General features: G+C 33.2%; 3 protein-coding genes, 2 non-coding genes and 1 pseudogene across 7 annotated transcripts in view; 4 read left to right on the top strand and 2 right to left on the bottom strand.

Moving 5' to 3' along the window:
* Window positions 1–1,714: 1,714 nt before the first annotated feature.
* Window positions 1,715–3,484, bottom strand: LOC127902264 (uncharacterized). Its single transcript, XM_052441107.1, has 2 exons — window positions 2,381–3,484; window positions 1,715–2,107 (listed from the first exon to the last, which is right to left on the bottom strand). The coding sequence occupies exons 1-2, from the start codon at window positions 3,482–3,484 to the stop codon at window positions 1,715–1,717; spliced, it is 1,497 nt and encodes a 498-aa protein (XP_052297067.1).
* On the top strand, window positions 3,348–3,454 carry LOC112495865 (small nucleolar RNA R71). Its single transcript, XR_003062245.2, has one exon. It is a non-coding gene; the product is annotated as a small nucleolar RNA R71 (small nucleolar RNA).
* Window positions 3,485–19,789: 16,305 nt separating the features above from the next.
* On the top strand, window positions 19,790–21,507 carry LOC102616469 (15-cis-phytoene desaturase, chloroplastic/chromoplastic). Its single transcript, XM_006493213.4, has one exon. It carries the CDS (start codon window positions 19,999–20,001, stop codon window positions 21,436–21,438), a length of 1,440 nt encoding a protein of 479 aa, XP_006493276.2. The 5' UTR covers window positions 19,790–19,998; the 3' UTR covers window positions 21,439–21,507.
* A 427-nt stretch (window positions 21,508–21,934) lies between these two features.
* LOC127902873 (small nucleolar RNA R71) lies at window positions 21,935–22,043 on the bottom strand. Its single transcript, XR_008055509.1, has one exon. It is a non-coding gene; the product is annotated as a small nucleolar RNA R71 (small nucleolar RNA).
* Window positions 22,044–22,183: 140 nt separating this feature from the next.
* Window positions 22,184–53,627, top strand: LOC127902263 (uncharacterized; annotated as a pseudogene).
* Window positions 53,628–62,788: 9,161 nt separating this feature from the next.
* The window catches only part of LOC102616759 (dynamin-like protein ARC5), a 14,366-nt gene continuing 5,065 nt past the window's right edge, over window positions 62,789–72,089 (top strand). Inside the window, exons 1-14 of one of the 3 annotated variants that reach the window (XM_006493215.4) lie at window positions 62,789–63,459; window positions 63,574–63,696; window positions 63,839–64,060; window positions 66,491–66,624; window positions 66,723–66,815; window positions 67,023–67,086; window positions 67,300–67,348; window positions 67,512–67,594; window positions 68,001–68,158; window positions 68,254–68,314; window positions 70,691–70,753; window positions 70,886–70,986; window positions 71,438–71,495; window positions 71,882–72,089. The exon at window positions 71,882–72,089 is cut by the window's right edge and continues 140 nt beyond it. In XM_006493215.4, the coding sequence (XP_006493278.2) occupies window positions 62,962–63,459; window positions 63,574–63,696; window positions 63,839–64,060; window positions 66,491–66,624; window positions 66,723–66,815; window positions 67,023–67,086; window positions 67,300–67,348; window positions 67,512–67,594; window positions 68,001–68,158; window positions 68,254–68,314; window positions 70,691–70,753; window positions 70,886–70,986; window positions 71,438–71,495; window positions 71,882–72,089 (1,915 nt within the window). In that variant the 5' untranslated portion in view covers window positions 62,789–62,961. The remainder of the gene's footprint in view (window positions 63,460–63,573; window positions 63,697–63,838; window positions 64,061–66,490; window positions 66,625–66,722; window positions 66,816–67,022; window positions 67,087–67,299; window positions 67,349–67,511; window positions 67,595–68,000; window positions 68,159–68,253; window positions 68,315–70,690; window positions 70,754–70,885; window positions 70,987–71,437; window positions 71,496–71,881) is intronic. The other 2 variants (XM_052441759.1, XM_006493214.4) reach the window with 2 other exon arrangements.

The raw sequence follows: 72,089 nt of genomic DNA, 5'->3' as shown, positions 1-72,089 counted from the left end.
GAAATTAAATATTTGATGGCTGATTGGTCTGTGTAAACAGTTACTTTAGTACCCACCAAGTAAGCTCTGAATTTTTCAAAAACAAAAACTACTGCTAGCAACTCTTTCTCTGTAGTGGTGTAATTGATCTGAGTTGGAATGAATGTTTTGCTTGCATAGTATATGGAATGAAAAACCTTATCCTTTCTTTGCCCTAATACTGCTCCCACAGAATGATCACTAGCATCACACATCAATTCAAATGGTAAAGTCCAATATGAAGATATAACTACTGCAGCAGTGATCAGAGCTTTCTTCAATTCTCCAAATGCTTGAAGACACTCTTTGTCAAAGTGAAATGGTTTGTCATGCTCCAGCAATGAATACAAAGGCTTAGCTACTTTGGAAAAATTCTTAATGAATCTTCTATAGAATCCATCATGACCCAAAAAACTCCTAATACCCTTTACTGAAGTTAGAGGTGGCAGTTTATCTATTACCTCTATCTTGGCTTTGTCTACTTCAATACCATCCTTGGATATCTTGTGACCCAGCACTACTCCTTCTTGCACCATGAAATGACACTTTTCTAAATTGAGTACTAAGTTGGTCATCTCACATCTTTTAAGAACTTCTTCCAAGTTGTGTAAACAATCATTGTATGTTTCCCCAAAAACTGAGAAGTCATCCATGAAAACTTCTAAGGTCTGCTCTACCATATTAGAAAATATAGACATCATGCATCTTTGAAAACTCGCTGGAGCATTGCATAGCCCAAATGGCATTCTTCTGAAGGCAAATGTCCCATAAGGACAAGTAAATATAGTCTTCTTTTGATCCTCTGGAGCTATAGCAATCTGGTTGTAGTCTGAATACCCATATAAGAAGCAGTAGTATTGTTTTCCAGCAAGTCTGTCCAACATCTGATCTATGAATGGAAGTGGGAAATAGTCTTTCCTTGTGGCTTTGTTGAGCTTCCTGTAATCCATACACACTCTCCATCCAATCACTGTCCTTGTAGGAATAAGTTCATTATTCTCATTCGCCATTACTGTTATCCCTCCTTTCTTTGGAACACATTAAACTGGGCTTACCCATGAACTGGCTGATATTGGGTATATGACTCCAGCATCTAACCATTTGATGATTTCCTTCTTCACCACTTCTCTCATAATAGGATTCAGCCTTCTCTGGTGCTCCACCGAATTGCTGGAATAATTCTCTAACAGGATTTTATGCATACATATGGATGGGCTTATCCCCTTTATACCTGCCATGGTCCATCCAATTGCTCTTCTGTATTTTCCCAGCAAATCTACTAAACTCTGTTCTTGACCTGCATTAAAAGTAGAAGAAATGATTACAGGGAGTGTGTTGTTTTGACCAAGATAAGCATACTTTAAATGTGAAGGTAACAATTTTAATTCAAAACTATGAGGTAATTCAATAGATGGTAAACTTGTTTTTACTTCCCTGTCTGAAAGATTCAGGTGTTCAATAAACCTATTGTGTCTATCAGATTGTTATTTGTCCATCTAATCTATTTAGATTGCTACAACATCTTCCTCTTCAACATCCTCAAAGGTGGTGACTTTGTCAAATACATTATTGCAGCATCTGTTCATTCTGTCTGCTACAACAAGATCCATTACACTTAGGAAATTGTAATTTTCTACTTCATCAGGGTTCCCCATAGCCTCTAGTACATTAAATGTGACTTGTTGATCATTCACTCTCATGGTGAGCTCTCCTTTCGCACATCTATCAGAGTTTTTCCAGTTACTAGAAAAGGTCTTTCAAGTATAATGGGTACCTCTTTGTCAGCTTCAAAGTCCAGCACAATGAAATCCACTAGAAAGATGAATTTGTCAACCTTCACCAATACATCCTTTATCTTTCCTTCAGGGTATGCATGAGATCTGTCAGCTAATTGCAGAGTGACTGTTGTTGGTCTGTACTCCCCTACTCCCAGCTGCTTAAATACAGATAATGGCATCAAATTAATACTAGCTCCCAAGTCACAAAGTGCTCTGCCAGCATACCTAGTCCCTATAGAATATGGTATTGTGAAACTCCCTGGAGCTTTCAATTTTGTGAGAATTTTATTCTGGAGCATATGACTGCTTTCCTGTGTTAAAGCAACAGTTTCAAACTCTCCCAGCCTTTTTTTTCGTGCCAAGATGTCTTTTAGAAATTTCACATAATTTGGCATTTGCTCCAAAGCTTCCACAAAAGGTATATTTATGTGCAGTTGCTTCAGCACTTTCAGGAATTTGCTAAACTGCTTGTCTTGTTTTTGCTTCTGGAACCTTTGTGGGAAAGGTGGTGGATGTCTAAACTGCTGGGTTGCTTCAGGAGATATCAAACTTTGTTTGTTTGATTTAGTGCAAGTTGTAATTACTGGTATTGTGACTTCTTTTTCAGCATGTTCTGGTTGAATTTCCTCTTCAGTTGCTGTAGCTTGGCCCATGTAACCAGTGTCTTGAAGAGGAGTTTGCTGTAGTAGGCTTCTCTTTTGAGTTGGTTTTTGTGCTGAATTGTATTCCATCCCATTTTTGGTCACCTCAACTGGGATATCAACATTCTTTCCGGATGTCAAACTAATTACTTTGCAGTGTTCTTTGCTCTCTCTCCTAGGGTCTTCTGTGTTGCTAGGTAGGTTTCCTTGAGTTCTACTGCTCATTACTGTAGCTAGTTGTCCCATTTGGTTCTCAAGGTTTCTCAAGGACACAGCTTGACTATGCACAATTGCTTCATTCTTTGCAATATACTCCTTGATCAGTGCTTCCAATGAAGTGATTGGATCCTGACTAATATGCTTTTGCCCTTGACTTTGTTGATGAAAACCAGGCGGTTGTGTGTTTCTACTCAGTCCATTCAATGCTGGAGCATTTCGATTCTGACTGCTCCATGAGAAATTTGGGTGTTGTTTCCAGCCTAGGTTGTAAGTATTTAAATATAGGTTGTTCTGAGGTTGTCGATTGAAGTTGCCCACATAGTTTACTGAAGCTGGATTTCCAGGACAATTATCAAAATCATGTTCTTCACCACAATAGATACAAGAAAGTTCAGTAACTTGCTTTACTGTTGCTGGAGCAACTGTCATGGCTTTTACCATGTTAGTCAATGAGGTTACTTGTGCTGATAAGGTTGTAATTGCATCAATGTTATGTACCCATGCTGATCCTCTTGCTGCTGGTTGCCTGGTTGAAGCCCACTGGTAATTATTTTTGGCAATTCTTTCTAGAATTTCATAAGCTTCAATGTAAGATTTGGATAATAGAGCTCCATTTGCTGAAGCATCCACCATTAACCTTGTACTCTGATTCAACCCATTGTAGAAAGTTTCCAATTGAATGGAACAAGGAATACCATGATAAGGACACCTTCTGAGCAATTCCTTGAATCTTTCCCACGCCTCGTACAAACTTTCATCTTCCAGTTGATGGAATGAAGTAATCTCATTCCGCAACTTTGCATTTTTTGTTGGTGGGAAATATTTCATTAGGAATTTATCAGCCAGTTCATTCCATGTAGTGATGGAATCAGATGGTAATGAATTTAACCATACTCTTGCTCGATCTCTTAAGGAATAAGGAAAGAGCCTCTGCCTTAAGGTATCTTGTATTGCTCCAGCAATCTTGAAAGCATCACTTACTTCCAAGAACAATTTAATATGGAGATGAGGATCTTCATTAGGCAATCCATTGAATTGTCCCACTGTTTGTAACATTTGAAACATCACTGGTTTTAACTCAAAATTTGCTGCTTCTACCTCAGGTATGATGATTCCATGGTGTACAACTTGCAGGGTTAGTACAGCGTAATCTCTTATAGCTTTGTCTCTATCATTAGCCATGTAAATAATATTGTTGTTGCCTGGCTGTCTCCTGTTGGCATGTTCATTCTGCTCTTCTTGAATGTTGACTGGTTGTAGGGGCCCGTGAGGATTCAAATTTTGCGCATCCTGTAAATTATTCATGCTTAAAGTAATTTCTGAATTCCTTTCAATCTCAGGATCGAATTAGAATGCGGTAAATCTGTCTTTGCGCATGCATGTACCAATCTGCTAATAAATAGTACAGCGTAATCTCTTATAGCTTTGTCTTTGTCATTAGCCATATAAATAATATTGTTGTTGCCTGGCTGTCTCCTGTTGGCATGTTCATTCTGCTCTTCTTGAATATTGACTAGTTGTAGGGGCCCGTGAGGATTCAAATTTTGCGCATCCTGTAAATTATTCATGCTTAAAGTAATTTCTGAATTCCTTTGTTCTCTTCGTAGTCTCCTGATAGTCCTTTCAACCTCAGGATCGAATTAGAATGCGGTAAATCTGTCTTTGCGCATGCATGTACCAATCTGCTAATAAATAGAATGAATCAAATCAAATTTGGCACTATCAAGATTTACTTCACACTTAAAAAATAAACAATCAATCCCCGGCAACGGCACCAAAAACGTATTGATTGATTTCTATAATCAATTATCATCAATGCCAATGTGCAAGTATACACAACAAATAATAAAGTGATGAGTATTCAAGATCGTCTCCACAGGGATTGATGTTACTCAAAATGCTAAAGCAAACACGATAGTGCAAATAAACTAAAGACCTAAACAAACAATTGTCAAATAATTCTATCACAACTAATAATTGTGAGAGATGGAGATAAAACAATAATGTAATGGAATAAACTAAGTTAAATGTGTTTAAGATTCAATTGAGAATATAGTAGTTGAATTATCAAACTCTCCTAATGGGGTGATTGTTGTTTACCAAATTAGCACCAGTTGTTACAATAAGTGCTGCAGCAATGGGTAGAATAAATCTGTTTCCGCAGCTATCGCATATTGGAAATCTCATACCTTTAAATCTACTAACAATAACCAGTTACTCATATATTTATGGTACGACATTATAACATTTAATCTCTCCACCCTACAAGGTGAACACCTATGTCTAGAGTGTCACAAATCTTAACTTCAAGTATAGCCCTTATGGGATTCAAGGTAACCTAATCCAGGAAACTCGACTTAAGAACAAATAATACTCTAATAATGTCCGTTAAAACATGTCATTTTGCTGCTCTATCTTAACTGAAACTATTAAATGGGTGGTCAACCGAAATAACAGTTGTATTCATAAAAACTACTAGAGTATAATGCCACAACATTACCATAACAACATAAAAGAACAGCCAAGAACCCATTGGATTATTTATCACTCAACCACAAGTAATTTTAGTTCATAATCTGGATGAGAAAAGTAAACACAAATATATTAATCTCCGAATACATCAAAACAATCCAAGGGAGAAGAGAAAATATAAGTTGAGCACGATGAAAGACAAATAATTCTGCACGATTCTTTTCTTTGTTTCCGAATAGCACTCCTCAATCTTGATCTCCTTCTTCTTGCCTTTGTAATTATTTTTTATGATAATTCCTTGTCGTCTTTCTATGTGGTGCACGCCTCCTTTTATATTGAAAATTAGGGTAAAAGACCCAAAGTCCATGCGCGTGCATGCGTTTAAATTAGGAAACATGCAGATCGCGATTTTATAGCTGACCCACGCTTTAAGCTTTCTACCGCATTACTCTCTGATTGCTGCAGCACTGCATTATTCCCGATTGTGCTTGTCTTCTTTTGTGGCCAAATTCTTTCCTCCTCTTGCTCATCTAATGTCTCAGCATCCCCTTATGAATTTAAAACCTACAATTATGCACCTGTTTTTTAGCACAAATTACTTGATTTAAACAAAACTTATTAAAACCCAACTAAAATGAATGTTTATGTAAAAAGTAACCAAAATGTAATAAAAATACCTTATTTGCTCTCTAAATGATCTTGATTTAAGTTTAGAATTGATGTAATAACTCTCATTTCCTAGAGTTATGTGTCCAGGATTTATGGCACCTTATTTATGAGTTTTGTGATTGCCTTTTTCGGCCACCACCATCCAAGGTCCAAATTTATGGTTGGCTGATTGCACCGTTGCTTCAACTTCTTCCATTCGATCAAGAGAATTGTGTTTATCCTTTTTTATCACCTTATTTGCTATTTTCTTTGGGCAAGATGAATTAAGTTGACCGCAAGTGACACATTCAAAACATATGGTGGGTAAACTTTCATATTTAACTTGTTGAATCTTGCCATCAAGGAGGAACTGGGAGCATAATGGCTTATCTAAGGCAACTTCAACAGCGATCCAAGTGAATTTAGCCCTACTAAAGGTATTTTCTCATTACCACTGTCAAAATGAGGTGACCACGACTGTACCGTTAAATAGTGCCAAGCACAATCCATGATCCTTAAGTAAGCACATGCTATGCATCTGAATCCCTTTTAAACCCAGACAAGAAAATAATTATTCTCTAGATCTATCACAAAGAAATCGTGAGACATATACCATAAAGCCTCCAATCAATTGCACATAACCTTGTATCCAATAGATCATTAAAAAAAAGGATGGAACTTTATGGACACTGGCCTAGAAAAATCCTCTCCTCCTCTGATTGAAAACGACCAATCTACGAAGAAGGCGAAGTTTAAAACACAGGGTGTGGATGGGGATAACCCACCCTCTGGGTCTTTTAAAGACAAATTGTTGGAGACTCAAATGGCGGTGGAGAAAGAATTCATGAGTAAGGAAGAAGACATTGAAATTGATATGGGGGATGTGGTAGTTGAGACGAAAGGGCTTTTACTGGCTATATCTTTTTTTCTAGAAAGTTCATTCACAACTAGTGAAACCATGGCAAACAACAGTAGTTGTGAAATTACTAAGAAGATCTATAAGAACAAGGTTCTTTTAATAGAGAACTAATCTTTGATTAAAAAAACAATACCTTAAGATTAATAAAAGGGATTAGAATCATCCATGACATCAGTCAATAAGTTAGCACAAGGAATTGCTAACATGATTAAAAGAAGGGAAATTATCAGCCATATACCCTTAAATGACAGCCGTATCAAATTTGCTATAATATTTTTCAAGTGTATCACTCGTATACCCTAAGTTGACAAAACACTTCTGCCGTCCACCAATCCTTTAACGTCGGTTATAAAGTTAACAGAATTGTGGTAAATTGACTATTTCGCCCTTGAAACTCAAAATGAGGTAAAAAGATAAATTTACCCCAAAAATTAACGTAAATTTCAATACACAATTTTTTTATTTTGTTATTAATAATACATTTTTATTAAAAAATATGAATTATTAAGGGTACATATTATTAATAATTATCCGTAAAAAATATCCATATTATACCATAAAAAATTATTAACAATATATTATTTACAATTATACATATTATACCATAAAAAATTCCAGTTGGAACTTGGAGAAGTAGATCTTCAAAAATTTAGGTTAAATTTTGGAGAAGTACATTCAGTTGTAAAGTAGTAATTTTTTTTTATAGCAATTTTTAACAATTATTCTATAAATGAGATGACATGTCATTTTTATCAATATATATCATATGACATGTCATTTTTTACTAGGTAAATGGAATGACATGTCATTTTTTTAAAAAGACTAGATTACCCTTATGATGTCAGCGCTTGCAAACGGCAGTTAACGAATTGGTGGACGGCAGAAGTGTTTTGTCAACTTAGGATATACGAGTGATATACTTGAAAAGTGTTGTAGCACGTTTGATATTGGTGTCATTTAAGGGTATATGACTGATAATTTCCCTTAAGAAAAACCATAATGTATTTCAGTGCTACAATGCGATAAAAACCTAATGAAATTAGGTATGCTATGGGAAATACAAATATACTATTATTATTAGAGTCTAATATAGAAGATAAAACCAATAAGATAAAATCTACTGACAGACCTAAAATTGGATATGTTCATATTGGAGGAATCTACGTCATAATAAAAGCTCATTTTCGATAAGGCATAGATAGTCTACTAAATTTAGCAGTACTGGATAATAGAATAAAAGATCGAAAACATGCACTCCTTGAAGTAATATAAGAAAACTTGAGTTTAAAAAAATTAAAATTAAAGATATATCCCAAATATTCTATAAGTCTTAGAGACAAGAATATAAATAAAACATTAACCTTATGTCATGATTTTAAATACTTTGATATAATGCATGATGGATCTTATCCGTATAGCATAACATATGCTATAGAATATGCATTAACAAATTCAGCAAATAGTGAAATGTTTGTTGATAAAGATTTTATTGAAATTGATAAATTATTTAATAAAGTTAGAAAGATACAATCTCCTGATATTTTGAGAGAAACAGATTTACCAGAAGAATGAGAAATGGATCTAAGTAGTCAACCTACTTTGGTTGGGGGAAATACTAAACCCATAGAATATACTCCAGATGGAAAATCATCATAAGAAATAGGAGATCATTCTCTATACCCAAAAGAGAACTATAATTAAGTAGAACCCAAAGTTTTACTAGATGTAGCCATCTTGTGATACCATTATCGCATGAAATATTGGCCACAGTTAGAAATAATAATCAAAATCTACAAATTAAGATTGAATATAATAATGGAAAATCATGGCATGAGACGTTTACTATCCTTGATACAAGAGCAGCAAAATTTTATGCAGATGCCAAAATGATTAAATATTTAAAAAGATTATAATTGAACCTTATATATATGTAGGATTTAATGGAGAAAGAAAGACATTAAGTCAATATTGCGAAATACCATTAAGAATAAAAGGAATAGAATTTATCTCTCCTAATTGCATGGGAGATAGAGAAATAAGCATAACCATTGAAGGGATTAAGCAAATCATATCAAGATATATCTAATCCTTTTATAGTTTATATAAAGGTGATTATACCATATTATAAGCATAAGCTAGAATGGTTTAATGCTTTAATTGATATTGATTTAGGAGTTAGTTTAGTTAATTCCATGATTTATCCAAAATCATATTAGAAAGATTATAAGCCTTTAACAGGACAAAGGATAAATGGTGAATAGATCACCTTCAGGACATGTAGGATTAAGACTTTAATCCAAAAGGAAGGTTACATCCTAAGTATCCTTATATTATGGTCTTATGATCATATGGGTGCAGATATAGTTTTGGGAGTCAATTTCCTTCGTTAGTTCATTCATATAATGATTAATGAAATCATTACTCTCAAAACACCATGTAATCATTCCATTACTACACCAAGGATTTATAACCCTATTAGGCAAACAACTCAAAAATTACATTTTCGACACAACCAACGTGGTGATTACATTATAAAAATCAATCAAATCATATCAGATTATGACAAATTTTTAGAAAAACTTCATAAAATGTTTTGTGAAAACCCAATTCAATTATGGAAATTTGATCAAACGTATCCTAAGATCAAATTAAAAGATCCAAATGTTATGATAAGAGTTAAGCCTATGAGATATGGGTAAGAAGATAGACAAGAATTTGATAAACAAATTAAAGAGTTATTAGAACTTAAGATTATTCGAGAATCTAAACGTCCTCTTAGTAGTCCAACCTTTATGGTTAGGAATCATGTAGAGATTAAATGAGGAAAAGCTCGTATGGTTATTAACTACAAAGAATTAAAAAAAATACTAAATTCGATGGATACTTTTTACCTTATAAAGATACATTAATTACCTCTATAATTCATAAAAAGACATTTGGCAAGGTTGATTGCAAATCTGGATTTTGGTAAATTAAACTTGAAGAAGGGAGTATACCACTTACTGTCTTTAGTACACCTCAAGGACAGTATGAATAAATTGTGATGCCTTTTGGATTAAAAAATATACCACAAATATTTCAAAGAAGGATGGATAAATTTTTTAAAGAATTTCATGAATTCTGCATTGTTTAGGTAGATATGATATTCTAGTCTTTTCAGACAATGAAGTAGATCATATTAATCATCTCATATATATGTATATATATATATATTTACAGAAAAATGAAAGAAACCTGAAATACTACTTTCTAAAAAGAAAGTCGAGACAATGAAAACTAAAATAGAGTTTTTAGGGTTAATAATAGATGAAACAAGAATTGAAATGCAACCTCATATTTATGAAAAAATATATTTATTCCCAAATAAATTAGAATAAAAAAAATATTCAAAGATTGTTAGGATGTCTCAATTATGTTGAATGTTTCATAGAAAACTTAACTAAAGAAAGACAACCTTTACGAGGATTATTAAAACAGAATGATACAAAATCATGGGAAGTTCTCCATACCAAAGTGGTAAAAAGATTAAAAGAAAAATATAAAAATCTACCAAGGTTAGGATTCCCTACCTCTAGTGATAATTTAATTCTTGAAACAAGTGCTTCAGATAATCACTAGGGTACAGTCTTAAAAACGAATCAAGAAAAGATTTGTAGATATGCCAGAGGAACATTTAAGCTCGTAGAAAAGAATTATCATAGTAATTAAAAGGAATTGTTAGCTATTAAAAATGGAATAGCTAAATTTACTTTCTTTTCGTTACCAAAGAAATTCAAGGTAAGATATGATCACACTCAGGTCAATGGATTTATATTTAATAAATTGCCTAATCCCCCTCAATATAAAAGATTAATTAGATGGCAGCAGTTCTTTACTGAATATGATTTTAAAATTGAACATATTAAAGGATCTAACAATTATATTGTAGATTTTCTAAGCCGATAACATAATGGAGAAGAGTTTTTACAAAATAATTAATGGCACAATGATGTGCTTGGAAGGTCAAGAGTTGCTTCTTAAAGGCAATAGTATGATTTATGATGAGCTTGCCATGATGGATGATGCCCATGGGAAATTGAGCACATTTTGCCCAGAAAAATCTTCGTAAAATCATTCAGAAGTCCAAATTTCAGAACAATATATTAGTAACATCCTAAAAAAAAATTATTTCAAGGATAAAACTGAGGGCCAGATCGCTCAAAGTTCCTCACAAAACTCAAAAATCACACATCTAAAGAAATTTCTCACAATTAATGATATCAAAGAAAAATATATGAAGAAAGAAGAATCTTAAAGGTCTTCATTGAGCCTATGGCCCCAATATGATAAAATCAGACAATCCATTTTTTTGGTTAAAATTTCATTAGGCAGCAGCTACACTTATGATTATAAAAGAATTGGTAAAATAGCCTATGAGATTTGTCTTAGCCAGGCAATAATACCAGATCATTCAAGGTTATTACCAAGGATTAACTTTGTTCCAGGAGCTGATCCAAAATTGATAAAAAATATGTTTGAATATGGTTTTCTTAACCCTGTTTGTGTCAGTGATGATTGTAGGGAATTAAAAGAGCTCTAAAAAAAATTACAAAGGTCGTCAATGACCTCAAAAGAATATCCAAAACAAAAGAAATTATTTTTATCAAGATACTCACTGCATGTTAGGCCTTGTTTGTTTTTTGAAGATTTTATGAGATAAAAAGTGATAAGAGTAGTTCAAATTCATAAAAATGGAAAGATCTATTAACAAATTTTTAGATTCAATTGATAATTTAAACTTTAGCCAAGAATATCAAATCATTTATATAATTTCAATTGTTAAAACTAGATTGAATGCAAGCAAGCGCTTATATGAAGAAATGAAAAGGATTAACATCAATAATGACCAAGAAGTATTTGATTCCTTTGAAAAAGAAAATAGGATGGCATTAATGGAGTCAATTTTATCTAGTCTTGAAATAATACAAGATGGGCACAGAACTAATAACATAACTCAAAACCAACCATAAATATGAATAATGATAATATGAATACGTTGATTCAGGAAGCTGAATTTAGATTACAACCTCTCAGTGAAAACCTTGATGATATAATCTTTAGTTGTGAAAATAGATTGATTATATATATATAGAGATGTTAAAAGAAAATTTTGGTCAATGTCCCAAAGGAGGCAAATAATCATAAATACAAGATCTCATCTAGAATTTATAGATCTATACGAGTTTGATAATCATTTAGAAATTTATAAAATAATAGTTAAACTTTAAAAGGTTTTAAGAATAGATGTAGGAGAAATGGAAGAAGATATGATTTATTAAGATTATAGGTCCCTAGGATGAATATAAAAATCTTTGAATAGTCAAAGGAATTAATAAAATTTAGCATATTTTGCAAAAAGATCCTTGTTATACTAGATGTTGTACACATTGTTGTAAGCATATTATTGTTGTATATTTTTTAAAAGAGTCCAGCTATGTTAGAACAACTTTAAGATAGAGCACGCCTTCATATCCACATAATCAAAGTTATAACATATTATTTATTATTTATTATTTTATATATATGATTGTGATTTGTAATGTACTTTAGAGCAGCTCTAAGATAACCATTACCTTGTGGAAATCACTCCTCTTTGTTTATGTATTTTGGATGGCAAAAAAATAAAAAATAAAAATCTGCTGAGATGAATTGAAAATATGTAGCATGCATGTTAAAATTTATTTATCCCATTGGGAAAAAATAAAATATAAAATATTTGCTTAGCCAGATTAACTGTCAGAGTTGACTAGAATACAATAATCATAATAATAATAATAATAATAATAATAAATGGATAGGGGACATTGCTATGTTACAGATTTTGTAACAAACAGACATTGAAAAAGACATGTACATTTATAAGATTTTGCCACGTGGTAAAGGAAATGAAAATTAACGGGTTTTGCCGGTTCCTATCCAGTTGCAAAATTTCACAAGGTCAAACGATTTGCAAAAATGAAACTCCCTCGTCGTTAATGCGTTAAAAGGGAAGAGGCCAAAAAATTTGAACTCTTCATCAACATATCTTTTTAATTATCTATGTCAAGATATTTATATTTTTTAAATTTGATAAAGAAGATGATTTATTTCAATTATTGACTATTTAATATGATTATTGAATAACTAATTATGATGTACATAGATATAATAGATGAAAAATAAAATTCCTTCTGTCGACATAGATATAATAATTAAGACTGTATAACTCTTATTAACTAGTTTATTCAATTTTATAAATTAACTTTAAAATAATTTTTAATTCATTTATAATTCTTTTTTTCTTATAAATGAGTAATGAAAATAAATATTTTTATGTAAATAAATATTTTATAGTGTAATATCAAGTAATTTTATTAGTAATCATCAGACAATTTATTTTATGATTTTTTTAGTACTATAATATTTTACATTGAGTCTATGGATATTTGCAATTAATATCTATTGAGACTAATCTAAATTAATTTTTATTGTAGTGCAGCTTAGATATCTACTTCCACTAATAATTAGGAGTATGTATCTGCTATGCTCTACCTATATTTGTAGGAAAAATAATTTATTCCTACCATTTTATACATGGGTTTGACTCCCATGGCATATCTATGAGACTCTAACCAACACCCTCATTCTAGTCTAGGAAACATGGTGGCAACTTATCTTATATGACCAGACCTAGGACTTTTTATTACATTGGGCTAAATTTATCGTAAATATTTGTATAAATACTGATTCATGTACAAAAGTAAAAACAACATATATATCAAGCAACACCATGTCAAAACTCTTAGTTAAACGCCTATATTTAATAAAAGAATGACAATAAATACAACAAATAAGCTTATAGTGTAAATTATTAAATTTAAAAAATTATTTTTGAATTTTTTATTTTAATGATAGAGAATGTGATATATTTGAGTAATTTGATTTAATGAAAAGAAAAAAATGATTATGAAGGAAATAAGCAATGAAATTATGAAAATATTATTAATTTTTAATATATTATTTTATAACTTTCTAATACTAGTGATAATGTTATAATGTATATATTGACATATATATATATATATTCAAGTAGGCAAAATCATAGCATTTTTTATAATAAATTAAAGTAGTACTAGGATTTTAGACCCCTAATTAATTCAATTTATTCCATAGATATATGACATAATTATTTTATAAAACAACTCCCTAATTCTAATTGAAAAAGAAATAGTTGAATTGGGGATATATTTGAAAATAAAATAAAAAATCTATTATTATATAAAAACAAAAAGGAGTATAAACGAAATTTTACAAGCTTAGGTCAGCCTCCGATCGTAGGAATTTGGAATAAATTCTTATTATTGGACAAGTAGGGATAAGCAATTAACAATCCGAACGTGGAAGTATTAGAGTAATAATCACACAATTTAGGGCCAGTTTGGTAATGCTGTAGCTTTTAAAATAATTGCTGTTAGCTGTGCTGTAGAAATAATCAGCTGTGAAGAGAATCAGTTTAGTGTTTGGTAAATTTTATTTTCAAAAGTACTGTGAATTTTGAAAGCAGTTATGGGTGTTTGGTAAATCTTATTGTTAAACTGCTGTAAAAAAATAAATGACTAAAATGTACATAATGTAAGATGAAATTTACTTATACCTATAAAAATGTACACGTATAATATCTCGTTGAATCAAACAATTTTTTTGAAATAATTGTGTATTATAATAATTTTAACTAAAAATAAAATTTATGCTATAGTGATTTTTTTAAATCTTAAAACAATTGATATTTAAAAAATCAACTACAATTTTCATTAAATAACATCAAGTAAAGTATAACTAGATATTCCAAGAATAAACATAAAAAAATGTAATGAGCTACAAACACTCAAAACGAAAACAAATAATAGATTGTCATGCAATATCATATTCGCATTAAACTTGCAGCAATATTATTTCTTAGAACTTCCATTTCCCGTGCTTCAGGTCCATTGTTGATATATTCTTCTTCTTGTCCTTCTTGTCCATCATTGACCTCTCTCCTTGTCTCTTCATCGGTGTAATCATTGTGTTCATTTTCTTCATTCTCAAAATGTTTGTCATGTCGTGCATGTCTTCTTATATAGTTATGTAATGCCATGGTTGCAATAATTATCTTTACTTGTTTATTGAATGGATAGCTAGGCATGTCCCTCAAAATCTTCCATCGTTTTTTCCATACACCAAAAGTGCGTTCTATTACACTTCTAAGTGAAGAGTGTGAATGATTGAATACCTCTTGATAACCTGTTGGTTGGCTGCCTCTACGAAAATCTGGAAGGTGATATCTTTCACCTTTATATGGCCCCAAAAAACCTTTTATTTGTGGGTATCCCGCATCCACTAAATAATATTTTCCTAAACATTTAAAATATAATTTTAATAATATTATATAAAATTAAACTTAAGAAAGTTATTGGAAAAAAATTGATAAAAAAGAAAAAGAAAAATTATGTAAAAATGACAAACCTCTAGGTGGTTTAGGAAAATTTAAAGTAGGATTACGTAGAGTTGATAAAAATATCCTTGTATCATGAGCGCTTCCTTCCCAACCTGCAATTGCAAATATAAACTGCATATCAAAGTTGCATGCAGCCATTATGTTCTGAGTTGGTATGCCTTTCCGACCAATGTATGGTATTTGATCCTCAGGAGGTATGGAGACATGAACATGTGTGCCATCTATAGCACCGATACAATCCTAAAACAACAATATAAAATTATATATGTAAAAAATAATTACAACTTTATAAAGTGTAAAAGTTTAATTGATAATCATTTACCTTAAAGTGTGGCATATATCTAGAATCTCTCAAGATTTCTTCAGGAATATCTTTAAACTCAGGATCAAATGGCTTTATTAAATCTATAGATAAGCGACAGATAGCATCCAGTGCTTCACCAAAATATCTACTCACCGTCTCTCCAGAGTGTTGGAATCGTTCTTGTGCCAATCTATTACCCACACCATGTCCTATAGTATGCAAGAACATTCCTAATACCTCAGTAGTGCTCACTCTTCTTGAGCCTTTTAGCCCGTAATTTATTTCCAATTCATTACACGATCTAAAAAATACATCTTTCTCCATTCTAAACATCCTCTGACACCGAGTTTCATTCCCTTTTAATACTCGCATCAACCAGACATTACCTGTTTCTGAAGAATTCATGCAAGGTTGTTTATGAATATACGTCCTATAATAATAATCAACGGCAATCGTAAAAGTGGATATGATGCTATCAAACTCCTGCTCGTCATCTAGCATGTCCATATTATAAACAAAACCTGTAATCAATAATTTAAACCCATATTATCTAGCATGAACAAAAAAAGTAATAATAAAAAATAAAAAAATATATGACAAACATTCAAAATAACAACTAATTGTCATATATTCAAATAGCCAATTGTACCTTAAAATATTATATAAAAAAACAAAAAAAAGGATAATCCCTTATTAATACTAGAATAGAAGAGTAATAACAACGAAAAACTTAAGATTGCAAATATTGTGATTGCTCATAATAAAGCCAGTTAAGCATAATTTGAGGTTCTTTCATGGTTGCAAGCATCTCCCTTTTCTCTTTACGAATAAGAAGTTGAGTAGCAAACAGCCATATGTTGCCTCCAATCTCAACCCCAGGAATAGATTCAACTATCTTCATTGCTTCGGCAATACTGCAACCATTCATTTCTTTTTGTAAGTTTATTAATGTAGAACTTCTATTCTCAACTGCTTCAACAAGACGTTCAATTTGTTGTGATATTTTTGTAGCACCTCCAACCTTCCTCCCTGCGTGATCAACTTTTTTTCCTTTCTTAATTTTTTTGGCCTGTGTGCTATGTAGTCCAACTACTTTTTCATCTTTTTTCTCTTTAGCACATTGGTAAGTATATTGAACTTGCATATCCTTGTCAGAATCACTATTTTCTTCAACTGGAAATATTGTATCATTATTGGAATCCTCATAATCATCAAGTGGAATTACCCCAGAAGAAGGTGTCCAAGCTTTATTGCCAGTAGCTGTGATGTTCATGAACATCCTATCTAACTTCCCTTCTAATTCTTTATCAATGCCCTCTTTGCGGAATTTTTCTACTTTAGGATTTGCCTGCATGTAATAAATCATATTTAGATGAATTGCAAAAATATTAACCAAATTATATTAAAAGCTATCAACTAATGTACCATACCTTCAATTTACTCTGCCACCATTCTGGAGATGCATCGATTGTTTTCTTTTGTATATTCCATCCAAGACCAGTTTCCTTTCCAATAAGATCCTTCCATAATTTCCAGTCGTTTTTTAGTGCATCCCATTTATTTTTTAATTGTAATTTACTATACACCCTTCCCGTTGCCTTACAAAAGTTTTTGACCAAATTTTCCCATCCTATTTTAGTAAAATGAGTCCCAGGTCGACGTCCTTCCTCTACCTCTACGATACATAAATTACAAAAGATTGAAACAGTCTCATTGTCCCACATAGCCTTACCTCGTGGTACATTATTAGTTTCAACTTGATTGACAATTTTCTTGTCTCTGTCCATCTACATCATTGTAAATATATTTTAATACAAGCACTGCTTTAAAAATTATAATGAACAAAAAAAAATAAAAGACGGAAAAATTGAAAATCACAGACATTCATACTACGCTATTGGCTTCATACTACGCCACTGGCAGTAAAGCTTGATGAACATCAACTGGCGGCATAAACAAATAATAAAGTTGGGCAATAAACTAGAATCCTCTTTTACTTGCATATCCATTAAATCTTTTAAAAACAAAAACATTGCAATTGCATATGCATGAAATTCTTTTTCCTTATTATGAGAAGTGAAATTACAAAAGCAAGGCAAGGGAATGCAAAAGAACTTTCATGGAGCATAGCATCACTACTGGCATATATTGCAAGTGAAGCAAAGTTGAAGTAATTGCATATACAAAAAGATAATCAAAAGTTGATGGTACCTGAAATGTGATCAAGCGAAGACCCTTCTCCTTCCCTTTCTCTGAACAAGTAATAATGCGAACTCTGAAGGGAGCTCACGTGAACATGTTCCTGTAAAATTTTCAAACAAATTCAACCCAAAAAAAGCCTCCATGAATCAATTCCAGGACGAAACTAATAATGCGATATTAATACATCAAAATATTTTTAGCAACATCCGCTTGTAAATGATTTTAAATGAAAAAACAAAACAGAGGAAGCATTCGAAACAAATTAAACAACTACACCACGTGAAAGATAGCATTTTCGTCTTTTTCATTATGCAACAAACTTTAAAAACTAACCAGCCACCGAAAATTATATGTAAACAAACGCAAGTAAGACAAATAACAAAGATTATAATAATAAAAATTGCATAGCCATAGAATCATTTATAATAAAAAATTTAAATAAGACAAACAATGAATATTATAATAAAAACATTGAATAGGCATGAAAAGGATGATGGAACACGTACTGGATGTTCAGTTCGTACTGTAAGACAAATAATAATCAACTAATTGACAAAACAGCAGCGGCGGCAGGGCATATGCCAGTGTCGTCTCGTGTTATTCAATATACTGTTATTGAATATGGTGATGGAACACGTACTGGATGTTGGTTTTTTGTAGTAGAGAAGTTTTGATAGAACACAAAATATGAAGAAATAGGGTAAACGAAAGGTGTGTGTTAATTATAATAAAAAATTATTAAAATATTGATTTTGTTTTCAATTTAAATAAGGATAATTTTGGGTTTAAGTAATAATTGTAAGGATATTTATGGAATTATATTAAATGATAAAATTGATTCTCAAAATCAGAATCTAAAAGCTACTTCTTCCCTGCTTTTCAAAATTAACTGTAGGAGGAGCTGATTCTGGCAAAAGTGATTTTAATTTTTTTTTACCAAACACCAAAATTAGCTTTTAGATTTTTAAAATCACTTTTAACCCTCCCAAAAGCAATCCCAAACGGGGCCTTAGTCTAGTTTGCCCCTTATTTTATCTTCCAAAGATAGCCACTTACCTTAATGTGCCTCACATTAGATAATACCATTGCTATAAGAAAAAAAAAATACACGAGTTATAATTAATTTTTCACTATTGAAATAAAAATTTATTAATTAAAAGTGTTCTCATATGTATGTGTAAAACACTTATATTTTTTAAGATATCTCACATAATAATATTGTTGTTATTAACAATACAAGTGTTAGGGAATTTTAATTCCATCCAAGATCAAGTAAGTGAAAATATCAAATAAATGATAAATAGAAAATAAATAAAGAATAAAATCAATTACACAACACGAGAATTTACGTAAAAAATTCCTATACTTAACAAAAATATGGTCGCTAAAGACGACGAGAGAAAGATTCACTATGTAAAAAGTTATTACAATTAGTGTAGTATTTTTCTCGTACCAAAAAACTCCAATATAACACAATCTCTTAATAGACATACTATTTCTCTCACATTAGAAACTATATATTTTGCAGAGAAATTAATTGTTATGTTATACCAAAAGTGAACCTAACCTACTTATATATAGTGATTATTTCTTATAGAAAAAATATTCATTTTCTTATGTAAGTTGTACTCTTTCTTGAATAAGTTGAGTCTCAGAGGAAAAATTACTTATTATTTAAATAGAAATTTTCCTAAAAAGAAAAATATCATAGGAAATCTTTATTAAAAAAAGATACATATTTCCTAATAACAAAAAGTTTAAAATAATTTTTTGGTACATTGAGAATTTGATACATGGAATTTTAATTTCAACATTGATAGTTTCTTGCATGAATTTTGCAAATACAATTTCGGTTGTAAAATTGCATCATTTCGATGGCCAAAGGAAAAAAATTGCCCACGATGAAAAGGTCGTTTTAGGGTGCCCATGGAGATGTTTGGTTTAACTTTTAATATGCATAATCTGGGTTGTCATAAGGAACTGCAAAATGAAGTAATGAGATTTAAAAAAAAAAAAAAAAAAAAAGCGTGGAGTAATAATAGAGAGGAAGAGAAAAGTAAGTTATTTCCTTTTATGAAACCTTTCCATCCGGTTGCACTTTTGCTCTGATAATTTATTACTAGCATTAGATTTCTGTCTCTAAATCCAACGGTTCAGCTAGTGGACTGTTACTGACAGAATCAGTAAATTAGCCGGACCCAATGGATAGGATATAGGCAGCGTGAGGTCTTTGAGTCCAAAGGCCAAAACCTCATCTTGAATCCAAATTCCCAACGGAGCCAATGCCCCTCTCTCTTTCATCTTCTTCTCTGCTCTTCCCTTCATTCACGATAAACTCAAAACCCCACCGCTTCACATTCAATATACAAGCGTCGTCCTCAAGTTCTTCCAAGCAACTCTCTCTCAACAGCAAACTAGAACGAAAAGATAGAGTCATTGTGATTGGAGCTGGCCTTGCTGGCCTTGCCGCCGCAACCAGACTCCATTCTCAAGGCCGACCATTTGTCCTTTTAGAAGCTTCCGACGCTGTTGGCGGCCGCGTCCGTACTGACTCTGTCGACGGCTTTCTCTTGGATCGTGGTTTCCAAATATTTATTACAGCCTACCCAGAAGCCCAGAAGCTACTCGACTACAATGCTTTAAATCTTCAAAAATTCTATTCTGGTGCCAAAGTCTATTACAACGGCCAGTTCCACACTGTGGCCGACCCTTTTCGCCACTTCTGGGACTCCATAAAATCCCTAGCAAACCCCATTGGCTCAGTTCTTGATAAGCTGCTTATCGGTCTAACCAGAATTAGGGTTCTGATTAAAACGGATGAGCAAATCTTGACTTCCAGTGAAGTCCCCATTATAGAACTATTGCGGAATATTGGATTTTCAGATTCAATCATTGACTCATTTTTTAGACCCTTTTTTGGTGGCATCTTTTTTGACAAGGAGCTCGAAACTAGTTCAAGATTGTTTGATTTCATTTTCAAATGTCTTGCTCTTGGTGACAACACAATTCCCGCCAACGGAATTTGCCAAATTCCCAATCAGATTGCGTCTAAACTTCCTTTTGAATCCATCTTACTAAATACAAGAGTTCTCTCTATCGATTTTGATGAACAAAATATGCCCAACGTGAGATTAGCCAACGGCGAAACATTGAAAAGCGAAATAGGAGTAATATTGGCTGTTGAAGAACCGGAAGCGGATAAGCTTTTGAGACAACCAGTTAAATTTCAAAGAAAACCAGCTCGGAGTACAGTTTGTTTATACTTTTCAGCCGACAAGGATGAGATCCCAGTTCAGGAACCAGTTCTTTTTCTCAACGGTTCGGGCAAGGGTATTGTTAATAACATGTTTTTCGCCACAAATGTTGCTCCATCGTATGGCCCACCGGACAAGGCGTTGATATCTGTATCGTTGATCGGTTTGTTTGCGGATGTTATGGATGACAATCTAACGGCTGAGGTGATCCGAGAGTTGTCTGATTGGTTTGGTAAGTCAACGGTTGGTTCATGGAGACACTTGAGGACCTATCGGGTTCGGTTTGCTCAACCGAATCAAAGCCCACCAACTGATTTGATAAAAAATCCCAAAAGCGAGTTCAGTTTGGCTGTGTATTTGTGTGGTGATTATATGACTTCAGCTACTTTTGATGGTGCTTTGGTTTCGGGAAGGAAAGCCGTAGATGCTTTATTGAGAGATAGAGCCTTCTTAAATTCAGGTGTTTAAAAGTTTTCAATGTTTTGTGCTTCTTTTTCAATGTTTGGAACCGAAATTATTGATTGTTGTTTAACTTTATTGTGGTATCATCTCTCGGTGGTCGCTAGGGTCAGCAACGGGACGGGTCAGAATTTATTGATTTTGATCCATATGTTTTCAATCCGTCCTAAATAGTCAATTAGGACAAAAAATTTTAAATTGTCTCGAATGATACCAGTTTTTTATCATATGCTGCTGACGTTATCATATCCGATATGTCATATACCTATAACTAACATATCATATATATTATTTATAAAAATGACTAGTCATAAATATATGACCGACATGTCAGATTTATATGATTCATTAAACTGGCTTGTCATACATTTCGAAAAACCCAAATTTAGGTGCCCATGGGATCCCAATTTAGATAAATGTCCCAAATCTTGTCCTTAACTATGAATTAGGACAATTTGAGTCTTGAATCCTGACTCAAGTGGTAAATCAAACAAAATTTGAATCAATTCTTTTAAAAGGCAAATCACTTTTTTCACTCAAAAAAATGGAGAAACATTGTACTAATGTTGGGATAGATTTAAAGAATTGCTTAACATATGTCCACACCATGGTTTTGAAACTTGGCGATTGATCACTTATTTCTACGAGAACTTAACACCACAAATTAGACAAGTTGTAGAAATGATGTGTAATGGTGAATTTAGAGATAAAAATCCTGAAGATGCACTAGATTACTTTAACCAATTAGCTAAAAATGCACAACATTGAGATACTGTTGGAACTTTTGAATTGACTAATAAACGACAACCATCTCCATCTGGTGGAGGAATATACAACCTTAGGGAAGATCATGATTTACAAGCAAAATTTACATCCCTAGTTAGGAAGGTTGAAGCTTTGGAAAATAAAAAAAAAAGTGATCATGTAAAATTTGTTCAGGAAATTGCATGTGATGTTGTAGTTCTAATGATCATTTCACTCAAGATTGTCCCACTCTGCCTGCACTCAAAGAATATTTGCATGATTAAGCTCATGCCATAAACTCTTTTAACAAGCTAAACCCATATTCACAGACTTATAATCCTGGTTGGAGAAATCATCCAAATTTTAGTTGGAGGAATAATAATAATGCACAATCTTCACAAGTACCACCTCCACAAAATTTTCAAAATACTCAGCCTTATACACCATATGTTCCACCACCATGGAAAAATTTAGAAGATACAATACATTCATTCATTAGGAAGCAAGATGCTATTAACAATCAAAATGCACAAACCTTTTATGATATGAAAGAAACTCTTTCTAAAATTGCTTCTGCCCTCACAATTCAAGAAAAAAGAAAATTTTGAACTCAACCATAACCAAATCCTAAAATTCAAAATGCACCCATGGACCAAGTTAAGTCAGTTATAACTCTTCGTAGTGGTAAGGTTATTGATCGGCCTATTCCTAAACCTTGTGAAAATGAAAATTCAAAGGGTAAGGAAGAACTAGATAAACTTACACCTAGTGAAGAAATAACCATTGTTCCATCTGAACCACCATTTCTGCATGCATTGAATAAACCAAGGAAATTAAACCACTCTTCTAAAATTTATGAAATCTTTAAGCAAGTGAAAGTTAACATTCATTTGTTAGATGTAATCAAGCATGTACCTTCATATGCCAAATTTTAAAAGACTTATGCACTGTTAAGAGTAAATTGAAGGTAAAAAAGAGTGCTTTTATGACTGAATAGGTAAGTACCATTTTGTCTGCTAATAATAAGTTAAAATATAAAGATCTTGGTTGTCTTGCTATTTCTTGTATTATTGGAGATCACAAAATTGAGCATGCTTTGTTAGACTTTCGTGCTAGTTTTAATTTGCTTCCATATTCAGTTTATCTTTAACTTAATCTTGGTGAGTTAAAATCAACTTCAACTACACTTTTGCTTGCTGATAGACCAGTTAAAGTACCAAAAAGAATAGTTGAAGATGTTTTAGTACAAGTTGATAAATTCATATACCCTGTGGATTTTATTGTTTTAGAAACTGAACATGTTGTGAATAATTATAAACCAATTCCTGTAATTTTAGGTTGACCATTTCTAACAACTGCTAATGCTTTGATTAAATGTAGGAATGGTTTAATGAATTTGTCATTTGGAAATATGACTCTGGAATTGAATCTTTTCAACATGTGTAGACAACCTAATGAGAGAAATGAGAATGAAGATGAAATTGATGAACAAAAGGAATTGTTTGAATCTTGTATAGAGGAGAATATTCAAAAAGGGAGTTTTTCTGAACTTAGTGATATTTGTTTGGTTAATTCAATTAAATCAAATAAACAACTTGAATATGATACTTCTAATATAAATTTGTTATTTGATTCTTGTCAGACTTTACAAAGTGATGATGGGAAACCAAAAATTGAGGAGCTTGGAATCATTGAGAAACTGAACAACAAGAAGCACCTAAATTGGAATTGAAACCTTTGTCAGAGGGAATGAAGTATGCTCATCTTGGAAAAGAACAAACTTATCTTGTTGTGGTTTCTTCGACCTTATCAAGCGACCAAAAAGGTAAGTTACTGTTTGTTCTTAAAAAGTATAAAAACGCAATTGGATAGACTTTAAATGACATTAAAGGTATTAATCCTTTAATTTGCACACATAGAATCAATTTGGAAGAAAATGCTAAAATATGTCAACAACCTCAAAGAAGATTAAACCCACACATGAATGAAGTAGTAAAAATAGAAGTTTTTAAGTTACTTGATGTGAGAATTATCTACTCTATCTCTAATAGTAAGTGAGTAAATCCTACACAAGTAGTGCCTAAAAAATCTGGAATCACTATTGTTAAAAATGAAAAAGGTGAATTAATTCCAACACGAATTACATCGAACTAGCGCATGTGCATTGATTATATGAAATTAAATGAAGCCACTAGAAAAGATCATTTTTTATTACCATTTCTTGACCAAATCTTAGAAAGAGTAGTTGGACATTCCTACTACTGCTTTTTAGATGGATATTCAAGTTATTACCAAATTCCTATAGCACTTAAAGACCAAGAAAAAACCACATTTACATGTCCCTTTGGAACATTTGCATTTAAAAGAATGTCATTTGAACTTTGTAATGCTCCTGCAACATTTCAAATATGCATGCTAAGTATTTTCACTGATATGATTGAACATTGTTTAGAGGTCTTTATGGATGATTTGACTGTATTTGGGAATTCTTTTGATGATTGCCTTGATAATTTGGAAAAATTTTTAAAAAGATGTGTTGAAAAAGAACTCGTTTTAAATTGGAAAAAAATGCCATTACTTGGTTACTTATGGAATTGTTTTGGGTAAAGCAAAATTTGAAATCATATCTAAATTGCCACAACAAAAAATAGTTAGAGATGTGCGATCATTTTTAAGACATGCATGATTTTATAGGAGGTTTATAAAAAACTTTAGTGTTATATCTAAACCACTTTGTAATCTCTTATTAAAAGATCCACTTTTTGAATGGACTGATGATTGCCAAAAATCTTTTGAGAAAATAATTTGCCTTTTGACATCTGCACCTATTATGCAATCTCCTAATTGGTCTTTGCCTTTTGAATTAATGTATGATGCAAGTGACTTTGTTGTTGGTGCTGTTTTAGGACAAAGAAAGGATGCTAAGCAATTTGTAATTTATTATGCAAGTAAGATTTTGGATGGTACTCAAATGAATTATTCGACAACTGAAAAAAAAATTACTTCATATGGTGTTTACATTAAACAAATTTCGCTCACATTTTCTTGGTTCTAAAACTGTTTTTTTTTACTGATCACGCTGTTGTGAGATATTTGATGACTAAACAGGATGCCAAACCTAGACTAATTCGTTGGATTTTGTTACTTCAAGAATTTGACCTCACCGTCAAAGATAAAAGGGGTGTCGAAAATGTCGTTGTTGATCATTTATGAAGACTCACATATGAAATCTGCACTGATATAACACCCATCAATGATTCCTTTCCCGATGAATTTTTATTATCTGTTACTTCAATACCATGGTATGCTAACATTGTTAATTTCCTTATTACAGGTAAAATGCATTCGCAATGGAATACTCAGGAGAAGAAGAAATTTTTGATTGAAGTAAAGAAATTTTATTGGGATGATCTTTACTTATTCAAATATTACCCTGCTCAGATTTTTTAACGATGTATTCCTGATAATGAGGTAAGTAGTGTCATTAATTTTTTTCATCTAAAGCATGTGGTGGACACTTTTCTTCAAGAAAAACTATGGCTAAAATTTTGTAATATGGATTTTATTGGCCTACTGTTGAGTGTTAGAAAATGTATATTTATAAATGAGAAAATCATCATTTTACACTTCAAGTTTCACTAACATTCACACTTTTCTATTTTAATTAATTATTTTATGTATTTTAGGGGCATCATGGTTATTTCACAATGAACGAGAGATCAGACAGCAAAACAAACATCACTTTTGAACTCAGGACAGTTGAAACCCTTAAGAGGAGCATAAAAGAAAAAATGACACTGTTCACATGTACGGTACTGTCCATGTTACTGTTAACAACACTGTTCACATATACGGAACGATAACGTGGCATTGACCGATGATGTGGCATTGACTGATGAGGTGTTACGATTCTATTGGACTAAAATTCTTATTTACTGTTGATTGGTGACGTGGCAGCATGTCAGTGGACCAAAAATCTTGTGTACGGTACATGCATATAAACGAGATTATTTACAACCAAATGGCGCCTTATTCAAGCCACCTGACTGTTCAAACCGCGTACTGTTGACTGATGACGTGGCGCAATCTTGAGCATCTAAAATGTTTTTAGTCCGATGGCCATGATTTACTCAGTGTATCTATAAAAAGGGGGTTCTTCCGCCTAATTTGGCATCCCTGAATTCATTTTTGAGTTCCATTTTCTATAATTCCTTCTTAATCTTGTATTTTCTACATAATTTAATAAATTCACATTTTACCCCTAGTTCAATTATGAGTAGCTAATTTTCTTTCAAGCATAGGTTGAAGGTGAAGTCTCAACATGTGCCATGAGCTTTATTTGGTAAATTTATTTTCTCTTCCCCTCTAATTATTGTGGATATTTTGACTTTTCGTCGACAAATAGTAATAATCTTTTTTAGATACCATACTGGTTTAATCGGCTCCCTAGTACAAGGTTATTATAATTTGGCACGATAAACCCTTAGCACCATATTGATTAGAGTGTGGTTCATAAGGAGTGGAAATCCTCCTCCTGATTTAATTGGCATTAATAAGGAATATTTAGCCCATGGTGCATGTTGATGCAGATCTAGATACCTAAGTACGTCATTTTAACAGATTTTCACTTCAATTTATTCCCACCATTTTAATTTGAATTTTATGATGATTTAAATCACTTCCACCACAAATCCAATCACCCACACCTAGAAAATTAATTCTACACACAATTAAAATCCACCTCCTCGTGGAATCGACACTTGCGAGTTCAATAAAATTTGCACAACAAGTTTTTGGCGCCGTTGCCGGGGAGGTAAGTTATTTTAATTTGTATAATTAATTTTTGTAAATAATTTATTTTCATTATTTTCTTATAATTTTTTTCTTATTAAAAAAAATGAATCTACATTTTGAGATAAGAATTTCTTTTCTTTTTCTCTTCTTTAAAATTCTGTAATTTAATTTTCAAGTTATTTTTTCTTTGTAATTTTTTGTTTATCTTACTAATTTATTTTTAGTTAATTTATTTCACTTTTTTTTAGTGTGTTAGAGTAAGGTTGTAACAACGTAATAATGTTATTATCGTAATTTCTCCTTCTTTATTTTTATTTATTTTGTTCCCATTGTTTGTGTTCTTTACATGCATGGTCGAAGGTCATTATTACCTAATTTTGAGCATGTGGACCTTTAACTTGAAAAAATACTGCGCACACACAAACACGTTAAAAATAAAATTGAAATGGATTTGCAACAACAACAACAACAAGCACCACATGAGAGGCCATTTAAGGACTACTTCAGTCCCTTAGCTAACTAGAGCACATCTTGCATAAGATACCCAAATGTAGTTGCTAGGAGTTTTGAGTTAAAACCTAGTGTGCTAAATTATCTCCCAACATTCTAAGGCCTAGAAAATGAAGACCCATATAATCATCTAAATGATTTTCATGCTGTTTGTCAAACTTTTAAATATGAGAATTTTTCAGACGATGATGTTAAACTCAGATTATAGAGCTCGTTTATGGCTTAATACATTGCCTACTAATAGCATTACATAATGAGAACAAATTGTAACAAAATTTTTCAATAAATATTTCCCAGTGCATAAAACAAATGTTATTCATAGGGAAATTTTAGAGTGTACCCAAAGAGAAGACGAGCAATTTTTCGAAACATGGGGGCGATTCAATAGGCTACTTTTAAAGTGTCCACATCATGGTTACGAGAAATGATACCAATGGCAATACTTTTTGGAGGGATTATTGCTGCATGTGCAAAAATGACTAATGGCAACAAGTGGAGGAGAGCTAATGTCAAAAAATGCATCAGAGATTTGGGATTTCTTCCAGCGACAAACAAATAATTTCCAACAACGGAGTCGATCACTCAGGAATACTAAAGGAATTAAAGGAGTGAATGAGGTTCACATTGGCGAGTCAAGTTCAAAAATTAAAGAAGTCAAAGCGATAATTGAAGGTCTTTCTCGACAAATAGCATCGTTAACGACTGTTAAATCAACAGAACCACATGACCATGACTTATACTCAGATTAAGCCAATGTTATAGGTGTAATGAGAAAGCCATCAAATTACAACCCATACTCCAGCATATATAATCCTGGAAGGATAGACCATCCCAATTTTTCATGGTCTCAAGGATTCCAACAGAATGGACCAGTAGCTCCAGCTCCACTAATGCAACTAATTCTTCAAGTTCCTCAAGCCTCTCAGTCACTATTTAGACTACATAATCAGAACCAGAACTACTCTCAACCCAGACTATGGGAGGATGCATTTCAGAATTTCAAGAATGTTACTCACTCCATGATTAAGCAACAGAATCGCACCATTGATGAAATACAAAATGAGATGAGAACAACCTTCAACTCACAAGCCCAATCCATTTCAAACCTCGAGAAGATGGTGGGACAACTTGCCTCTTCAGTTCAAACCTTGGCAATGATTGTTGAGAAAGGCAAGTTTCCAAGTCAACCAGTGCCTAATCCTAAAGGAGTGCATGAAGCAAGTATCAGTTCACCACAGTAGCATGAAGAGGTTAAAGCTGTCATGACCTTGCACAAAGGGAAAGAAGTCGACATCAAAGTGGAGATGTCGGTGACAAAAATAAATCAAATTGTACTTGTAAATGTTGAGTAATCATCATCGGAGGAAAAAAAAGAAACCAACCCACGAGAATGCGTTTTCAAAGCTCATTTTCCTCAGAAGTTAGCTAAAGAAAAGAAGGAAAAATCTACAGGTGAGATTCTGGAAATCTTCAAACAGGTAAGTGTTAACATCTATTTGCTTGACGCTATAAAACAAGTGCCATCTTATTCCAAGTTTCTTAAAGACCTTTGTACTAAAAAGAGAAACATTCATGTTCAAAATAAGGCATTTTTAATAGAAAATGTTAGTTCTATACTCCAACACAAAATTCCTCTAAAATGCAAAGACCCAAGCTCCCCCACTATCTCAAGTAGTATAGGGAACAACACAATTAAGAATGTTTTGTTGGATTTAAGAGCTAGTGTATATCTTTTGCCTTACTCAGTATTCATGAAACTTGGACTGAGAGAATTACAACGTCGATTAAATCCTAACATGAAAGAAGTTGTTAGAACTGAAGTCTTTAAGCTATTAGATGCATGTATCATTTACCCTATTTCTGATAGTTCATGGGTTAGTCCTATGCAAGTTGTTCCTAAAAAGTCAGGAGTCACAGTAGTTATAAATGTTGATAATGAATTGATACCCACTAGAGTGACTACAGGATGGCGTGTATGCATTGATTATAGAAAGTTAAATTCTGTCACACGTAAAGACCATTTTCCTTTACCATTTATCGATCAAATGCTTGATAGATTAGCAGGCCATGAATTTTATTACTTTCTAGATGGCTACTCATGATACAATCAGATCCCCACAGTACCAAAAGATCAAGAGAATACTATTTTCACTTGCCCTTTTGGCACTTTTGCTTATAGGAAGATGCCATTTGGATTATGTAATGCACCTTCTACATTTGAATGAAGCATGGTTAAGTATTTTTTCTATTATAGTTAAACGATTCCTTAAAGTCTTTATGGATGATTTTTCAGTTTTTGGTGACTTATTTGATCAATGTTTACATCATCTAACATTAGTTCGGCAGAGATGTATCGAGAAAAACTTGGTTTTAAATTGGGAGAAGTGTCATTTTATGGTAAAACAAGATATTGTTCTTGGTCACATCATTTTGAGCAAAGGTATTGAGGTTGACAAAGCCAAGATAGATCTCATTTCCAATCTTCTTTCACCTAAAACAGTCAGAGAAGTAAGATCTTTCCTTGGCCATGCTGGTTTTTATAGACGTTTCATTAAAGATTTTAGCAATGTTTCTAGACCCTCATGCAATTTACTTGCTAAGGATGTACCTTTTGTCTTTGATGATTCATGTCTTGTGGCATTTGAAAAATTAAAGCAGTTGTTGACAACATCACCCATCATTCAGCCCCCAAACTAGAACTTACCATTTGAGCCCATGTGTGATGCATTTGATTATGCAGTAGGAGTAGTATTAGGACAAAGAGTTGATCGAATTCCCCATGTTATTTACTATGCTAGTATGACATTGAATTATGCACAGTTAAACTATTCAACCACTGAAAAAGAAATGCTAGCATTAGTGTTTGCATTAGAAAATTTTCGATCTTATCTCATTGGTTGTAAAATAATTGTATTCACCGATCATACTGCTCTTAAATATCTTTTCACAAAGAAATATGCAAAAACTAGGCTAATTCGTTGGGTGTTACTTTTGCAGGAATTTGACTTAGAATTCAAAGATAAGAAAGACACAGAAAATGTTGTGGCTGACCATCTCTATCGTCTCAATTTTGACACAATTACCATTAACATTAAATGAGTAATTTCCAAATGAAAAATTAATGAGTGTGGAAGTATTACCTTGGTATGCTGATATCGTTAATTATCTTGTTACAGGTCAACTTCCAAAGCATTGGACCAAGCAAGACAAAGCCAATTTTTTTACAGAAATAAAGAATTTCTTGTGGGACAACCCTTATCTGTTCAAGTATTGTACAGATCAAATTGTTAGACAATGTGTCCTAGAAAGTGGAATTCAGAATATTCTTTCATTCTGTCATGAACAAGCTTGTAGAAGTCATTTCAGCGCTAAGAAAACAGCTGCTAAAGTTTTACAATGTGGTTTCTATTGGTCAACTATATTTCGAGATGCTTACACTTTCTGTTCTTCATGTGATAGGTGTCAACGAATGAGGAACATTACATAAAGGAATATGATGCAACTAAATCCAATTTTAGTGGTTGAGATTTTTTATGTATGAGGTATCGACTTTATGGGACCATTTTCCCCTTCTTTCGGCCATCAATATAAATTGGTTGCTGTTGACTATGTATCGAGATGGGTAGAAGTAATTTCATGTAGAACCAATGATCACAAAGTAGTGATAGAATTTTTGAAAAGCAACATTGTTTCACACTTTGGATTTCCTCGAGCAATAATCAGTGATAGTGGTGTCAACTTTTGTAACAAAACATTCAAAGCACTTTTGATAAAGTATTCCATCACTCACAAAGTAGCGACCTCATATCATCCGCAAACCAGTGGCCAAGTTGAGATCTCCAATCGAGAAATAAAGCACATATTAGAAACGACGGTGAGGCCAGACAGAAAAAATTGGTCATTAAGACTTGATGATGCATTATGGGCATATAGAACGACTTTCAAGACCCCGATGGGATGTCATCCTACAGGCTAGTGTATGGAAAAACTTGCCACATACCTGTAGAACTCGAGCATTATGCGTACTGGGCCATCAAGAAATTCAACTTTGACATGCAACACGCTAGCTCAGAAAGAAGATTACAGCTGGTAGAACTTGAAGAAATTCGCAATGATGCATACAAAAATGTCAAGATTTACAAGCAGGGAATGAAAGTCTTTCATGACAAGCAAATTATGAGAAAATCTTTCACTTCAGGTCAGAAACTACTTTTAATCAATTCTCACTTGCACCTATTCCCAGGTAAGTTACGCTCTCGATGGTCTGGCCTCTTTATTGTTCACACTATTATTCCACATGAAGCAATTGAAATTAAGGACCCAAAGAACGATGTCACTTTTAAAGTTAATGGTCAAATATTAAAGTCTTATCTAGAGTACCAACCACATGGAGAGGACACCAAAATAAATTTGAGTGACCCACCAGATTTGAATTGAGATTTTTCTTTATTTTCGGTGATTTGATTTGTTTTTTTTTCTTTTTATTATTCTTTTGATAATTGAAATTATTTTTGCATAAGTGTGTTTGTTTAACCATTAAGTTTTCTTTTATCATCGTTAATCATGAGTGCCTCAGCTAAACAGCTCCTCCTGGACATTCTTAGATGACTTCAACGTGTAAAATCTCATCTCAAAAGGCAGATTTGATTTTGTAAAACACATCATATTTGGGCTCTACAACCACCAGAGTTAGTATCCCATGTTGGGGATTTAGAAAGTCAACTCAGAGACATTAAGGGAGGTGTCTACAACATCCAGTTGGAGCTTAAGGTAAATTCAATAAGAGGACGATTGTAATTTTCTTTGTGTGTTTTAGTTTGTTACTTTGTTTGTGTGCTTTAGTTTGTTACCCCGGTTAAGTGGCAGATAATGGTACTCCGTGACAATCAAGTTGGTTACTTCAGTTTCCCATAATAACTGATATTCTGAGGTAAAGGTATGGACAGAAACGAGATTTTAGCAAAGTTTCAGAATCGATTCCCTTCACTTCCTCAGAATGCCCTCCTTACAATTTATAAAACTCGGATCGAACGCATGCGATTGCTCATGAGGAATAACATACCTGCTGACATCCGCTAGTTAATCGAGGTCAAAGTACGATTGGTAGGTGACTTGCCTACTAAATTTATTGCATAAATACTTGGTTATGGTAAAGGAAATTATTCAAGAAAATGAAGAACTCGAAGAATTTCTGTTGCTTGTCATAAGTGTGCCAAAATGAGATGCGATAAAAAATCATGTTCTTTAGGAATGATGTCTGATAACAGGGAAGATAAGATTAATTTCATTAGGGATGGCTTGAATAAGGAGTTATTGGATGATATCCTTTTGTCTCTTGAAACGCATCCCAGTGGATATATATAAGGAGCAATTCTCTAGTTACGGCCATTATTCCAGAAAAAGCATGCACGATATAGTCTCGGGAATCTGACTATAAACGACCATATTTGTCAGTTTATAAGAAAACTGGATGGGAAGCCTATCCTCAACCCATAAAGGGTGTTCAAGCTGTTTCTGGACGTAAAACCAAAGGAAGATGTGAGCCACAATTGCAACTACCTCTAAATATCCTTTTACTTCACTGTTGTTTTATTTCACTGTTGTTTTATCATTTTCATTATTATTTTTAATTATTTTATTTTATCATTTTTTTCCTTTTTACTATTTACTTTTTAACTCTCAAGCCATGTGCTTTACGCGTTAATTGACACGGACATGCTGTCTCATACACAACTGTGACCCATTGTCACCAAGATTCTTAAATATGATTTGTTTTGTTAAGCACTCACAAATTATTTTTGAGAAGTGTCCCAATGACAGCTACTCCAAACAAACAATTCAAGAACATTTGTGTGCTTTCTGGATTTAACTATAGAAAACATAAAGAGTTCATTGAGGCAGCCATAGATCTTGGTTGAAGTATAGTAGAGAGAAAATTACACTTGGTGTATAGAGGAGGTAATCGAAAGTTATCAAAATTGGTCTCAGAAGCTGCTTTTGTCAGAGGAAGCCAAGTGTTAGGTGTTGAGTGTTAGAAAATGTATATTTATAAAGGAGAAAATTGTCATTTTACACTCTAAGTTTTACTAACATCCTTACTTTTATGTATTTAAGTTTCTTGTCATTTAATTATGTGTGTTACAGCTTACAGATCGGTCAATGAAAATACCTCGTGGTATTATGGAGGATGTGCTTATCCAAGTAGACAAGTTTTATTTTTCTGTTGATTTCATTGTAATTGACACTCAACCAATACAGGATTCAAGGAAGCACATCCCCATTATTCTAGGCCGACCTTTCTTGGCAACTGCAGGACTGGAAATATACAGTTGTTCTTCGGCAACATGACTATGGAGCTGAACATCTTCAACATTGCCAAGCAACCTCATAATGCAGATGATGAAATTGTTGATGTGGATTTCATAGAAACAATAGTTGATAATACTTTTCTTTCAAACCTTAGTGATGACCCTTTACAAACATGTTTAACTCACTTTGGTTTGGATTTTGATATTGACAGATCGGTCAATGCGGTCAACGCTCTACTTGACTCAGCACCATCCATGGACACTAATAAATGGAAGTCAAGAGTTGAACAACTAGCACCATGAGAGAAGAAACTCATCCCATCATTAGAATCACCACTGAAACTCGAGCTCAAACCATTACCCAACACATTGGAACATGCGTTTTTAGGAGAAGAAAGTACTTTGCCGGTAATCATCTCATCATCCCTCAATGACGAACAAAAAAGTAAGTTGTTGGATGTTTTAAAAGAGCACAAAGGAGCATTAGGGTGGATCATAGCGGACATAAAATGTATAAACCCAGTAGACTGCATGCATTACATTCACCTTGATGAAAATGCTAAATCTATTAGAGAAATGCAACATCGATTAAATCCTAACATGAAAGAAGTTGTTAGAACTGAAGTCTTTAAGCTATTAGATGCATGTATCATTTACCCTATTTCTGATAGTTCATGGGTCAGTCCTATGCAAGTTGTCCCTAAAAAGTCAGGAGTCACAGTAGTTATAAATGTTGATAATGAATTGATACCCACTAGAGTGACTACAGGATGGCGTGTATGCATTGATTATAGAAAGTTGAATTCTGTCACACGTAAAGACCATTTTCCTTTACCATTTATCGATCAAATGCTCGATAGATTAGCAGGCCATGAATTTTATTGCTTTCTAGATGGCTACTCAGGATACAATCAGATCCCCATAGCACCAAAAGATCAGGAGAAGACTACTTTCACTTACCCTTTTGGCACTTTTTCATACAAGAGGATGCCATTTGGATTATGTAATGCACCTGCTACATTTCAACGATGCATGTTGAGTATTTTTTCTGATATGGTTGAACGATTTCTTGAAGTCTTTATGGATGACTTTTCTGTATTTGGTGATTCATTTAATCAATGTTTACATCATCTAACACTAGTTCTGCAGAGATATATCGAGAAGAATTTATTCTTAAATTGAGAAAAGTGTCATTTTATAGTAAAACAATATATTGTTCTTGGTCACATCTTTTCGAACAAAGGTATTGAGGTTGACAAAGTCAAGGTGGATCTCATTTCTAATCTTCCTCCGCCCAAAACAGTCAAAGAAGTAAGATCTTTCTTTGGGCATGCTAGTTTTTATAGACGTTTTATTAAAGATTTTAGCAAAGTTTCTAGACCCTTATGTAATCTACTTACTAATGATGTATCTTTTATCTTTAATAATTCATGTCTTGTGGCTTTTGAAAAATTAAAGCAATTGTTGACATCATCACCTATCGTGTGGCCCCCAAACTGGAGCTTACCATTTGAGTTCATATGTGATGCATATGATTATGCAATAGGAACAGTATTAGGACAAAGAGTTGATCAAATTCCCCATGCTATTTACTATGCTAGTATGACATTGAATGATGCTGATGCAGCGGAAGTTTAATGTTCAAAATATTCCGTTGATTCTAGAGAATACCAGAACAAAAGAACAACTAAATTCACGTTGATTCAAAAGAATACCGCGAATTTAGGGGTTAAGACTCGTTGATTCCGTAGAATACCGAGAATTAACTAAACTCAAATACTCACAAAGAGATTTGAAAATTGAAAATATTATTGAAATCGAACATATATGCTCCAAAAGATACAAAAGACACTCATTTATACTAACTAAGAGACTTATCCTAATTTGATTAGAAAACCTATTTTAATAAGACTTATACCTAAATTAGGAATATTACTCAAATAAGCAATGCCTAAACAATAAAACTCTAAATAGGAAACCAAATTAAAGTAGAATACAAATTAATTAAAATATTCCTAAATATTATAAATTTAAATCTAATTAAGATTTCTTCAATTTCTTGCTCTGCATCAAATGCTAGCAGTAGTGTTTGCATTGGAAACATTTAAATCTTATCTTCTCGGTTGTAAAATAATTGTGTTCACAGATCATGCTACTCTTAAATATCTTCTCACAAAGAGAGATGCAAAAGCTAGACTAATTCGTTGAGTGTTACTTTTGTAGGAATTCGACTTGGAATAGAAAGATAAGAAAGGCATAGAAAATGTTGTGGCAGACCATCTCTCTTGTCTCTATTTTTACACAATTGCAGAGCCATTAACATTGAATGAGTTATTTTCAGATGAACAATTAATGAGTGTGGAAGTAGTACCTTGGTATACTGATATAGTTAATTATCTTGTTACAGGTCAACTTCCAGAGTATTGGACCAAGCAAGACAGCCAATTTTTTTACGAAAATAAAGAATTTCTTTTGGAATGACTCATATTTGTTCAAGTATTGTGCAGATCAGATTATTAGACGATGTGTCCCAGAAAGTGAAATTCAAAATATCCTTTCATTCTGCCATAAACAAGCTTGTGGAAGCCATTTCAGCGCTAAGAAAACAGCGACTAAAGTTTTACAATATGGTTTTTATTGGCCAACTATATTTCGAGATGCTTACACTTTCTGTTTTTTATGTGATAGGTGTCAACGAATAGGGAGCATTACACGAAGGAATATGATGCCACTAAATCCAATTTTAGTAGTTGCGATTTTTTATGTATGGGGTATCGACTTCATGAGACCCTTTCCCCCTTCTTTTGGCCATCAATACATATTAGTTGCTGTTGACTACATATTGAAATTGGTAGAAGCAATTCCATGTAGAACGAATGATCACAAGGTGGTGATAGGATTTTTTAAAAGCAACATTGTTTCACGCTTTGAATTCAATCGAGTGATAATCAGTGATGGTGGTGCCCACTTTTGTAACAAAGCATTCAAACCTCTTTTGACAAAATATTCAATCACTCACAAAGTGGCGACCCCATCTCATCCACAAACCAGTGGCCAAGTTGAGATCTCCAATCGAGAAATAAAGCACATATTAGAAAAGACGGTGAGGCCAGACAGAAAAGATTGGTCATTAAGACTTGATGATGCATTATGGGCATATAGAACAGCTTTCAAGACCCCGATTGGGATGTCACCCTACAGGTTGGTGTATGGAAAAGCTTGTCACCTACCTGTGGAACTCGAGCATCGTGCATATTGGGCCATCAAGAAATTAAACTTTGACATGCAGCAAGCTAGCTCAGAAAGAAGATTACAACTGGCAGAACTTGAAGAAATTTGCAATGATGTATACGAAAATGCCAAGATTTATAAGCAGCGGATGAAAGTCTTTCATGACAAGCAAACTATGAGAAAATCTTTCACTCTAGGTCAAAAAGTACTTTTATTCAATTCTCGTTTGCACCTATTCCCAGGTAAGTTATGCTCTCGATGGTTTGGCCGCTTTATTGTTCATACTGGTTTTCCACATGGGGCAATTGAAATTAATGACCCAAAGAACGGTGTCACGTTTAAAGTTAATGGTCAAAGATTAAAGCCATATCTAGAGTACCAACCACATGGAGAGGACATCAAAATAAATTTGAGTGACCCACCAGATTTGAATTGAATATTTTGTTTCTTTTTCTTTCTTTTCAGTGATTTGATTTTTTTTCCTTTCTTTTTATTATTCTTTTGCTAATTGAAATTATTTTTGCATAAGCGTGTTTGTTTAACCATTAAGTTTTCTCTTATCATTGTTAATCATGAGTGCCATAGCTAAACAGTTCCTCCTAGACATTCTTAAACCACTTCAACGTGTAAAATCTCATCTCAAAAGGCAGATTCGATTTTGTAAAACACATCATATTTGGGCTTTGCAACCACCAGAGTTAGTATCCTATGTTGAGGATTTAGAAATCCAACTTAGAGACATTGAGAGAAGTGTCTATAATATCCAGTTGAAGCTTGAGGTAAATTCAATAAGAGAACTATTTTAATTTTCTTTGTGTGTTTTAGTTTGTTTTTCTTTGTTTGTGTGCTTTAGTTTGTTACCCCGGTGAAGTGGCGGATAACGGTACTCCGTGACAATCAAGTCGATTACTTTAGTTTCCCATAATAACTGATATTATGAGGCGAAGGTATGGACAGAAACGAGATTTTAGCACAGCTTCACAATCGATTCCCTTCACTTCCTCAGAATGCCCTCCTTACAATCTATAAAACTCGGTCCAAACGCATGCGAAATAACATACCTGCTGACATCCGTTGGTTAATCGAGGCTAAAGTACGATTGGCAGGTGAGTTACCTCCAAAATTTATTGCATACATGCCTGGTTGTGGTAAAGGAAATTATGCAAGAAAACGAAGAGCTCAAAGAATTTTTGTTACTTGTCATAAGTGTGCCAGAATGAGTTGCAACAAAAACCCATGTTCTTTAGGAATGGTGTCTGATAACAGGGAAGATAAGATTCAATTCATTAGGGATGGCTTGAATAAGGAGTCATTGGATGATATCCTTCTGTCTTTTGAAACGCATCCCAGTGGATATGTGCAAGGAACAATTCTCCAGTTATGGCCATTATTCCAGAAAGAGCATGCACGATATAGTCTAGGGAATCTGACTATAAACGACCTTGTTTGCCAGTTTATAAGAAAACTGAATGGAAAGCCTATCTTCGACCCATAGAGGGCGTTCAAGCCGTTTTTGAACGTTAAACTAGAGGAAAATGTGAGGCATAGTCTCAACTGCCTGTAAATATCATTTACTTCACTGTTATTTTATTTCACTGTTGTTTTATCATTTGCATTATTGTCTTTAATAATTTTATTTCATCATTGTTTTTTTTCTTTTTACTGTTTTCCTTTTGACTCGCGAGCCATGTGCCTTACGCGTTATTTGACACTGACATGCCACCTCATACACAGTTGTGACCCATTGTCACCAAGATTCTTAAATATGACTTTTTGTTAAGCACTCACAAATTGTTTTTGAGAAATATTCTAATGACAGCTACTCCCAATAGACAATTCAAGAATATTTGTGTGCTTTCTGGATTTAACTATGGCAAACATAAAGAGTTCGTTGAGGCAGCCATATATCTTGGTCGAAGCATAGTTGAAAGAAAACTACACTTGGTGTATGGAGGAGGTAACCGAGGGTTATCAACATTGGTCTCAGAAGCTGCTTTTGTCAGAGGAAGCCAAGTGTTGGGCATCATCCCAAGAGCCCTAAAACCTTTAGGCAGTTTTTCTGACTCACTGACTGGAGAAGAGTTAGTCGTCTCAGGTATGCAAGAAAGAATAACTGAAATGCTTAATCATGTTGATGCTTTTATTTTCCTTCCAGGAGATCTTGTAACACTAGAGGCACTTATCACACTAGCATCTTGGGCCCATCTGTACATTCACCAGAAGCCTATCGGTTTGTTAAATGTCAATAACTTTTATGATGGCTTCATCGCATTTCTTAACCATGCAATAAAAAAACTATTTCATTCCTTCCAATGCGAAAAAGTTTTTTATTTGTGCTCACACTGCTAATGAGCTACTTGATATGTTACAAGCTTATAGACCAGAGCTAGACTCATGGACCTTTGTGTTGGAGCGTCCAAATAATGATGGTAACAGTAGCCGCAGTAAGAACTACAAATTAGATTTAACTCTCCGCTTGTAAATATTTTCTTCTGTGTTGCACCACCTAGGTGATGTCTTCTAAACTCTACTTCTTTCCTTTAAAACATTGAGGACAATGTTTCGTTCTGGTTGGGGGGAGGGAATAGTCCATAATTGTGGAATCTTGGTTAAGTTTTTACTAATTTTTTGTTGTAGAAACTAATTGTTGCTAACTTTTTGTGTTGAAGATGGCTAAATTTGGAGTGTAGTTACTCTAGAAACACATCTTCTTCGTTAAAAAAAAAAAATTCAGATATTTTCTTTTTCTTTATTAATTTTTTTTACAATCATTTTCTTCTTCTTTCTAATTTCTCCTTTATAAATATACACTTTCAAATTTTTATTTTTTTAGTCGAAGATGGCTGAATATGGAGTGTAGTGCCTCAAGAAACACATCTTCTTAGTTAAAAAAAAAATTCTATCATTTTAAGTGTAATTTTTCTAATTAGTTTTTCTACATCATTTCACATTTCTGCATGCATATTTTCCTTTCATATTTAGAATAGGTTGGGAGATAGAATGTTGTTTAAAAAATAAAATTGTGTGATTTGTTTTAATATTGGATGACATGATGAATTTCAAATTTTAGTATTTGTATTATCTTTAGTCTTAAGTGATGTTACACTATATTTGCTACTCTATATGTTGATGTCGGAAACAAATATGAGTTGTTTGAATGAATGAACATGTCATAATAAGTAACAAGTGAGTTTTTCAGTTTATCATTTTTCGTGGAGAGTAACCCGTTTGCCCATTCTTTATATAACTTAGCAGTTTATTATTTTATACACGATCTCTAGATTTCTTTGAGTTAACCCTAAAAAAATTGTAAAATTAATAAAAAAATGTGTGTTGCTACATTTGGAGGCCTATCTAACTAGTAGATATGAAAAATTATTTAGAGCCCTAAAAGAAGATGGAAAGGCCATCTTTGATCCGTTTGAGTCTTTCTAGTCATCCCTTTTGTGAAATATCCATAGTTAACCATTTTGAGCCTTAAAAAAAATATTTTCTTTATCAAACTTATCATCTTAACCCACTCCGATTTGGAATATTACTCAATATCTTACAAGTTCCATCACCTATTATGTTTGAGAAAAATGTAAATAATTTTTTGTTCAGTGAAGTTATGCCAAACAAAAGAAAAAAATTGTTGTTAAAAAAAAATAACAATAATAGGTGAAATCCACCATGCAATTTTCAAAAAACAAATCTCTACATTTTTCTCAAACATACACTTTATTTTCCTTATTTCCCCTCCTTTGTTAGCCATGTCCCTAACCTACGTTACGTCCTAATAAAAGTCCTTCTTGATTTTAGGGAACTATAGTCTGAAGTAGAAGCTAGTTATATGGGCTAAAAAAATGTAGTCGTATATAAAAGAAAAATAATAAATCAATAAATTGGGTTGACTAGCATTTTTATTTGACTTGAGATCGTATTATTTCTAAGCTGATGGCATATTTTTTTCATCTTGGTGAGAGCATGTGATATCACTTCTTTATTATTTTCTCTCAATTACCATTCATTGGAGTGACTATTTTTATTGAGTTTAATTTTTTTGTGAGAGTGTCACTACTTTTAGTGAGATTTTGGTGTTTGACATGTCATTCTTGAAAGTAGCTATGACAAAGTCCACTGGGCTGATTCATGTGGATGGTTGATGTGGGTGTGATGTTTCTTTAGACTGGAGATAACGCTTATACTTTTATTTGCTTATTATCATTAGTCTGATTGAATAAACATGATTGTTAAAAAAAAAAAATCATTTTGGATTTGAATTTTGTTTTCGCTTTATTTGCTAGGGACTAGCAATAAGCTGGTTGGGGGGTGTGTTGAGTGCTAGAAAATGTATATTTATAAAGGAGAAAATGATCATTTTACACTTCAAGTTTTACTAACACCCTTACTTTTATGTATTTAAGCTTCTTGTCATTTAATTATGTGTATTGTATTATAATTAAGTATTTTATGTATTTTAGGGGCATCATAGTCATTTTACAATGAACAAGAGATTAGACGGCAAAACGAACATCACTTTTGAACTCAGGACGGTCGAAAACCTTAGAAGGAGCATAAAAGGAAAAATGGCACTGTTCACATGTACAGTACTATTCACATGTACGGTACTGTCTACGTTACTGTTCACGACACTGTTCACATAGACGGATTGATGATGTGGCATTGACCGATGATGTGACATTGACTGATGAGATGTCACGATCCTGTTAGACTAAAATTCTTATGCACTGTTGATTGGTGACGCGGCAGCATGTTAATGGACCAAAAATTACGCGTACGGTACATGCATATACACAGGATTATTTTCAACCAAACCGCGTTACTGTTCAAGCCGGGTCAAACCGTGTCACTGTTCAAACCACATGGTCAAACTGCGTACTATTGACTGATGACGTGGCGCAATCCTGAGTGTCCAAACTGTTTTTAATCTGATGGTCATGATTTACTCAATGTATCTATAAAAAGGGGGTCTCCCCCCCCGAATTTGATATCTCTGAATCCATTTTTGGACTCCATTTACTGTAATTTCTTCTCCATCTTGTATTTTCTATGTATTTTAATAAATTCTCATTTTGCCCCTAGTTCAATTATGAGTAGCTAATTTTCTTTCAAGCTTAGGTTAAAGGTAAAGTTTCAACATGTGTCATGGGCTTTATTTGGTAAATTTATTTTTTTTCCCCTCTACTTTTTGTGGATGATTTGACTTTTCGTCGACAAATAATAATAATCTTGTCTAGATACCGCCCTAGTATCGATAAGCCCTTAGCATCATATTGATTAGAGTGTGGTTCATGAGGTGTGGATTCCCCCCTCATGATTTAATTGGCATTAATAAAGAGTATTTAGCCCATGGTGCATGTTGATACGGATCCAGATACCCAAGTACGTCATTTCATTAGATTTCTCTTCAATTTATTCTCGCCATTTCAATTCTAATTTTAGGATAATCTACTTCACTTTCACCACAAATCCAACCACCCTCATACAAAATTAATTCTACATATAATTAAAATCCACCTTCTCGTGGGATCGACACTTGTCACCATTAATCTATTCTACAATAGATTTGTGCACTTGCGAGTTCAATAAAATTTGCATAACATTAGGCATCATCCCAAGAGCCCTAAAACCTTTGGGTAGTTTGTCCGACTCACCAACTGGAGAAGAGTTAGTCGTTTCAGGTATGCAAGAAAAAATAACTTAAATGCTTACACATACTAATGCTTTTATTTTCCTACCAGGAGATCTTGCGACTCTAGAGGCACTTATCACATTAGCATCTTGGGCCCATCTGCACATTCACCAGAAACTCTCCGCTTGTAAATATTTTCTTCTGTGTTGCACCACCCAGGTTATGTCTTCTAAACTCTACTTTTTTCCTTTAAAACATTGAGGACAATGTTTCGTTCTAATTGGGTTGAGGGAATAGTTGACAATTGTGAAATCTTGGTTAAGTTTTTACTGATTTTTTGTTGTAGAGACTAAATGTGGCTAACTTTTTGTGTTAAAGATGGTTGAATATGGAGTGTAGTTACTCTAGAAACGCGTTTTCTTTGTTTAAAAAAAAATTCAGATATTTTCTTTTTCTTTATTAAGCTTTGACAATTACTTTTTTTTCTTTCTTCCTAATTTCTCCCTTATAAATATACATTTTCAAATTTTGGAGTTAAAGATGGCTGAATATGGAGTGTAGTGACTCTAGAAACGCATCTTCTTAGTTAAAAAAATCATTTTCTTTTTCTATCATTTTAAGTGTAACTTTTCTAATTAGTTTTTCTGCATCATTGTCGCCTTTCTGAATGCATATTTTCTTTTCATATTTAGAATAGGTTGGGGGGTAGAATGTTGTTTGAAAAAAAAATTTGTGTGATTTTTTAGATGACATGATGACTTTCAAATTTTAGTATTTGTATTATTTTTGTTCTTAAGTGATGTTATGCCATGTTTGCTACTCTACATGTTGATGTCGGAGACAAATATGAGTAGCTTGAAGGAATGCACATGTCATAATGAATACCAAGTGAGTTTTTAAGCTTGTCATTTTTCTTGGAGAGTAACCCTTTTTGCCCATTCTTCATACAACTGAGTAGTTTATTATTTTATACATAATCTCTAGATTTCCTTTGAGTCAACCCTTCAAAAAAACGTTAAATAAAATAAAAAAAGAAAAAATGTGTGTTGCTACATCTTGAGGTCCATCTAACTAGTAAATATGAAAGATTATTTAGAGCCCTAAAAGATGATGGAAATGCTATCTTTGACCGGTTTGAGCCTTTCTAGCTATCCCTTTTGTGAAAAATTCATAGTTAACCATTTTGAGCCTTTAGAAAAAAAAAATTTATTAACTTATCTTCTTGACCTACTCCGATTTAGAGTATTACCCAATATCTTACAAGTTCCAACACCTATTTATGTTTGAGAAAAATAAATAAATAATTATTTTGTTCAGTGAAGTTGTGTCAAACAAAAGCAAAAAAAAACAACAAAAAACAAAAAAAAATTGTTATTTTAAAAAAAGAAAAAAATAATAATAAATAAGCAAAAGGCGCCTTGTAAATTCCAAAATATCTCTATTTTTCTCAAATATATATTTTGTTTTTCCCATTTTCCTTCATTTGTTAGCCATGTCTCTAGCCTATGCTACATCTTAATAAAAGTTCTTCCTGATTTTAGGGAGCTATAATATGAAGTAGAAGCTAGTTATATGGGCTAAAAAGATGTAGTAGTGCATAAAAAAAAGAAAAAAAGAAAAAAGAAAATAAATAAATAAATTGGGTTGACTAGCATTTTTGTTTGACTTAAGATCGTATTATTTCTAAGCTGTGGGCATATTTCTTTCATCTTGGTGAGAGCGTGTGCTATTACTTCTTTATTATTTTCTCTCAAATTTAGCATTTATTGGAGTGACTACTTTTATTGGGTTTAATTTTCTTGTGAGAGTGTCACTACTTCTAGTGAGATTTTGGGATTTGACATGTCATTCTTAAAAGTAGCTGTGACAAAGTCTACTAGGCTGATTCATGTAGATGGTTGATATGGGTGTGATGTTTCTTTAGACTGGAGATAATACTTATACTTTTATTTGATTGCTATCATTAGTCTGATTGAATAAACACGAGTGTTTTAAAAAAAAACTTCATTTTGGGTTTGAATTTTGTTTTTGCTTTATTTGCTAGGGACAAGCAATAAGTTGGTTGGGGGGTGTGTTGAGTGTTAGAAAATGTATATTTATAAAGGAGAAAATCGTCATTTTACACTTCAAGTTTCACTAACATTCATACTTTTATGTATTTAAGTCTCTTTTGATTTAATTATGTGTGTTTTATTTTAATTAATTATTTTATGTATTTTAGGGGCATCATGGTCATTTCACAATGAACGAGAGATCAAACAGCAAAACGAACATCACTTTTGAACTCAGGACAGTCGAAAACCTTAGGAGGAGCATAAAAGGAAAAATGTTATTGTTCACATGTACGGTACTATTCATATGTACGGTACTGTCCATGTTACTGTTAACGACATTATTTACATATACGGAACGATCATGTGGCATTGACAGATGATGTGGCATTGATTGATGAGTTGTCACGATCCTATCGGACTAAAATTCTTATGAACTGTTGATCGATGACGTGGCAGCATGTCAGTGGACCAAAAATCGTGTGTACGGTACATGATTATTTACAACCAAACCGCGTCACTATTCAAGCCACCTCACTATTCAAACCACGTGGTCAAACCGCGTACTGTTGATTGATGACGTGGCGCAATCCTGAACGTCTAAAATGTTTTTAGTCCGATGGCCACGATTTACTTAATGTATCTATAAAAAAAGGACTCTCTCCCCCTAATTTGGCATCCCTGAATTCATTTTTGAGTTATATTTTCTGTAATTCCTTCTCCATCTTGTATTTTCTACATAATTTAATAAATTTCCATTTTACCCCTAGTTCAGATATAAATAGCTAATTTTCTTTCAAGCTTGGGTTGAAGGTGAAGTCTCAACATGTGCCATGGGCTTTATTTGGTAAATTTACTTTCTCTTCCCCTCTAATTATTGTGGATATTTTGACTTTTCGTCGATAAATAGTAATAATCTTGTCTAGATACCGCACTGGTTTAACAAGCTCCCTAGTACAAGGTTATTATTATTTGGCACATAAGCCCTTAGCACTATATTGATTAGAGTGTGGTTCATGAGGAGTTGAAATCCCTCTTATGATTTAATCGGCATTAATAAGAGATATTTAGCCCATAGTGCATGTTGATGCAAATCCAGATACCCAAGTACGTCATTTTAATAGATTTTCACTTCAATTTATTCCCGCCATTTTAATTTGAATTTTAGGATAATTTAAATCACTTCCACCAAAAATCCAATCACCCACACCTAGAAAATTAATTCTACACAAATTAATTCTATACACAATTAAAATCCACCTCCTTGTGGGATCGACACTCATCACCATTAATCTATTCTACAATAGATTCGTGCACTTGCGAGTCCAATAAAATTTGCACAACACATACCATATTTAAAGACACATATGAATTTTGCAAAACTTGTGAAAACTATCAAAAATTAGGATCAATTACTAAAAAATAACATGATGTCTTTAAATCTCATACTTGATATTGAAATATTTGACTATTGGGGAATTGATTTCATGGGTCCATTTCTACCATCTTTTGGATTTGTGTACATATTAGTTGCAATTGATTATGTCTCAAAATGGATTGAAACAATGTCTTGTCAAAATAATGATAGTAAAACTGTTGTTAAATTTTTAAAAGAAAACGTTTTAAGTCGATTTGGAATCTCTCGAGCCATTAACGGTTTAGTGGTCAGCTGATACATTTTGTCAACTTAGGGTAGACGATTGATACACCCTCAAAGTGTTGTAGTATTTTTTATAATGGAGTAAACTAAGGGTATACAAATGATAATTTCCCTTTTATTTGTGTAGTGTAGATTTACCATGTATTAGTATAAATAGAAAAAGGGGTGAACACACCTCTTCACACCTTCTTTTCTCTTCTTTTCCCCCCAAATTCTCCTTCTCATCTCTCTTTGTAATATATTTTCAATCAATAAAATTAGTTTTATTTCAATTTTCAAATTCTATTTTTTTAATTATGTGTTTTTCAATTTTAATAATTTCTTTTATTTAAAAAATGTTTAACTAAATATTCATAGTTAGGGGAAAGTGAAACTCTTAGTAAAAAAATATGGTTTAATCAAATTCTATTTTTAATTTTATAAATTAAAATATTTTCTATTTAATTTAATCCATATTTTATATTTTGAAAATTTGATTTAGTGTAGACAAAAATAGGAATTTGGCACAATGAATTCTTAATATCTTAGTATAAAATATGGAAAATTAGTATTTCGATTTAGTGTGGACAAATTAAGTTTTGGCACATTAAATTCTTAATCCACAATAAAATAAATGGGAAAATAATTTTAATTTATACAATTAATGTTTTGGGAAATAAAATAAATGGGAAATAAAATAAAAATAAAAAGAATTTGTTAAATTGTATTTATTACTAAGAGTGAATGCATAACCTTTACTAATTCAATTTTATATTTTTTCTTAAATAAATTACATATTTTTAAATTTTATTCTTATTTGGATAAATTTAAGTAAACAAATTAAATTTTTTTCTTATGGATCGACCTCCAACTCACCGAGATATATTATAACTAGGCGCTCTTATACTTAGGAGAAAATCAAACACTTTAAGTCGTGTCAAATTTTTTATCTCAACTTGGCCACTAATTTGTGAATGATATGGGGTCACCGGTTTGTGAGTGATGGAATACTGTGTCAAAAGAGTTTTGAATGATTTGTTACAAAAGTAGACATCACCATCACTGATTATTGCTCGAGAAAATCCAAAGCGTAAAACAATGTTGCTTTTCAAAAATCCTATTACCACCTTGTGATCATTGGTTCTACATGGAATTGCTTCTCTTATTTCGATACATAATTAACAGCAACCAATATGTATTGATGGCCAAAAAAAGGGGGAAAGGGTCCCATAAAGTCGATACCCCATACATCACAAATCTCGACCACTAAAATTGGGTCTAGTGGCAAAACATTCCTTCGTGTAATGCTCCCCAAGAGCAAAAAGTATAAGCATCTTGAAATACAGTTGGCCAATAGAAATCACATTGTGCAACTTTAGTAGTTGTTTTCTCAGAGCTGAAATGGCCTCCACAAGCTTGTTCATGGCAAAATAAAAAGATATTTTGAAATTCATTTTCTGGGACACATTGTCTGACAATTTGATCTGCATAATACTTGAATAGATAAGGGTCATTCCAAAAGAAATTCTTTATTTCCACAAAAAAAAATTTAGCTTTGTCCTGCTTAGTCCAATGCTCTGGAAGTTGACCGGTAACAAGATAATTAACTATATCAATATACCATGGTAATACTTCCACACTCATCAATTATTCATCTAGAAATGATTCATTCAATGGTAATTGTTCCATAATTGTGTCAAAATGGAGACGAGAGAGATGGTTAGCCATAATGTTTTCTATGCCTTTCTTATCTTTGAATTCCAAGTCAAATTCCTGCAAAAGTAACACCCAACGAATTAGTCTAACTTTTGCATCTTTCTTTGTGAGAAGATATTTGAGAGCAGCATGATCTGTGAGTATAATTATTTTACAACTAATGAGATAAGATCGAAATTTCTCTAATGCAAACACTATTAATAGCATTTTTTTCAGTGGTTGAATAGTTCAACTGTGCATCATTCAATGTCATACTAATATAGTAAATTACATGGGAAATTCGATCAATTTTTTGTCCTAATACTGCTCCTATTGTATAATCAGATGCATCACACATGAGCTCAAATGGTAAGTTCTAGTTTGGGGACTGAATGATGGGTGATGATGTCAACAACTACTTTAATTATTCAAATACCGCAAGACATGAATCATCAAAGACAAAAGGTACATCCTTAGCAAGTAGATTGCATAAGGGTCTAGAAATTTTGCTAAAATCTTTAATGAAACATCTATTAAAACCAATATGCTTAAGGAAAGATCTTACTTCTCTGACTGTTTTAAGTGGAGGAACATCGTAAATGAGATCCACCTTGGCTTTATTAACCTCAATACCTTTACTCGAATTGATGTGTCTAAGAACAATACCTTATTTTACCATAAAATGACACTTCTCCCAATTTAAGACCAAATTCTTCTCGATACATCTCTACAGAACTAGTGTTAAATGATGGAAACATTAATCAAATGAATCACTAAAAATAAAAAAATCATCTATAAAGACCTCAAGGAATCGCTTAACCATATCAGAAAAAATGCTTAACATGTATTGTTGAAATATAGCACGTGTATTACATAATCCAAATGACATTCTTCTATATGCAAAAGTACTTAAAGGACAAGCGAAAATGATCTTCTCTTCATCTTTTGGTGCTATAGAAATCTGATTATATCCTGAGTAGTCATCTAAAAAGCAATAAAATTCATAACTTGCCAATCTATCAAGCATTTGATCGATAAATGATAAAGGAAAATGGTATTTACGTGTGACAGAATTTAACTTTCTATAATCAATGCATATGCGCCACCCTGTACTCACTCTAGTAGGTATCAATTCATTACCAGTAGTGGTAACTACCGTGACTCCTGACTTTTTGGGGACAACTTGCATAGGACAAACCCATGAACTATTAGAAATGGGGTAATTAATACATGCATCTAATCGTTTAAGAACTTCAGTTCTACCTTCTTTCATGTTAGAGTTTAACCGACGTTGCATTTCCCTGGTAGGTTTAACATTTTCATCAAGGTGAATGTAAGGCATGCAGTCTACTGGGTTTATAAATTTTATGTCGGTTATGGTCCATCCTAATGCTCTTTTATGTTTTTTTAAAACTTCCAACAACTTATCTTTTTGTTTGTCATTAGGGATGATGAGATGATTACTAGTAGAGTGATTTCTTCTCCCAAGAATGCATATTCCAAAGTGTTGGGTAACGGATTGAGCTCAAGTTTTGGTGGTGATTTTGATGATGGGCTGAGTTTCTTCTCTGATGGTGCTAATTGTTCAACTCTTGACTTTCATTTATTAGTGTCCATGGATGTTGTTGAATTAAGTAGGGCATTGACCTCATCAATTGATATGTCAATAACAAAATCCAAACCAAAGTGAGTTAGACATGTTTGTAAATGATCGTCACTAAGGTTTGAAAACAAAGTATTATCAACTAATGCTTCTATAAAATCTACATCAACAATTCCATCATTTGCATTGTGAGGTTGTTTGACAATGTTAAAGATGCTTAGCTTTATAGTCATATTGCCAAAGGACAATCGCGTATTTCCAATCCTGCATTGAATGTGAGCATCGGCAGTTGCCAAGAAAGGTGAGCCTAGGATAATGGGGATGTGCTTCCTTGAATCTTGGACTAGTTAAGTGTCAATTATAATGAAATCAATAGAAAAATAAAACTTATCTATCTGGATAACTACGTCCTTAATAATACAATGAGGTATTTTCATGGACCAATCTGCAAGTTGTAACACCACCAGAGTTGGGTGTAATTCTCTCAATCTAAGTTTCACAAATACTAAGTAAGGCAACATATTTGCACTAGCTATTAAGTACAACAAAGAATTCTCAATTATGTGGTTCCCTAAACTACATGAGATAGTGGGGGAACATGTGTCCTTATATTTTAGAGAAATTTTGTGTTAGAGTATAGAGCTAACATTTTCTGTTTAAAAAATCTTCTTTTGAATATGAATGTTTCTCTTTTTAGTACAAAAGTCATTAAGAAACTTGGCATAAGATAACACTTGTTTTATAGCATTAAGTAAAGGGATGTTAACACTTACTTATTTGAAGATTTCAAAATCTCACCTGTGGATTTTCCCTTCTTTTCTTTAGCTAACCCTTGAGGAAATGGAGGGTTAGGAAAGTATTCTCGTGGGTTAGTTTCTTCTTTTTCCTCCGATGATGAGTCCTTAGCATTTACGAGTACAGTTTGAGTTGTTTTTGTCACCGTCATCTTCACTTTGTTGTCGACTTCTTTTTCTTTTCACAAGATTATGACGGCTTTGACCTCTCCATGCTACTGATGTGAACTAATACTTGTTTCATGTACTCTTTTAGGATTAGACACTGGTTAACTAGGGAATTTATCTTTCTCAATAGTCATTGCCAAAGTTTGAATTGAAGAGGCAAGTTGTCCCACCATCTTTTCGAGGTTTGAAACTGAGTTTATGAGTTGAAGCCTGCTCTCATCTCATTTCATAATTCATCAATGGTGCGATTTTGTTTCTCGATCATTGAATGAGTAAAGTTCTTGTAATTCTGGAATGCATCCTCTCATGGTCTAGGTTAAGAGTAATTATAGTTCTGATTGTATGGTCTATATGGTGGCTGAGAGGCTTGAGGAATTGGTTGCATTGATGGAGGTTGAGTTGTTGGTCCATTCTGCTGGAACGGTTGAGACTATGAAAACTTAGGGTGGTCTCTTTGTTCAGGATTATATGTGTTAAAATAAGGGTTGTACTTTGATGGTTTTCTCATTGCACTTATGGCATTGGCTTGATCTGGGTAGGAGTCATGGATATGTGGCTATGTTGATTTAGCAACCATTAAAGATGTTATTTGTCGGGAAAGACCTTCAACCATCTGTTTGACTTCTTTAATTTCTGAACTTGACTCCCTAATATGAACCTTATTCACTCCATTAATTCTTTTAATATTTCTGAGTGATCAACTTCGTTATTGGGAATTATCTGCTTGTCGCTGGAAGAAATCCCAAATCTCTGATGCACTTTTTGACATTAGCACTCCTCCACTTATTGCCATTAGCCATTCTTGCACATACGGAATAATTCTTATCATCTTTAAGGAAAGAATTAAATGGCTAGTAATCAATGACTAACCGTTTTTTACCACGAACTAATTCAAATCTTTTCTCAACATAGAAGGCTTGACAAGCCCAATCTGAATCAGTTGGTTCGATCAGACCTTGCTGAAGCAAATGAGAACATTCTTGCTTAGCAAGTAAAAGGTTTGAAGGAGACATACCCAAGTGAGAGGCTTTTGTAGGGTTTATGTCTTCGTTGAGTTTGAAAGGAAGGTGAATGAAGAACTGTTTATTTTTCCAGAAAGGGGAAGGATGATGAAATTAAGAATGATTTTCTGGACAAAACTCAAGAAGTTTTAGTGAAATATGACTGTATAGAGTTGGGACATCAGAAAGTGTATACAGACGAAGCATGTCTGTATAAGGCAAGAACATTTATTTGTAGCGAATTCCAAAACTAGTAATGAATAGATTTTTGACTAAATGGAGGATGTCAAAACCTATGAGCAAGTCTTTATCTGGAAGAGTGGAAGCTACTATCATTTTCCAAATAATGCAATTCGGAAAGAACTGAATACCAATGAGTTTTTTTGGTAATCAGAGTTGTTTCAAATGTTTTGCCATTGACTGCTCTGAATAATTTGGAATGGTTTTCCCAACAGTCTGAGGGAAGAACAGAGGGATCAATCATACTGGTATCTACACCAGTATCGATAAACCCGATAACAGTGACAGATTTATGGAACTTTAAAGGAAGAATGGACATTTTGAGAGAATGTCTGGGAATGGTTGAAACCTGGTTGACATTTTAAACTATAAAAATGACTGAAATATCATCAGAATCAGATGATTCTGCGAGGATGAAAGCAGGCTGATCATCTTGTTCTGATAGTTCTGAGAAGTTGGATTCAACATCTTTGTTTTCAGATAACAAAGAAGAATGATGGAGATGTTGGATGAGACGAACAGCTTTGGCAAATTTATGAGGACTGTTTCGAGCAAAGTGATCGCGTTTCTTGCAGATGAAACAATGGCGATGCTTCTTTTTTCTATACTGAGAAACATCTTTTTTCTTGAAATACCGGAAAGGCTTTTTGGAGGATGATTTTTTGTGGAAGTGTTTCTAAAAGTGTTTTTTCTTCTTTGTTGGACAAAAACATTTCTTCTCATCTTTGCACTCAATTTGGAGATAGGGTTTTTTGCAAGCTTCAGAAAAGGGTTTCTTATCTGCCATGAGATCTTTGAAGAACTCTTTCTGTTCATAGATTTTGTCAAGGCATAACATCGTTGTTTGAAAAATCATTCCAAGAGAGATTTCAGCTATGCTGAGATTAGTGGCAGTGAGTTGTCTTTGAAGATCAGGTTGAAATTCTGAAGGAAGTGAAGCAATGAAGACATGCTTGAGGGATGGTTCATTAAAACCGTTCAGTTTGTAAAATAGAATACTCATTCGTTTGTAATGAGATTCTAAAAGATATCTTTTGAAAGAACAACATTTCATCTGGTGATATTCTTTTCGATCTGCTTCTTTGGAAGCTGTGCGTTCACCTATGAACTGTTCATGGATGATGTTAAGGGCTGTGCCAATGGGGGATTGCATGAATTGAAGTTGTCTGTATTCTTCCAAGCTTTCTAACCAATCTCGTAAAGAACCCGTTGAGCGGGCCATGAATTCACGGAGGACATTTTCTGGATGGGCATTGGGTTTGGTTCCTTGGAGATCAATCCATGCAGTAAATTCTTGTAGACGAGAAGGCCATTTGTGACGTGGAATGTCATCAAATGTAAACCAAGATGCTGAGGAAGGTTTGGTAGAATAGTCAGTAACCGGCGGAGGCATTTGTGGAACCGGTTCTGTTGTAGCTTCCTTTTGATCATCAGAAGAACTGTCTTCTACAATAGGCATTGTAGTTGAGGCACTTGGGTCTTCAGTTTTGGTTGCCATTAATATGCTTGTAAGATCAGCATATTCAGATTCAGAATCAGTAGAAGTATGGTCTGTGTTCAGGGATGAGGAAGAGGAAAATAAAGTGGAGTCTGATGGGTTAGAGTCATATATTGGTTCGGACTCAGCTGTAGAGGAAAAGGACTCTTGGGTTCGAACTGTATGGTAATGATATTGATCCATTGGACCTTTGTCCTTTATAGGAGGTTCTAAAGTGGCTTCTAGTGAATCTTTTGGAGGTACAGGAGAAAAATGAGAGGCCTTTGATTGTGGTTCTGAGATTTTGACCTTGGATTTTGATTTTTTGGGTGAAGATGGTTTAGGTTGAGGGGTTGGTTGGAGATGTGAGAATCCAAAGAGCCAGTTGTAAACAGGCAGTTGAGGCCTGGATAGTATGTAGAAAGGTGCATAAGTGTCAAATATCGAAGTGGGAGCGGGTGTGGACGATGTCTGGGTGAAAAGTGATGGCCGGATTTTTTCAGTATCAATTCTGCCTATCTCAGCTTTGAGTCTTCTTATCTCTGCTTCTTTTTTGTTGAATTCTGGACCCAAATGTGATTGTTTATCATTCGTCTGAGATCTGTATCTAGCTCAGAGATTATGTCCTAAAGATGTATGTACATCTGATCAAGACGATTGCTAATGGAATCCACCTTGTTTTCAGTCTGGGAGATTTGACTCTCTACTTGGTCAATTTTCTTTCCAAGTTAGTAGAGGGTTTGATTCTGAGCACTGACGTTTTTGGTTTGCCAGTTGAGAACAGCTTCATACTATTTTGGCTCTTCAAGTTGGCCAGAAGCAGTAACTGGAGATTGGACATAAGGTTTTGAGATGACTCTGGTTTGTGTATCTTTTACGCTCCAGTGGTAAAAGTGACATTTTATGAATTTTTCGTTACATATTAACTAAGTTTTAACGGAATTGTGGGAAAATACTAACAGTTTAAACGTTTGGTGGTAAATTGATGGTTTTACCAAATCGTAATACTGACATGATGTGTCAGAATACCTTTGGTGGGAAAATGATAATATCCCAAAAATAAATTCTAAAATTTAGCACAATCCAATGAAAACTTTCTTACAAAAAAATAAGTCATATAGAGATTTTTTAGTTTATTTAAAAACTCAATTATTACATAAAGCCAATATACTTATTTTTATTAACACAAAGCTGAGTCCATCATAAAATCCCAAGGTCGTTTATGCCAATATGCACTTCGTCTTGGTCAGGACTTGGCGCCAGCTTGCCCTACTCATCATTACATGCAATGTAAGGACTTAGTGAGCTAATGCCCAGTAAGATAACACTTGATGCAAGTATAAATTATGATGCATATGGATGACCATATTAAGCTCTTAAAATGAACTTAGAAAATACAAAACAACTTTGTTTGGGCCCTAGGTATGTTGCACTACAAGGTTAGCACTTTTACTCTTTAAACAATATGCCATTGGGCCTCATTAGTTGATCTTTTGGGCGTTACGTATCGCCATCCCCAAAAGATTTTTTTCAACTTAGCTTTGACGGCTTGCCCTCCTTAGAACTTTGCCACCTGGTAGTACAACCACCTATTTTTCATAAATTCATTTTCTAAAACGTCTTCTTCATAATGTAGTCCATGATATGCATGCATCTAATGCGACTTACAACATTTGTAATTCCTCGATGCATAAAAAAATCAACACACAACATTATTTAAAAACAAGAGTCTTTAGTATAGGCGGCATAGCCAACCATAGCATAATTAAATATCACATATTAGGCGGCAAAGCCGACCATGACATCACATATTAGATGGCAAAGCCGACCATAGCATCACATATTAGGCGGCAAAGTCGACCATGGCATCATATATTAGGCGGCAGAGCGGACCATAGCATCACAAATTAGATGGCAGGGTCGATCATATAAAGATTTAGAATATAACTAATCACACTATAATAGCCATCATAATATAAAAGGGATTGTTAAAATTGAACTTAAGTATAAAAATAATTTTGTCCTTAAATTGCAATTGAAGTGTTACTTACCTCTTGATCTTGACTTCTTTAAACCTTTCTAAGTTAAAGATTCTTCTACTCTTGTTATTATGACTTAGAATATAAGGGAATGAAATTTCTAGGTTGCATTGCAAATGAGAGGTGGTGGGGGGTATTTATAAGATTTCTTAAGGCTAATGGATGGTTAGGATTTTGCCACCATAACTCTTGATCAATGGTTGAGATTAACCTTCATAAATAACTTACTAAATTCTAGAATTCTTTAACTTTCTCTACACTTCTTCTTACATCATCGCTTATGTCACCACTTACGTCATCATTTCTTATGTCATTACTTATGTCATCATTCCTTAAAATTAAATATTATAAATCAAGGGGCTTGTTAGCTTAAAAATAAAATCTACTATATTTAAGAAAATTGTACCTCACAAGTGAGGTTAGGATATTTCCACATTATTTCTAACTTTCTTTTTCAGATGTTAGCCATGTCTCACAATCTAAGATGAAACACAAATGAAGAAGATCAGTCCGCAACTACTCAGAATTTGTAAATTCAAATATTGATGGGAGAGATGAGAAGGATGATGAGGGCTGAATTAGATCTCATACACGAGCATTTGGATCAGGTAGAGAACACACGTTCAAGGTAGCCACAACCCATTCCCCAAGCACATAGAAAAGAAAAAGCTCTAGTTAGAGGAGAGATTGATGACTATTATAGGGATGAGTACGATGAAGGGGGGGACTTAGGAGGTAGCTATAGGAGGGATGGACGAGGTATGGGAACTAAAAATAGAGATGATGGATTAAATGGCATAAAGATGAAGATTATATCTTTTCAAGGAAAATCCGACCTGAAAGTATACCTCGAATGGGAGAAGAAAATGGAATTCATATTTGACTACCACAATTATTCAGAGGCAAAAAAGTAAAATTAGTTGTGATTGAATTTTCTGACAATGCTATTACTTGGTGGGATTAACTTGTTATAAGTAGGAGGCGAAATAGGGAATGTCTAGTTGAGATATGGGATGAAATGAAATCATTGATGAGAAAGCGTTTTGTACTTAATCACTATTATCGAGACTTATACCAAAAAATTCAAAGTCTTACACAAGGTAGCCGAAGCATGGAGGACTATTATAAAGAAATGGAGATTACCATGATTAGAGCAAATGTGAAGGAAGACAAAGAAGTTACCATGGCACGATTCTTGAATGGTTTTAATCGGGAGATTATAACTAAGGTTGGGTTACAACATTATATGGAGATTGAGGAGATAGTTCACAAAGCTATCAAGATTGAGCAGGAACTCAAGAGGTGGGGTAACACCCGTGCAGCCCCAAGCTCGAGTTCCACTTATTGGAAGCCGAGCTATGTAAAACGAGATGAAAGGGCACAAGCATCTACTGCACCTAAACCAAGATCTGAGCCCTCCAAGCACAATTCACAAGGTAACACCGTGACTCCTACTATTAGGAATCGTGACATTAAGTGTTTTAAATGTCAATGTATGGGGCATATCGCAAGTGATTGCATGAATAAAAGAGTTATGGTATTGCGGGACAATGGTGAGATTGTAACTGAAGATGAAACGAAATAAAATACAATGTCACCATTAGAGGATGTTGAAGATGAAGAGTATATAGCCGCTGGGGAATTGAGTTTAGTAGCTAAGAGAACTTTGAATATGCAAGTAAAGGAAGACGAAACAGTGCAACGGGAAAATATTTTCCATACTATGTGCTATGTTTAAGACAAAGTATGTAGTATGATTATTGATGAAGGCATTTGTACTAATATTGCTAGTACTATCATAGTAGAGAAGTTAGGGCTTACAACACTTAAACACCCACGGCCATACAAACTATAATTGTTAAATGACAATAGTGAGTTGAAAGTGAGCAAATAGGTACTAGTGACTTTTCATATTGGCAAGTATAAAGATAAGGTGCTATGTGATGTAATACCAATGCAGGCTAGACACTTGTTTCTTGATCGGCATTGGATATTCAATAGACGTGTGAAGCATAATGGCTTCACCAACAAATATTCATTTATATTTAATCAACGCAACATCACTCTTGTTCCATTGACATCAAAGCAGGTTTATGGAGACCAAGTGAGCCTACAGAAAGAGAGTAAGTAAAAGAAAAAGAGAGAAAAAGAGAGTGAAGTTCAAAAAGAGGTCGAGGAAGATGTGAGAGAAAAATCAAAGAAAAATGTGCCCATTGAGAAAAAATCATAATGAAAACAAAAGAATTTCTACTCGAGAGTGAGTGAGATAAAAAATACATTATTTTCACATCAGTCAATAACTATACTTTTGTACAAAGAGACATTTTTAAATACTAACGAATTTGACACTACTTTACCTAGTTCTATTACTTCTCTTTTGCAGGAATATGAGGATGTCTTTCTTAAGGAAGCACCACACGATTTACCTCCAATCTGAAGGATTGACCATCAGATTGATTTTGTGTCTGGTGCAACCATTCCAAATAGACCAGCCTGTAGAAGCAACTCGGAGGAGACCAAGGAACTTCAAAGGTAGGTTAATGAATTGATGGAAAAAGTGTACATGAGAGAAAACATGAATCCATGTGTAGTTCTAGTTTTATTAATTCCCAAGAAAGATGGGATGTGGAGGATGTGTGTTGATTGTCAAGCCATCAACAACATAATAATAAAGTATCGATAATCCATTCCTAGGCTAGATAATATGCTTGAAAAATTATATGAGTCTTGTGTATTTTCTAAAATTGATCTGAAAAGTGAATATCATCATATTAGAATGAAAGAAACAGATGAATGAAAAACTGCCTTTAAAACAAAATATGACTTGTATGAATGATCAGTCATGCCTTTTGGTCTAACCAATGCCCTGAACATTTTTATGAGACTTATTAATCATGTTTTGTAATCTTTTATTGGCAAGTTTATTATTTTTTACTTTGATAATATCCTCATTTATAGTAAAAACACAGACGATCATGTAGTAAATTTGAAATTTGTTTTAGATCTGCTTATAAAAGAAAAGTTGTTTGCTAATCTAAAGAAGTGTACCTTTTGCACCGATAAACTTATGTTTTTAAGATTTATTGTGAGTGCATATGGTATACAGGCTGATGAGGAAAATGTACATGCAATCCAAGAGTGGCCGAATCTCACAAGTATAAGTAATGTGAGAAGCTTTCATAGGCTCAGTAGTTTCTACTAACGATTTGTGAAAGACTTTAACACATTAGTCACATCGCTTACTGAAGTAATAAAAAAAGATGTTGGATTCAAGTGGGGAGAAGCGTAAGAGAATGCATTTCAAATTATTAAGCAAAAGCTAACTAATTCCCCCTTATTGTTTTTACCTAACTATTAATAAAACTTTTGAAATTGAATACGAAGCATTGAGTATTGGTATTGACGCAATCCTAATGTAGAAGGGATGACCAATTGCTTATTTTAGTGAGAAACTGAGTGGGACAACCTTAAACTATCCTACTTATGATAAGGAGTTGTATGCATTGGTTCGAGCATTAGAATCATGGTAACAGTACCTATAGCCTAAGGAATTTGTGACTCACACTGATCACGAGTCCTTGAAACACCTTAAAGGCCAATAGAAGTTGAATAAGAGGCATGCTCGATAGGTAGAATTCATTGAGACGTTTTCATCTGTCATTCGTTACAAGTAATGTAAGGAAAACATTGTTGCAGAGGTGCTTTCCCTCAGGTATGTCTTAATCTCAATATTTAATGCTAAACTACTTGGTTTGGAACATATTAAGGAATTGTATGCTAATGATCGTGATTTTAGTATTGAATATCAAGCTTGTGAAAACACCGCAATTGGTAAATACTTTAGGCATGATGGCTACTTATTTCGGGAAAATAAACTATGTGTGCCCAACTGTTCTTTGAGAGATTTGTTAATGAGAGAATCCATGGAGGAAGGTTGATGGGGTATTTTGGAGTTATAAAGACTTTAGCAATTTTACAGGAACACTTTTATTGGCCACATATGAAACGAGATGTTGAGAAACTTTATGATAGACGTGTCACTTGTAGGCAAGTTAAATCGAAAGTGCAACCTTATGGCTTATACACCTCTTTGCTAATACCTAGTACACCTCTAAACTAGGGAAAGACTCAATTTTTATGGGTGTAGATAGATTTTCAAAGATGGCACATTTTATTCAATGTCACAAAATGGATAATGCTTCTAATATCACTAATCTATTCTTTAGGGAGATTGTGAGGTTGCATGGTATGCCCAGGACAATTGTTTCTGACAAGGATGTTAAGTTTTTAAGTTACTTTTGAAAAACATTATGGGCTAAGTTAAGAACTAAGTTGTTGTTTTCAATTACTTGTCACCCTCAAACTGATGGTCAAATAAAAGTTGAGAATAAAACTTTATCTACTCTATTGCGATGTATTATTAAAAAGAACATAAAAACTTGGGATGATTGTTTACCACATGTTGAGTTTGCTTATAATCATTTTATTCATTCTTCTACTAAATATTCACCGTTTGAAATTGTTTATGGGTTTAATCCTTTAACCCTATTAGATTTAACTCCATTACCTATTTCTGAGCGTGTTAACTTCAATGGCAAGTAAAATGCTAAAATTGTTAAACACGTACATGAGAGGGCGAAGCTCAACATTGAGCAGAGAACTGGACAATATGCTAAACAAGCCAACAAAGGGTGACATAAGCTAGTCTTTAAACCCGATAATTGGGTGTGGCTACACATGCGCAAGGAACGATTTCCAGAACGAAGGAAAGCTAAATTATTACCTCGAGGGGAGGTCCATTCCAAGTTTTGGAACAAATTAATGACAATGCATACAAGTTGGATTTTCCTGGTGAGTACAATGTAAGTGCTATTTTTAATGTTTCTTATTTGAATCCTTTTGATATAGGTGATGATTTGAGGATAAATCCTCTTCAAGAGGAAGGGAATGATGAGATTGATGATAAAACTATTACAAGCACGGGGGATGAGGCATATTCAGATCTTATTCAAGATCTCGTCAGACCTGTTACAAGAGCTCAAACAAAGAAATTCAAAGAAGCACTTTAATGGATTGATTCAAGCAACTTGGGCTCAATCAAATTTGTGGAGGCTCATTGAAGGAATTACACATGATAATAAATACATGATTCAGGCTCTTAAAGTTTCTAAATAATCACTTCCATGAAATTGGAAGTTGGCTTGCACATTATGGTGGAAAAATATATTATTTTCCTTTTTCGGATACTTTCCCATTTCTTGAGGAGGCTATTAGAGAATCAAATTAGTTACTTCTATTTTAATCGCCTAGTTTCTATTTTAATTGATATAAGACATTTAAGCCAATTAGGATCTTGATTTGATATAGATTTTTTCTCATTTACTTAGATTATGATTCTAATTTGATTTAGATTCCTTCCTATTTACTTAGATTAGGATTCTCATTTAATTCAGATTCTTTCCTATTTGTTTAGATTTAGATTCTGATTTGATTTTTAGTTTCAGATTTATTTTCAAAAATTTTTGTAACCAACCCTATATAATGTACTCGTATCCAATAAACAGATATCAGTTTTGATGCAATTAGTGAGAGAGTTAATTCTCTTTGGTTCTTATATAAACTCTTTGAGCTTATCGAATTTCTGTGACATTAAAACTCTTGACTTATCAATCAGACCATCCATAACTGATTGTGGCGTCCTCACATACCAAGGTTCGTGCTTTCATTAAACATTAGGTCACAATTCCATTCAATTCCTAGTTTAGATTCGATTTTAAGGATTAAATTGATTAGAGTTGCCTCAGTTCTTGACGGTGGTTTGTATCACATCCACACCTCTTAGAACCAGTAGTCCTTGGTTGCTTTTCTTTTTTGTTCTCTTCATTTAATTCTCATGTTTTTGTACCATTCACTTCTCTCACAACAAAAGGTAATCCTTGCTTTTTAGCACCATTACTAGAATTAGATCTCTTGAACACAATTACTAAACTATTCTTCCTCCCAGCCTCCAATGAATTAACACATCCTTACTTTTAAATATCTACATATGAAATAAAATAAATATTAATAGATGAACATTAGCGAATAATAATGAGTTACAAAAAGAAACTGACCTTATGATTGATAAATTTGTTAGTATGATGCATTACACATTCTGAGTCAACATTAAAAGTTTGAGTTGAAGTCATGTCCTGCAAATAACAAGTCGATTGTCGTGCCTTTTAATCATTAATGAATCTTTTTATTGTAAACTAGAATATCAAATGGATAACACATACCTCATTAAAATTAAAATATTTTGACATATTGATTTTCCTTTGCAAATATTTAAGGTAGTAAGAAGAAAAAATTTAGGGTTTAAAAGGGTAAGAAAATTGAACTTTGATTTCAATATCCTAAATGCGTACTCAAAGTAATAATCTTATATATGTTTGCAGTAAAGTATTCTTAATAGTAATTTAGGTAGTGTTTACTTTCTGGAGTGGGAGTGTGAAGTGTGGATTCCTCCCACTCCAGTGTTTACTTACCTTAAAAAAGGGGGAGTGGGAGTGGGAATCCGTGGGTCCCACCCAATTTTGGAGTGGGGAGTGGGATTCCCACTCCCATGGGGAGAGGTGGGAGTGGGAATCCACTCCCCCCTCTTCCCATTTTATCCTTATAAAAATAAAATAAATAAATAATATTTAATAAAATAAATAATATCATATTTAATAAAATAAATAATATCATATTTAATAAAATAAATAATATCATATTTATTAAAAATAATAATTATATCATATTTATTTTATTAAATTTAATAAAATAAAAATAAATAAATATTATATTTAAATTAATAATATTAAACATTAATTTTAATAAATATTAATTATTTATTTAATAATAATAAATATTTTATTCTAAAAAAATATTAATTTTGTACTATATTATCAATAATAATATTTCATTTGTGTTGCTATTATTAATAATTTTTATTCACATAATTTAAATTAAAATTAATAAAAAATTATGATTTACATAATTAAGAATATTAGTAATTATTATTAATTTATAAATATAATAAAATATTTATTTTATTTTCCAAATATATTTTTTATTAATTTTTTAATTACAAATTATAATTCTATACATAAGGATAAAATTATAATTTAAAACAATTTACTCCCAATCCAAGACAAAATAAACAAATAATTAGGATTCTGATTGACAATCTATATTTTTATTTAGTCTAAGTAAACACCCTACTCTCACTCCCACTCCACACTTCTAATCCAAAGATTTCCACTCTTCAAGATTCCCACTCCAATTCAAAAAGTAAATGCAGCATTATATCATTTAGTGCTTTTATAATGGAAATTTTTAAAAAAATATGAGTATTTAAAGAATGTTTTAAAATGTAAATAATCCCACCCTTAAATTGGGCAATGGCGTATCAAGCGAATTGTCGAATACAGAGAGAATGTGTGGTAGCGGGCAACATTTGCACCGCAGCTGCGGAACTGATTTTTTTTTCTTTTTTAAATTTTTAAAAGAAGAGATTAGCACTCACTAGCATGGGTACATAATTTATCTGACCAAAAAAAAGATAGAAAAGCTGCACATTATGGAGAGAGGGGAAGAGGCCAAATGCAACGATATGCATAGTCTGTACGAAGCTTACAACGAACTACATGGCTTAGCCCAAGAGCTGCAGACGCCATTCGACGCACCAGCAGTGCTTGTTGTGGGTCACCAAACTGACGGCAAAAGCGCTCTTGTAGAAGCCCTTATGGGCTTTCAATTTAACCACGTCGGCGGTGGCACCAAGACCCGTCGTCCAATTACTCTTCACATGAAGTACAATCCTCTCTGTGAGCTTCCTTTGTGCCATCTCGCCTCCTCCGATGTGGACCCCACCCTCGCTCAAGAAAAGTCCCTCCAAGAAATTCAGTCATTTATTGAAGCGGAGAACATGAGGTTGGAGCGTGAATCTAATAGTAATCAATTCTCGGCTAAGGAAATTATTATTAAGGTGGAATTTAAATATTGTCCAAATCTTACTATAATAGACACTCCTGGACTTATTGCTCCGGCCCCAGGTCGAAAAAATCGAGCATTACAGGTCTACTCCCAGATCCCATTTAAAAATATTTTCAAAATTCCTTTTAATTTCCCTAGTAACAATGTTGCATGAGACTTTGATGCTGATTGTTGCGGCATTTATGATCCATGCAAGGATCAAGCTCGTGCAGTGGAGTCCCTTGTGCGGGCCAAAATGCAGCATCGAGAGTTCATTATATTATGTCTTGAAGATTGCAGTGATTGGAGCAATGCCACTACGAGGCGGGTGGTAATGCAAGTATGTGTCTTACTATTAATTTCATTCTAGGCAAGAAATTGCTTCTCATATTTTGTGTGGTAGATGGTAGATGTGGTTAAAACTTTTGTCTGATGTCCAAAAGAATTCACTTTTGTTGACCATATATATGTATGTAATGCAGATCGATCCTGAGCTAAAGAGAACTATCATTGTCTCAACCAAGCTTGACACTAAAATTCCCCAGTTTGCACGTGCATCAGATGTGGAAGTTTTCCTTTCACCGCCTGCATGTACCCTTGATGGCTTCATATTGGGTGGCTCTCCTTTTTTTACATCAGTGCCTTCTGGAAGAGTTGGCACTGGGCATGATTCAGTGTACAGTTCAAATGAAGAGTTCAAGCAGGTTTAGTCCTCTAAACAATCCTTATTCACACAATGTGCTTAATTTTGGTTATGGTCATTATTTATGCTATGTTTGGTGAGAGGAATTGGAGAATTAAAAAAAAAAAGTTCAACTGCTGAGAATAGTTACATTGTATATACACTCAACAGATCTGTGCTCATTAGCGGTAAAATCTACCTCATAGATATATTTACTCCCACTAATATTGAGGAAGATATATCTACTTCCAACATAGTTTATGGACGGGGATTAAGTTGAGACACCACATAGGCAATTGGACAATCATCTAGGGGAGTTATCTTATCATGTTTGAGTAACATGCCAATCTTTGATTTTTTTATAAGGAGGAGGTTGTAACTCTTTTATTCAAGGGTTGTATATCTTGCGAATGTTCTAAAATAGAAACCTTTTGAATATTGATGAAAAGAAGGCCAAGAAGAAGTGGAAGCAAGTTATAGATTCTAGAGAAAGTGATATGGCTGAAAAAGTTTGTGATCTTGGTAGCAAAACTGAAAATCTTGTTATCAAACAAACATTGACAGCAACAAGTCATATGAGTAGACATTTGGCTATGAACCAATTTTTTCAACCTCATAATGCCTACCATGAAAAGTGTGTTGAATAACTTTTGAAGCTGCAAAAACGTGATAGCTGGGAAGGAAAAAAAAAAGCTACAGTTGACGTAAGAAAAGCACCTCCAACCCTATAAAAGTCATTCAGTAAAGGCTGTGAAACTCCAATCAAATAAAGGTTCTTGATGCAATATTTAATTGATAAGTACGAAGATAAGATTGGTGTGGTGAATATTCTTCTAAGGGATGCTTATCACAATCTGCTCAGATAAACCTGCAATTATGATTGCAATGCTGTCAGAATGGCCTCAACTAAACATTTCCTCTTCAATTTAATGGAAGAAATATGTTTTTTACTCGTTTGATATAATTTCAAACTAAAGCGAAAATGGACATGTCCTCAGATATATTATCCTTGCAGTAATTAGAAAAGGTACATGGGAATTAGAAAACATTTCAAGTTTATTTGAAGAATATGTTAATGTGATGTCTGAAGAGTTACCAGATGGATTATGACTACTAAGTTTAACATGTATTGATTTGTTGAAAGGAACCTATAAAATTTTTAGAACCCCAAAAGAACCTTGCCATTCAGAACCAATAAAACCCCGAATAGTCAAAAGTCCTTGTTCTCTTGCTGATCTTTTCAGCTAGAAAAAGATGAGAGGTACTCAAGGCATTAATAAGCTAATTGATTAAGTGCCTATATTTACAATGGTTAATAGAATGCTAGATACTCTTCATACTGCAAAATTGTTCTTTCAATTTGATCTTTAGAAGTGGTATTGTTTGTTAAGGGCTAAAATTTGGAAGATTACATGCCACTTTCTATGTTACTGAGATCTAGTTTTATTCTTAGTGCTGCCACATGACTTTAAGCACTGTAGTATATCAATTTTAATACATTACTGTCCCTCCTTCCTAACGCCCCCTCCCCTTTCCCCCACCTTTTTCCTCTTCTAGATTTTTGTACTACTGATATGATTTTTTATAACTGCTGCTTTTGGAACATTTTGCAATCAAAGTGCATGGAAGAAGTTAACTTGTCTACTCAAATTTTTTTTTCTTTCCCCCTTCTTTAATTTTGACGATGCCGAAACTGCTAAAATTTTCATGGCATGAAATTAAAGAAACATTAGCTATTTTTCTTCTTTTTTTTTCATTTTCTCTTCTACAGCTTTTATTTCAATTTTTTAATTCATTTGGATGTTTATGTTGGTTTGTGTTCTTTAGCTGAAGCATGATTGTATGATACTTACACGCATACATGAAAATTTATGTTTTCTAACTTTTATATGAGTCCATAATTTTATGTATCCAAAATGCTATTTTTAAATTCATTTATTTCATGTTGTATAAAACCTAATTCCTTTATTTTTTACAAAATTTCTTAGCTGATATAATAAATTTTTAAACTTTATGCATTTAGAACAAAGTAACAACAATTTTTTTTTTCAGTTATTTATTAATGTACCATATTATTCAAAAACATTTGTTCACATCTTCTCAAGAGCCTAACTTAAGCTCACTTCTAACACAAATCCAAGTATATTAATTACTATTTTAAGATGCTCTTGATTTTTAAAGATAAACATCTGAACACTTAATAGTCAGATATTACAAAAAGAAAAACAAAAATACATTAAGATGTTTGCTTTTTGAGCTATTCAAACGTATTTATATTTCAGATACAAGCACACAGGCTGCATTAGCTATCTGAAAGTGTTTATTTATGTTGGCCTTGCATTTATGAATTTATGGTATTTAGGATTTGGGATGTTAGACTTTGTTAATGGTCGATTTTCTTGATTTAATTATTTCTACACCCCTAAATTTTTAAGCGTACTTTGTAGAACAGGCTATATTCATAAGAGAGATGGAAGACATAACATCGTTGGAAGAGAAGTTAGGTCGGTCATTGTCAAAGCAAGAAAGGAGCCGAATAGGTGTAAGCAAACTGAGATCGTTTTTGGAAGAACTGCTCCAGAAAAGGTATGCATCTCTCTGTCTTTTAATCTGATCACACTATTTTCAGCTCATTTAACCTGCTGATCCTAGAACTAAATGCTTTAGAACTTTACACTTGCAAGGTATATGGACAGTGTTCCTATGATCATTCCACTTCTTGAAAAGGAATACTGCAGCACAACAAGAAAACTGAATGAAATAAATAAAGAACTCAGGTATGTGATTGAAATTATTTTTTTTTTCCCCTTGAGGTAAATTTTTCATGAATGCATATTATATGGCCTTTTAGCTTCTAAGTCCAATGGCGTAGTAGTGGCCAAAATCATTAATTTTAGTTTGAACTTTATCTTTTATTTTTCTAGTGTTACATTAGTTTTTCTTTCATCATAATTAACTGTATTTCATGCTTTCTTTTTACACAGCACCTTGGATGAAGTAAAATTGAAGGAGAAAGGGAGAGTTTTTCATGATCTATTCTTGACCAAGGTTTCAACTAAGGATTTAATTGATTTGGAGTTTTCTAACATTGCTGTCAATATCTTCCCCCTCGCTTCTTCTCGCCATGTTGGCTTATTGTAACTTAGCAGAGGATGGAGTAAAAGAAGTTAGACATATGGATGTGTATATGGTCTTTTGATTACTGCTTCAAAATTGTTGTTCATGTTATTTGTTCTGACTGAAATATGCTTTTTTGCTCAGTTGTCGTTGCTACTTAAAGGGACAGTTGTTGCACCTCCAGATAAATTTGGTAAATAATCTTGATGTCATTACATCTTCACCATGTGGTACATAGTTTCTTATCTTGTTACTCTTTCTTGGATACCTACATACTCAGTTTCTTTAAATTGTATAACTGATGTTATAAATAATTCCTGCATTGGACATGAATGGTTTTAGTATGTTTTTCGCAGGTGAAACACTACAAAATGAGAGAATTAATGGAGGGGCATTTGTTGGTACCGATGGTCTTCAGTTTCCACACAAGCTAATACCTGTAAGCAAGAATATTTCTGCTATAAGTTTTTTTTTTTTTTGGTGCAGTGAATTTCTTTATGTATTTGCTTGTCTCGCGTATAGCGCAAAAATTAATTGGATTGCAGTCTCTCCTAATCTGGAAAGTTTCTCTTGTTCATGCTCTTAAGCATTCTTGTGCCGGTCTTCTTAATATTTTAGTTGCTTTTTATTCTTCTCAATTGAGTGAATCAGTTGGTCTTATACAAAATTTTAGGTTATGTATGGCCAGTTGAATTTTATAGTCAAGCATTTCGTAGGGGTGCCAAAAGAATAGGAGAATCCATTCCTATGTTCTGAATGTGAACGTGTGAGGTTTCTCAGAGTTATTATGTTTCTCAGAGTTATTGTAACATGCATGTTGAAATTTTGAGTTTCCTTGCTCATAGAATGCAGGAATGCGACTTTATGGAGGTGCACAATATCATCGAGCTATGGCTGAATTTCGTTTTATGGTTGGAGGAATAAAATGCCCCCCAATTACACGAGAGGAGATTGTAAATGCATGTGGAGTCGAAGATATTCATGATGGAACAAACTACTCCAGGTATTGTCTTTCCATATTTATGGTAGTCTTTCTATATTTTCTTACTGAATAGCTTTTAATTTTCTGCTTTTTCCTCTTTTCATTTGGTTTACCAGGACGGCTTGTGTCATAGCTGTTGCAAAGGCTCGTGATACATTTGAACCTTTCCTTCATCAGGTTTGTAACTTATCCATTGTTAATATTCCATTTTACTTCTTTATTTTCTTGTCAAATGTTCCATGCAATGTGGGTGTCAGGTGCCATTATACGGTTGAGACTTGAAGTTGAATAAATCAATGAACTCATTCTTAGCCTACTACCTAATTTACATTCATTGTGTGATGCTCAACTGATTTTTCATATTGGACAGGCAACACCAACTTATGACCAGCCACTCCATACCAATTAGTTGTTGTTTATAAGAAATTTGCGGGATACTATTTTTCAAATAAAATACCAAGCATATGTATGTGCAACTCCGTGCTTTAAGGCTCAAGTCTATTTTTCACTGAATCCATTCTATTACTCAAGCAGTGTTTGTTTTATATTTGAAATATTAGTAGATCATCTACGTGGACAAATCAGAACGATATATTGATGTTTATTCATAACATCTAAATATAAACATTTGAAAATTTTAATGTTTTCACATGTTATATCTGTATCAATAAATTGATAAAAAAATTTACACGTGTAGAGAATAAAAAGTTATTCAGGTGTTTTTAAGAACTACTATTCAAAAAACTTATTTAGACATTTGTATAAGTGTTAAGCTAAATATTTTCACTTCATTCTATTCAGACTTTAAAAATCAAATTTTCAATGTTAAGTTGAGAAACAGACATTAATATCTAAATGATTGAAACAAAATCACATTCAGTGTTTAGAACTACGGACAAACAACTCTGGCCAAATTGGATTCATTCTTGTACGCGATGCTTTAGGGAGTTTTGGCTCATTGTATTATTATGCAAGGAGCTAGTGGTTGGATGTAAGTAATTTGGTTCTAGAATGACAGGAATTCATTTAAGTATTGCTTGGAGCTAAAACTGTTGATTTTAGAGGATAAATATGATCTTGTTGATGGTTTAATTTAAGCTAATGTATCAATGATGGAAAAAAGGATATAAGAATGAGAAAGAGGGTATTGACCGAGAGAAATAACACAAAGTCTGAGACAATGCTTAAAACTCTAAAGTTTTGCTTGTTATTTGATATCCATTTTTAGAGGAAGCGAAAATAAAAACTGTCAGTTTTTGGTGGCCAAGTCTGTATTTATTTAAATATAGAAGACAGAAGGCTTGTAATTCAAGAACATGAGATGATTTATTTATATGGTCGACCAATGGTGACATCCTTAGGTATCTATGCTATTTTATCAATCTAGACTCATGATAGAGTGCTTTAGTTGTTCTCCATAAATTGGGGTCACACAGTCACACTTCATAATTCTAGAGAAAAATTACTCATATATGGAACAGGTGTATGATTCGTAATTTATGAGGAAAATTACTTAAATATGGAACAGAAGTATTTTTCCTTTTGAAGCTATTGAGACGATGATTTGAAGAAAATTACTTGGTTTTTTGGGTATGAAGCTATTGAGCTCATGTCCATGGCTTTTCTTTGGGAAGCTGAAGCTGTATGCAAGTGTCATCTCTGTCATTTGGTGCTGTTCTAATGATTTGATCCTGTTTTTAACCGTATATCAAAACTTTTTACTTTCATATCAGATAAACCTGGTAGAATCATTTCATTGTTAGAGATACTTATAAAGCCTCCAATTTTATTGGTTTTGGTACCTTATTTATTGGTTATCATATCACTTTTTGCAAATGCAATTTCTAGTTTTTTGTTCTAAAGTTCTCTGTATTCCACTGTTTTCTCATTTTCAAATGTTCTGTACCCTTCTTACTTTCCAATTCATATGTTCCTGTGCTTTTATTCACTCGATCCCTTGCGTTGATTCTTCATCATGTGATGGGAGATCCATTCCTACGTTTCCAGTCCTTTGCTATAAATTTAAGGTTTATCTTTTCTAGTTTTCTTCCGTAAGTCTTCACTGACTGCAGATTACTTGAGCTACCTAAGGACTTGTCAGTTTTCCTTTTCTGTCTGTTTACTACATTTTATTTCATTTCCCATTGAATAACTATAGTTTAAAATTTTGTTTACTTAAGATAGATCCTTCCTTCAAAAATACAAATTTGTTTTGTGTATGTTAGTGTTTGCTCTCTTCAAAAATAAAGTAACGTAGGATGAACTAGGCTAGTTTTAGTCTTATCTCTAATTTTCATTATTTTAGTTGGTTTAGCTTTTATTTTCTTATTTGATTCATGTTTGGTTATTTAGGCGTGAGATTTTGTTTTCTTTGTCTTGTTGGAGTAGGATTTCATTTCGGATGATTATTGGTTATTGGATTAAAGTTCATAGTTCATTAACCCCTCTCAATTCTTCTCTTTTTGCTCCATTTTCTCCCTTTCTTTTTCTCAATTGGCCATGCACCAATTTGATGTCAGAGCTACTTCACTAAGATACTTCTCTCTTGTACAGCTGGGTTGTAGGCTCTTGCACATTCTGAAAAGATTACTTCCGATATCTATATATCTTCTTCAGGTAAGGCCTCAGCCCTTCAGTTAATTGGTTTTTGAATTTTATGCTTATAGAACCTTCTAAATTTTAATTCATGAAATTTTGCTCATTGTCCTTTTATAGTTATTATTTTTCCCATTTACTGCTTTTTAACAGAAAGAGGGAGAATATCTAAGTGGCCATGAGGTGTTTCTGAGGCGAGTTGCTTCTGCCTTCAACAACTTCGCAGAATCTACCGAAAGAGCATGCCGTGAAAAGTATATTGCTTTCTGGTGTTGCAATCATCTCTTTCGTTAATAACCTTCACTGAAATGTGTCATAGTTTGCATGAACTGACTCATTGCCTCAATGTTTCTTTATTCTAGTTATATCTTGTAATAAAACTAATGCACTGGGGGTTCAGTTGATAATTTAACTGAATGTTAGGAATTATAATTATTTGATAGCAAACTTCTATAAGTTACGTTAACAACCTCTGGATGAAAATGAAAATTGCATGGATGTGGGTTTCTGCCTTTCTTTTATTATGAACAAAATTTGTAAGATGGATTTGGTGCCAAGAAAGATAGGAAACGTAATGTTATTTGCTAGTTTGTATGTTAGGCTATGTTTGTAGTTTTTCATTCCTTATGTTTGATTTTTTTTGTTATTTTCTAATCAGCTTCCTTTTAGATGACATTATCTTCTGTTCTTCATTATTTGCTGCAGATGCATGGAGGATTTAGTGAGCACCACCCGCTATGTCACATGGTCCTTGCACAATAAGGTTAACATTTTCGCCTGTTTTGGAATATAAATGTTCTAAAAAATTAAGCCATTCAATTTGATTTACCTTTCATTTGTATTGTTCATTAAATTCTTTCCAAAATTGGCCATTCTTTGTTGACATATCAGACTTTAGAATTTGAATGGCATTAGTTACAACTTCAGTTGTCTTTTTGTTTTGTGGACTAACTTCTTTAGGTTTCTACATTATATTTGTTCTATTTCCAAGCTTCCACATAGAATTCATGTCTCCAAAATGTAATGCAAAGTATATAATGTAATTTATATGGAGCTTTTCTTTAGTTCTTATCGATACAAAGATTTAATTATATGTCAGCTCTGTTGGTGTTACGATTTTTACGTTATGTTTTCACATTAAATTTTCAGAACCGTGCTGGGTTACGCCAATTCCTAGACTCATTTGGTAGTACAGAGCAGTCGGCTGTATTAAGCAACTCTCTATCGATGCCCCTTTGTCAAGAGTCATCATTTGTTTCAGTTGCCAATGAGAAGCATGACACTAAGCCTAGGACAGACGTAAAGCTCAGTCAGGTGGCCTCAGGTGTTGATTCAAGCTCTTCTGTTCAGACAACAG

This window comes from Citrus sinensis, chromosome 5 (assembly GCF_022201045.2).
Source record: "Citrus sinensis cultivar Valencia sweet orange chromosome 5, DVS_A1.0, whole genome shotgun sequence".
Classification (NCBI taxonomy): Eukaryota; Viridiplantae; Streptophyta; class Magnoliopsida; order Sapindales; family Rutaceae; genus Citrus; species Citrus sinensis.
Note: the sequence above shows the minus strand (reverse complement) of the source record. Positions and strands in the feature narration are given on the sequence as shown.

Coding starts and splice junctions, on each gene's coding strand:
- LOC102616469 (XM_006493213.4), top strand. CDS start 19,999: ATGCCCCTCTCTCTTTCATCTTCTTCTCTGCTCTTCCCTTCATTCACG.
- LOC127902264 (XM_052441107.1), bottom strand. CDS start 3,484: ATGAAATATTTCCCACCAACAAAAAATGCAAAGTTGCGGAATGAGATT. Junction 2,108..2,380: donor AAAAAGAAGTCACAATACCA/GTAATTACAACT, acceptor GCTTTAACACAG/GAAAGCAGTCATATGCTCCA.